Source organism: Pseudorca crassidens, chromosome 7 (genome assembly GCF_039906515.1).
Source record: "Pseudorca crassidens isolate mPseCra1 chromosome 7, mPseCra1.hap1, whole genome shotgun sequence".
NCBI classification, from domain to species: domain Eukaryota; kingdom Metazoa; phylum Chordata; class Mammalia; order Artiodactyla; family Delphinidae; genus Pseudorca; species Pseudorca crassidens.
This window is the reverse complement of record NC_090302.1, coordinates 87219232-87280179: the sequence shown is the minus strand read 5'-3', so window position 1 is coordinate 87280179 and position 60948 is coordinate 87219232. Positions and strand designations below refer to the sequence as shown.

The window sequence follows — 60948 nt, the reverse complement described above, 5'->3', positions numbered from 1 at the left end:
ATCGGATTTTGCATACTTTTAAGTATCTTTTTTAGCTTCCAAATTCAGGGAGGGAATACTGGGCTGCCATTTTTCTTTGTCCAGCCTTTATCTTTCTTTATGTCCACTTCTTCACCAACTTCCCTGTGTCACAAAAGCCCAACAGTGCTGTAAAGATATTAGAAACAATATTTTATTCCGAAGCCTGTGAATCAGAGGATTGTGTAAAGAAGTTACTCCAATCTGAAAGCCTCGACACAGTGACGCGTTGGAATGTGCCCAGTGACTCCAGAAGGGGACTGACTGACACTCCTCCGGAGGAGTCACGCTCGCGCCTGGAGGCTGTGAGGGCCCCAACCAGGTCCCAAACAGCATCTGCTGCAGTGCCATCATGGGGGAGGTTCTGGCACAGTTCTTCATGTTTGTAGGGCTGCTGGTGTGCCTGGTCCACCTGGTGAAATGCGTGAGATTCTCCAAATGTATTTTCCTGCACTTCTGGAAAGTTTCGCCAAGGTCTTTCTTGAAGTCCATGGGACAGTGGGCAGGTAAAGAAAGTTTTCCATCTCTTGTTTTTTTTGTTGTTCTTGCTTATTATCACTGAGGTCTCAAAAGATATATTGCATCTTTTCCTTTTGAGAGCAAAGATGTAATTCCTTTGGGTTATTTTAATGTGGGAGGCTGGAAAGCACGAATGAAATTAGGATTGTCTGAGAAATGAGATGTGGGGCATCAGGAGGATAATTAGGGAACAATGTGACTCAGTCCTTGCCTGTGTGCTTCTCCTCTCGTTCTCACTAGTTGGGTTTTCTTATTTTTGGAGTTTCTGATGATACAAGTAATAGATGCTGCAGAAAATTATGTATCCTCCTCTTCAGATTTTCAAAAGCCCAGGGTGCTTCCATTTTCTTAAAGGGTGTTTCAACATTCTGAAGTCCAATAATTTAAATTCATTTTATTAAAAAAAAATTTCTCTGAGTCCTTTCAAGAAGTGAGGGTAATACAAAATCAAGGCAATAAAGATCTCTGTGGAGACATGTTTTTAAAATGGTTCTATATGGAATCTGGGTCTGGTTTGTGTCCCAAGTAGACTGATTAATTGCTGCCTCCCAGTGGGATTTAGCTCCTGGAACTGCCATGCAGAATTTCAGCTCCATACTGAGTTTAAGGTGAAGGACATGAGGCTATGGTTTCGGCATCTCCTTGAACGAAATGCTAAGTTTGCATTTCAAAGTTGGTGTTATGTGCTGGTGTCAGTCTATCAATAACCAATACTGTGGTCGGGCTGGCCCTTGTGGTTCTTACTGTGATTGCAAGGTGGTTTTCAGCAATAACCATCAGGACACTTTAAAAAAAAAATAAAGGTTTATTACTTTCAGGACCTGGAAATTATGTAGGACACCTGGTGCCACATAGCAAGGTCATGGGCGCAAAGAGAGAGAGAGAGAGTGAATGGGCCTGGAGTTCTGCTTTTATTTTATTCTGGGGTGGGGGCCTAGGGTTTCACACGCTCACTCTTTAATGGTGAATTTAAAACATAAAAGCAGGAATTTAAAGCACAGGAAGAGAAAAAACAAGTGGTCCAAATGGTCAGTTATTGAAATCAATCAAGATTTTTAAAACAAAGGAACCTCATTTGGGGGAGATGGCCTGGCTCTTTACATGATCGTGTGGCCAGCATAGCTTTTATTAGAAATCACCATCTTTAAAGTTGATGCCTCTTTGAAGTTGATGCCTCATTGGCAATCAAAGTCGGGCACTTGCATTACAAAAAAGAAAAAAACAAAACCAAAAACCCAACTGTCAGGTTTTACACTACGGTTGGGCACGAAGAAATCCAATGATTTAAAAAAAAATAAGAATTTGTGTGGCTTTAGAAATACAATGCCAGGCTAAATAGGAAAGATTGTAAACAGCCTTATAGGGCTGCCAGGTAAAATACAGGATACTCAGTTATATTTGAATTTCAGATAAATAAAGAATCATTTTTCAGTATATGACACCCCCAATATTATGTGCGACATTCTTATACGAAAAAATTATTTGTTGTTTACCTGAAATTCAAGTTTAACTAGGCATCCTGTATCCTTATTTTCCAAAGCTAAAAAAATGAATAAAATGCGTTTTTAACTGTTACTTGTTAATCTGGGGAAAGAGAGAGAGAGAGAGAGAGAGAGAGAGGATATGTGTGTGTGAGCACTCCCTCTCAGGGCAGTATGATGTCTCCAGTGAACTTGATAAGCAGTTTGAACTTGAATGTTCTGGATCCAAATACTCTGCATCACACAGATCCAAATGCCTGTGCTCTGAGGGGCTTAGTACTCTGCCCATCAGTGTACGGCAAAGCCCTTCTGAGGACACACGTTCTAAAAGAAGTGCATGTGCGGTCATATGTGGTTGATTTCCTAATTTTGTCACTGGTATTCTTTTTATTTTTTTGGCTATGCTGGGTCTTCCTTGCTGCGTGCAGGCTTTCTCTAGTTGCTGCGAGTGGGGGCTACTCTTTCATTGCGGTGCGCGGGCTTCTCATTGTGGTGACTTCTCTTATTGCGGAGCACGGGCTCTAGGCATGCGGGCCTCAGTTGTTGCAGCACGTGGGCTCAGTAGTTGTGGCTCGTGGGCTCTAGAGCGCAGGCTCAGTAGTTGTGGTGCACGGGCTCAGTTGCTCCGCGGCATGTGGGATCTTCCCGGACCAGGGCTCGAACCCGTGCCCCGCATTGGCAGGTGGATTCTTAACCACTGCACCACCAGGGAAGTCCCATCACTGATATTCTTTATAGATTTGTGACCCTAAAGTCAGAGCCTGGGTTCAAATCCTGTAGTCATCACTTTTAGCAGTGTGGCCTTGATTGGGTTAAGAACTTTCTCTCCCTTAGCTTCCTCAAATATAAACTAAGGAAAATGATGTTCCCTGAATTATAGGCTTGTTTTGAATATCAGATGAGATGTGGCTGTGGGGTTGCCCATCCACATGGTCTTTCTGCATTTCTGTAAGCCGGACACGGAAGAGCTTTATTGGACCTACAATGCCTATTCCACTTTCTCCCTGAATTCCAGCAGCCTCATCTGTCACCCTCACCTAGACAAACTGATGCCTTCACATTCCCACCACCCGCCATGAAGAAGCTGCTAGTGGGAGCCCTGGTGCTCTGGGGTGTCAGAGCCAGAACCTCATTTCTGGCTTGGAAGCTGTGTTCCGAGGCCTGACCTGGACACTGGGGCAGAGGCAGCACTGAAGACTTTGCTACGCACCGAGGAGGGGGTGGAGGTGGCCAGGAACCTCAGGAGCCAGCTTCCTCCCCTCTTCTCCCTCCAGTCCATCTCATGCTGTGTAATTTAACTTGTAAATAATAAGGTCCAAGTGACTAAAAACAAAACCCAAAAATATAATGCACGGCAGAAAGTAAACGCTCAGTAGGTACCAGCCACTTATTGACGTTATCTTGACTGTAGTTCAGGCCTTGTACTGGGTGAATTTGAGGATGCCTGTGATGGAGGGGAAGGTGAGGCAGAAGACAACAACCCTGAGCAAAGTACCTCTACAGAGTAAAACAAGTCATAAATGTGGAGTCACTTAAAAGTACCCAAATAAACAAGTAAAATCACTGGTAATTATTACAATGAGGCTGCTTCTGCCTGAAGCACTGCCTGAAGTTTTTTAGCTTGGTCTGCTCTCCCTCTCAAGTAAACTAAATGTATACATAGCTTTTGTACACACTTTTGGAAAGCATATCCTCCGATTGTTGGTGCAAAGGTAAACTGCAGATATGTATATACTGAATTGTACTGTGTTTTGAAATTGTGGCATTCACACGAATGAAGTTTACCCTAGAGCTCAGTCATTAAATATGTATGTGCTGTTGGCTATAAAAGGACTAGAAGGCCCATCTCATTGTTATCTATTAATCAATAGATCCAGTGAGCACAAGTTCTTTAGGTTCCTTCATGTCACTGCATCCTCTTTTTGCATTTCTGTATTTTCCTCTTTGTTAAGTTCTCTATCTTCAATGGGCTTTGATTGCTGCTGTCCTGTGAGAGTGAGGATAGGAAGTGGGGAGAACTCAACTTTTAGTAGGAACCTTGAAATGTCCTTACAGTGATAATTGGGTGTGTGGGTAGAGAGATAATAGCATACACTGCTTGTCCTTGATGAATTAAGGCTTAGAAATGTCTAAACCCTTCTGGGGTCTGAATAAAATGTTCGCTGGCTAATGTTCTTTGTTTCATTTTGGAGCATGTTTTTCATAGCCTCACCAACCCTTCCCCCCAGACCCCATCCAAAAAAAGAAAAAAATGCTTCATTTTGAACATTTAGTGAAGGGAGTCAAGGCTGGAAACTTCACAGTTGAGCGGAGTAGGGCTGGAGAGCAGAAGGGCAGTGCTTTGGAATATTGTGTCCTAGAGAGTAGGCCTGCAAGAACATGTAGCCAGCAAGAAAGGGGTTTAAAGATTAATTCTATCCTTTAAAACCATTTCTGCTTTTTGCAGTGATCACTGGAGCAGGAGATGGGATTGGGAAAGCTTATTCATTCGAGGTAAGTTGTGTCCCTGGAGACTTTCTCCTCCCCTTTTATTAAACACATCATAGTCACATGACTCCCACCCCAAACACTAGTTTTCTGATTATAAAAGCAATGGACATTCCCTTATGAAGGAAACTATTTTCTATAAAAAAGGAAATTTAAAAATCATAATCTCACCGCCTGGCTACCTTTTAAAAAAAATACAATGATATTCAAAGGTGGCAGTATCTCCCCTTAGGAGTTGTTTTAGGAATTTATGGGGACACTGTTATTTCCTAGGGTAATTGTACCATAAGCATTTATATACTTAAAGCAATAAAAAAATTATAAACTACTTTCCTTTTATTTACCCTTTACATTATAGCTAGGGCATATGTTGATTTAAAAATCATTTGTGTAGGTAGGAGATATATATATATATATATATATACATATATATATATATATATATATATATATAAAACTTTCACTTCAAGAAGATTAATGGGCATTAAAAAATATAAAGAGAGAATCTGATAGGGCTGAGAGTCACTGGAGTGTGATTAGTGTCCTTGAGTGTTTCCTTCCAGGGTTTTTGTTTCTCTGTAGATAGATAGATAGATAGATAGATAGACAGATAGATAAGTAGGTAGTTACGCTTTTCTAAAAATGTGTTTACAGCTTATGTAGTTTTGTATGCCATTATTATTAGTATTATTACAAGTTCGACATTTTCACTAATGAAGTATTGTTTCCTGGAATTCCTATATATTTTCTTTCTTCCTTGTGCCTATTATACTAACCTCTAGCACCATGTAAAATACAATAGAAGAAATAGAATCCTAGAAATTATGAGGATGGCTGTTAAAAATCAACACCTTAAAAACATAATGAAAAGCACTTCAATTATGAAAACTACATTCAACAATAGTGTAGTACTCATGTGGTTTCTTGTTCCTAAAGGCCTGTGTCATGAGAGAGGTCAAATCATCTTCTGTGAAATGAACATTGCAAGGTATATTGGAGGTACCTGATAGATACTTCTGGTTTTCTTTTTAGTTAACAGAGCTGAACCATACCACTTAAAAGCTCCGAGTGCTGGTCTTTTGGGTCTACCCCCCATCCTCCATGCCCTGAAGATAATTTCTTTGGTACTGACATTCTACTTCAACTCTGTTTTTTAATTCCAGCTAAAGAGTTCATCTTTGCTCTTATCCTAATTTGTATATAGCAACTTTCTGATGATCAGTAGTGCCCAACACTCAGTAGATGAGTGGTTATATTTGAGTGTTGAGGTTGGAAAGACCATGTGCCAAACCCTTTCCAAAGTCTTGTATCTTCCATACCCCAAATCAGAAGGAAAGTTTTTCTAGCTATTTGTGTTAAAACTATATCACCTCTTATACAACTGTTTTTTCACCTTAGACCAGTTTTCTGGAAAGGGTCTTATCTTTCATCTTTCATTTTATCTCTCAGTTCTCTGGAGAACTCAGGTTATTTCTTTATGATTTTCCAGATTCTTTCCTCAAATTCATGCTGACCTGATATACCTATGGCCCCCTTGATATCTTAAGACTCAGACACTTTTCTTTCTTCTTAGAGGAGACCCATGTGCGGATTCCCCTTGGCAATTCATTTCCTTACTCTTTCCAAAAGCAATGGCCTGGGAGTCAGGAGCTATGAGTTCCAGTCCTCATCCAGAAACTAACTGTCTGCAGATTTTGGACAAGTTACACATCCTTTCTGGGCTTCCAGGTCTTTATGAGCACAAAAGATGTCTCCTAAGAGTCTTCAAATTCTAAACTCTGTTTCTCTTCTAGACTAATTCTTGCTTTGCTCTTCTTGTAGAATCTTATTCTTTGTTTCCTTTTGTTCTTTTCTAAGGCTGTGTTAAACAATTTTCTGGGATCCCTACCTTTCTGTCATGCAGGATTCCCTCTCTCCCAGAGAGCCTGTTCTTGTCTCCCTGTTAATTGCTGCTTCAAGGAAAGCAGTTCAGAGTCTGGAATGCTATGGATTGTAATGGTTAAGAATTCGAGGTTGGGAATGGATCAGATGTCCGTTCAAACTCTGCCTCCAATATGCTCACTGCAGAATTTCCACATCAATAAACTGGAGGTGATGATAATTCCATCTGGGCTTTTGTAAAAGTTAAACGGGATGAGACGGGCAAAATGCTTTGCATAGAGCAAGCTCTCCAAGTTTAGCCACTATTATTATTGGATATTTAATCTGTGTTTTCTTTCCCATATATTGCTTTTCTCTTTCTCTTCTTGAGAAAGAAAATGTGTTGTACTTACCCATATTTTTACTCTTTCTATTGTTCTTTCTTCTTCCCTGATGTTCCAAGATTTTTTCTTTTGTTATTTCCTGTCTGTTTAGAGAAGTTCCTTTAGTTGTTCTTCTACAGTAGCTCTGCGGGTGACACATTCTTTGTTTTCCTTCATCAGAGACTGTCTCCATTTCCCCTTCATTCCTGAAGGATAATTTTGCTGAATATAGGATTTATAGTTGGCAATCCTTTCCTTTCAGCACTTGAAAAATGTGTGCCACTTCCTTCTGGCCTCTATGATTTCTGATGAGTCTGATGTTATTCAAATCATTTTCCCCTATAGGTAAGGTGTTGTTTCTCTTTCATTGCTTTCAAGATTTTTTTCTTTGTGTTCAGTTTTCAGGAGTTTAGTTATGTTTCTTGGTGTGGGTTTCTTTGGGTTTATCTTGTTTGAGATTCACTCAGTCTCTTGAATCTGTAGGTTTATACCTTTTCACAAATTTGGAAATTTTTCATTCATTCTTTCTTCAAATATTCTTTCTGCCTAGCTGCCTAGCCCTCTTCTCTTCTTCTGGGACTCTAATGACACAAATGCAAGACCTTTCTTATAGTCTAGTGGGTCTCTGAGATGCTGTTCATGTTTTTTCAGTGTATTTTTTCTCTGTTTAGATTGGGTAATTCCTGTTTTTTTATCTTTAAGTTCATGGATTCTTTCCTTGGTCTCTCCATTCTGCTATTGAGCCCATCCGTTGAGTTTTTAATTTCACTTTCTGTATTTTTCAGTTCTAAAATTTCCATTTCATTTTTCTTTATATCTTCTATTTCTTTGCTGAAATGTCCTATTTTTCATTTGTTTTAATTATGTTTGTGATTGCTCTCTGAAGCATTTTTACGATAGCTGCTTTAAAATTCTAGTCAGATAATTCTAACATCTCTGTCATCTTGGTGTTAGCATTTGTCCATTGTTTTTATCTTACTCAGATTGAGATCTTCCTTATTCTTGGTGTGATGAGTTTTTTTTTTTTTTAATTGAATCTTGGACATTTTTGGTTTTATGTTATGAGACTCTGGATCATATTTAAATCTTTTGGTTTAGGTCTGTACTGACATTGCTTCAACAGGGGGAGGAGGGGGTGCTTTTTCCTACCAGGTGAGGTAGAAGCCCAGCTTTACTACTTGGCCTCCTTTGGGGGGTGCTGCCTCCTTGTTACTGCTGGATGGGTGTAGGAGTTCTGGCTTCTCATAAGCCACTCTGGATTTTCGGGGCAAGAGTGCATCCTTACTGCTCCCCACAAGCAGTACTTGGAGGAGGTGGTCTCACTATCACTGTGGTGATGGTATAAGTCCTGAATCTCCACTAGGCTTCCTCTGTCATCATCCCAGGGGAAGGAAGAGGGGAGAGAGCAGAAGGGGTGCTCTGGCACTGTCAGGTGGAAGTGGAAGTTCAGGTCTCTGCTGACATGGTGGGTGGGGTGGCTGGGATGAAAGTTCCAGCTCCCTGCTCATCCTTCTCTGATGCCAACCTGGCAGGGGGTTGGAGTCCTTGTTAGGACTCAACCTCACCAGAGTGGAAGTGTTAGCTCCCCACTCAGCCTTTGGAGGCAGGGGTGGCAATAGGAACATAGATTGTTTTTTTTGAGTTGTTTGTCTGGAGTACGACAGTTATTGTCTAAAGTTTTCTGCCTTGCTAGGCTGCCAGTTTTTGGTTCTTTGGTTAGAGAGAGCAGGCTTTTATTGGGACTTTTTATGTCTGCACTGTTGGTGTTTCTGAATATCCAGCTTCTCCAGCAATAAGTCTGGGATATATGAGGCAAAAAGAAAACCCAGGAGACTCACCACCGGTTTCCTCAGGTCTCAAGGCCCATAGCTGATCTTCTCACTATCCTTTGGAGTCTTCTTATATTTATTTTATGTATTATGTCCAGGTTGCATGTTTTAGTTGCATTTCATGGTAGAAATAGGGACTTTGACTCCAACTTTCCAGTAGCCTATTCTATATTACATTTTAACCTAATCTGTATTTGTATTTAGAGTGGCAATAGTGACTTTGCCTCCTTTTAAAGGAATTTCAAGCATTATTGGAAGCAGCGTGAAAAAAATTGTGGAGAGGGATGGGCTGGAGGAGGAAGGACAAGAATGGGCCTGGTCTTCATGCCTCTGAAGCCTCTGCTTCACTCTGTATTTCACACCATTTCCATTCCTTTGGCACCTGAATTCAAGCCCCTTATTTTATTTACTGCCACACAGAAGAAGCCCTGTCTTCCCTGGCATTCCCACCACCTGTTATAGATTAGCAGCAACAAGCACCTTCCTTGACCTAGGCCCTAACACACAGCAGAAGGAAAATGGTCTATTCATCACAGCAGCAGTCATTCTTCTTTTAGCACAGTGCCTGGCAGGGAATTCTGGGAGAGGGCGTGCTTCTGGGGCTTAATTCCCTGAAGGGGGGTGGTGGCAAAACCCACGTATGGAGCCTGTCAGCCTGGACATTCTAGAAAGAAGATTGAGCCCTGCTCAAAAGGACAAAGGGAACATGCTGGCCCAGACCACCAAGTGTTCTCCGTGCCCCCCTCCTGGCTCAGACCACTTCACATGGAACCTTTAAAAAGTCTATGGCTCTTGGGCTTCCCTGGTGCCGCAGTGGTTGAGAGTCCACCTGCCGATGCAGGGGACACGGGTTCGTGCCCCGGTCTGGGAAGATCCCACATGCCGCGGAGCGGCTGGGCCCGTGAGCCATGGCCGCTGAGCCCGCGCGTCCGGAGCCTGTGCTCCGCAACGGGAGAGGCCACAGCAGTGAGAGGCCTGCGTACCGCAAAAAAAAAAAAAAGTCTATGGCTCTTGAGATAAATGGCACAATTCAGGAGAGGCTGGAAGCACACAAGGCAGAGAGCATCCTTTGTGTTGAAAATGCAAATTGTTTTCCATTTAATGGACAATCTCCCCCTCTGGAGGCTGATGAAGTGAATTGTGAGACGAAGGTGCTTAATTCTTTAGCCATCCTTTGATAGATTCCCAGACTGAAAATGAGGGCTGGAGGTGGGGGTGGGGAATTTTCCAGGAGAGAAAGAGAAGACTTCATGATATCACTGGCCTTAAAATGGGACAGTTCTTATTTTTTTATCTTTTAATTTTCTATTTATTTTTAAAGTTTTAAGATAGACTTTATATTTTAGAGCAGTTTTAGATTGACCACAAAATCTTGCAGAAGGTACAGCAAGTTCCCATATGCCCCTGTCCGCACACACACCCCAGAGTGGGAAGTTTGCTACAGTGAACATACACTGGCACGTCATTATCACCCAGAGTCCATAGTTCACCTTGGGGTTCACTCTTCTTGGTTTAGTTTTTCCGTGGTGGTTGTTTTTCAGGGGAAAGTGTGTTATGGGCTCAGCTGAAGATGAGTTTCTCTTAGAGAACCTGTTTCCCACCTTCTCCTTTGCTCAGTCTGGTCTGAATGAAGCTTTCTTTACCTAGGGTCAGTCAAAATTGACACAAAAGTCTTTGAGACATTTTCTGTGGCTTATTTCTTTTCCATAACTGTGTTCCAGCCAAAATGTCTGAGTAAATTTCTTTTTATGTCATTTAAAAATATACTAGGAAATCAACTATTTAAAGGAACAACAGATGCAGAGTATCACCCTTAATTACATTCTATATACGTCTAGATATTGATTGATTGTCCTTTTACAAAGTGAAACCTCACTAGATAGGATCCAGGCCCGGGGTGGGACTTGTTATAATACTTTATGGCTGAAGATCAGCTGTTAGACTGAATATAATTTACTTTAAAATACTTCAGCATGCATAATATGATATGCACGGGAATCAGTTTTTTATTTTAAACAGCTTCTTGAGATATAATTCATGTACCATAAAATTCACCTGTTTTAAGTGTATGGTACAATGATTTTTAGTAAATTAACCAAGGTTTTCACCATCGTCACCATCCAGTTTTAGCACATTTCCATCATCCTAATAAGATCGTAATGAGATCACTCACAACTGGTCAGTTAATCCCCCATTCCCATCCCTAGTCCTAGGCTGCCACTAATCTTTTCTGAACACTTCATAGGAATGCCGCCACACAATATGTAGTCTTTAGTGCCTGACTTCCTTCATTTAGCACAGGATTTTTGAGGTTCACCCATGTTGTAGCATATGTCAGTGGTTCTTTCATTTTTATTGCAGAATAATATTCCATCGTATGGATATACCACAATTTGTTTATTCATTTACTAGCTGATGAATGTTTGGGTTGTTCCCATTTTTTGGCTATATACTATGCTGCTGTGAACATTCTTATATGCTTGTTTTCATGGACATATGTTTCCATTTCTCCTTTTTTTTGGCTGCATCGGGTCTTCGTTGCTGTGTGCGGGCTTTCTGTAGTTGCGGCGAGCAGGGGCTACTCTTTGTTGTGGTGCACAGGCTTCTCATTGCCGTGGCTTCTCTTGTTGGGGACCACGGGCTCTAGGCGCACGGGCTTCAGTAGTTGTGGCACACGGGCTCAGTAGTTGTGGTGCACGGGTTTAGTTGCTCCACGGCATGTGAGATCTTCCCAGACCAGGGCTCGAACTCATGTCCCCTGCATTGGCAGGCAGATTCTTAACCACTGCACCACCAGGGAAGTCCCTCCATGTCTCTTGGGTAGATTACCTAGGAATGGAATACAGCACCACACCTAGAGGTGGTGTGTGTTGAGTTTCTTCTACTTGCCCCTCGGGATTCACCCTCCGCCCTTCTTCGCCCTGCTGTGTGCCCTAGGAGGCTGCCCTGCACCAAGGGCCTCAGATGGCTTCTGGTTTCAGTGGGGTTTGGTGGGGGTTGGGGGACACTGGCAACAGGTAAGAGAGAGAGAGAGGAGTGTGAGGTTGGGTTCCTTTCTGCTCTCTCCCCGTGGGCTGGCTGTATCCCTCTGCTGAAGGCCGCAGCTCTGTCAGGCAGCCCTCTCCACCCTCTGGTTCTGGTAACTGTTCATCCCCCAACCCTTTCAGGTTCACAGGTGACAACAGCTCTGCCCTTATTAGCTCCAGAATCTCGTGGGTTCTCTACACGTTAGTCACACTTTGTAAATCATCCTTTTATTAAACTCTCTTCTAGTTACCCAATTTGAGTGTGCTGTTTTTGCCAGGACCTTGGCTAAATCCAGGTTTTAGTTAATTTTTAAAGATGCTAAATTAGAGTTCATCAATATCTGTGCTTTAGCTAACCTGACTTTCATTAGAGGGTTTGCCCCTTAGCCTAAGAGATGTTATAAATAATTTTCCTGAGGAAGTGCCTTCCAAGATATGTGGATTAGCTAGAGATATTGTACGGTACTTCTGCCCTCCTGTGAGCAAGGATGTAAAATCTGTGAGCGTCGCAGAGTGGTGTTCTTGGCCTTTAACTGATTTGGCCCCATGTCCTGCTGACAGTGGGGGATTCTCTCACCCTACCCTGCTAGAAGTTTGACTGCACTCTGCCCCCAGAACGTTATCATATCTGCCTGGGATGAGCCTTCACAGAGTGCCTAAGGGACAGAAAGCTGGGACTCCACTGAGCTATAAGAATAGGTTCATGACTATTTAGATGCCAGCTTACTAACGAATGTTTCTGTTGGTAGGATTTGGTCTGAGGCTTGTTTAAATCTTATAACACACCATCTGCTGGCTGGTTGTTGGGGAGGAGATCTGTAGCCAAAATCTATCTCTAATTACTGGAGGCAACAAGAAAACCCAGTGATTATGAACAACCAAACAGGCTTAGGTCAGAGAAAGACATAATATTTAATGCCTCCCAGGGTTCCAGCCATTCAGGGTTCTAGTCAGCTCTGCCCAGTCCTTAGGAGCATGTGCAGCTGCCCTGGTCTGTACAAAAAGCAGCCCAGCTGACCCCAAGCAGCACCAGCCCCTCTGGCCTCCCAGCTCATCTCAGCCCCAGCTAAGCACAATACAGCCCCATACAGCATCTACTCACTTCACATCCCCAATTCTCTTTTAAAAAGCACTGTTACCTAATTTTCCTGTATTTATTTAGCTTCCTTTAGCTTCTTTTTTAAAATTAAACTTTTAATTTTGAGATGATTATAGATTCATATGCAGTTGTAAGAAAGAATACAGAGAGATCCCATGTACCCTTTACCCAATCTTGCAAAGCTATTCTACAACATCACACTCAGGATATCAACATAGATACAGTCAAGATACAGAACATTTCCACCACCACAAGAACCCCTTGTGTGGCCGTTTTATAAACACCCCCACCCCCTCCTTCCTTCTTTCCTCCCTCCCTCCCTTCCTCCCTTCCTTCCTTCCTTCCTTCCCTCCTTCTTTCTTTCATTATTTCTTTCTTGACGTATAGTTGATTTACAATGTTGTGTTACTTTCTTGCTGTTTAGCAAAATGATTCAGTTATACATATATATATACATCATTTTTATATTCTTTTCCATTATGGTTTATTACAGGATATTGTTTCCAGTTTTGGGCAATACTTATAAAGCTTCTATAAACATTTGTATATAAGTTTTGTGTGAACGTAAGACTATTTTTTCTGGAATAAATGCTCAGGAGTGCAATTGCTGGCTGGTATGATAGTTGCATGTTTAGTTTTTTAAGAAACTGCTAAACTGTCCCCCAGATTGTTTGTACCATTCTCACCAGCACTGTATGTGTGGTCCATTTTCTCCACATCTTCACCAGCATTTGGTGTTGCTGTGTTTTATGTTAGCCATTCTGAGAGCTGTGTAGTAATATCTCATTGGGGTTTTAATTTGCACTTCCCTGATGGCTAATGATGTTTATGTATACATTTTTAATTCAAAGAAGTATAAGGAAGAAAACAGCAAAAAGGCCATCATCTCTTTGCCCAGATAATTTCTGTTAACGATAAAATAATACAGGCATAAAATGAGAAAACTCAAGCAGCACAGAAAAGCATACAAAGGGAAATAAAGACCTCTCCTCCCTCACCCCTGCCCTTACCTGGCCCTTCTCTGTAAAGGTCACCAGTGTTCACAATGTCTTGAGATTCTTTTCAGAAAAGGTAAAGGAAAACCATGGCTATATTCATACTTACCTGTCGACATGGATGTTGATAGTACAGAGTAACTTCAGCGTAACAATCCAGAGACTTTCCTGATTAGTGGGTGGCTCTGTCCAGTTCCTTCTGTCTTGCTTCTTGTCTATCTTATAAGCCTTTGCGCTACTCTTCAAGGTTGGAGCTGGGTCATAAGCATGTCTGTGTCCTGCAGCCCACTGCCAGCACTCAGTCCTATGGCCAGACATAGGGCAAGAAAGGCCAGGAGTGTCATCTAGTCACATGCCCAGGAAGAAGGAAAGTAATTTATAGTCTCCTAGCAGAATTCACACCTGTATGTTTAGTTTTTGCCCACATGAGCACAGATGGGATCCTGCTTCACACAACCATAAACCCTCTTCTAAACTTTGCTTTGTCCATTAAATAATGTAATATGGAGATCTTGCCACAGCAAAGGCATACAGATGGCCTTCATTCTTTTTAATGGTTTCAGGGTTATCCTATCCCAGGGATGTACTATGTCTCTTTTATCGGCCTCTTAGGGATGGGCACTAGGGTTACTTTTGGTTTTTGTAGTTACAAATAATGTTTCAAGACACACCCTTGAAGATAAACTTACACATATCCAAGTATACATCCCTATCAGTAAGATGGCTGGCTCAATGGGTATGTGCATTTAAATACTGGATACCATTGCCAGATGGTCCTCTATATGATTGAACCAATTTTAACCCATCTTATATTACTATAAATTTTAATACTTATATACATATATATGTAAACATTATAAAACTTACTTTTTGTCACTTTAATATATATAAACATGCATTCTTGGCTATTAATGCCCACAGAATGCTAGAAGCAAAATATATGACTAAAGATTGTCTGGTTTAATTGCTCCATATCTGGGCAATTCTAGTGCCACCCCCAACGTCTGGGATGGTATGGATGCTACAAGCTCCAGTGTGACAGGCAAGGCAGTTAGAATGCTTCTCAAGACAGCGCTCCTGTCAGTTACAGGTAATGGCACAGTGTGGCCCCTTGCATTAAAATCCCTTGCCTTAGCCCAACCCAAGAAAAACCAACTGCTTTGCTCTATTCTTGAATATTATCACACCTTTACTGTCAATATATGATGGTGTCTTATGCCATTTCAGGAAGGAAATTCTTCTTCCTAATGTCTAAATTACCCTAGTCTAAATTACTCCAGCTGCACTCTAAGCTTATTCTCTTCCATCTTCCCTTAAATGAAAGCATCAGCTTTTAATTATTTTTATGTTTCCTTGGATTCACTGCTTTGTTCCTGTGTGTCTTCACTTCAACCCTATACTTTCTGAACCAGGCTTTGAGTATCCTCAATTCATTGTAGTATGTCATGGTTGTGTGTGTGTGCGCGCACGTGTGTGTGTGTGTGTGTGTGTGTGAGAGAGAGAGAGAGAGAGAGAGAGATGTATCAAACAAGAGTGTACATAATATCTAAGTGTGGTTACGAAAAAAATTAAAATGAGTACAGTGTCTCTTATCACCAAACTTAAGAAATAGGGCATCACCAGTTTCCTTGAAGTTTGTCATATAGGCACATGTCATGCCTTTGTGTTTCCCCTCCTCACTCCCACAGATGTAAGCACTATTAAGAACGTTGTGTTAATAATTTCCTTACTTTAAAAAAGTTGTTACACATGCGTGTATCCCTCAACAACATTTGGTTGCATCACTTGTTTTGAACTTAGTATAAATTGATTCATATGTCTTCTGTAATCTGCTTCTTACTGATCAATATTGTGCTTTTGAAATTCATCCATGCTGATGTGTGTAGAACCTGGTTCATTCATTTTCAGTATTGTATAGTATTCCATTATATAAATTGACCCAATTTAGTTATCCATAGTAAGTTAATTCACCATGGCAACAGATAAACATAGGATATTGGTGGCAGGAACAGCTAAGTTTCCCCCCAAATCCCTATTCTCCCATTGTATAAAGTTGTAGCTAGTAAGTGGCTATCCAGCCAGGGAACTTCCCAGATTCCCTTACATATAGCTGGGGCTATGTGACATTTTTCCAATGAAATCAGGCAGAAACGATGTGTGTCATTTCTTGGTCAAGGTGGTTGAGGGAGGGGATATATCTTCTCTACCCTCTTCTGATCCTTGCACTGGCTGGATATCAACAGCTAGGGCAATCTTAGAAACCTGGTGTTGAAGGTGGAAATGCCTTTCTCAGCTGTGGGTCCTGAAGGGCTGTGTGGAATAGAGTCTGTTATACAAGACAAAAACCAAACTTCATTACGTGAAGCCACTGAAATTTTGGAGTTATTTGTTACAGCAGCTTAAGTTATCCCAACTAATGCAAACTAACAAGAAATGTCCAAGATTTACATGAAGAAACTTCTAAAAGTTTTAGAAGAATATATAAGATCTGAATAAATGGCATAGTACGGATAACTGATTAATGCAAAGATGCAACTTTTCCCTTAAATATCTCTAATTTCAATATAAAATGTTAAAAAATATAATCTTATCATTTACTTGGAAAATTAAACTAAGAAGATAACTCAAGAACATTTTGAAAGAAAATAATAAATCATAGGGACTTCCTGTATGAGACACCAGATATCAAAGCCTATTATAAGATTATCAGAAGTGGCACTGGCACAGAAGTTAACAAATAGGCCAGTGGAACAGAACAGATAGATTAGAGACAGATCCACGTACATATGAGAATTTGGCATAAACATTTCACATCAGGAAAAGATGGACAAATAGAAAATTGTTGCCAAAACAATGAGCCACCCATTTTGAAAAAAATAATGCTAGATGATTTCAACCTCACACTATTCTCAAAAATAAACAACAACAACAAAAAATTAAAAAACTACAAGTGTTACAGGAAAATGTATTTATATCCTTGAAGTTAGGGAAAATCATAAAGGAAATTCTAAAAAAAAATAAGGAAAATATTCACAAACTTGGTAACATTAAAATTAATATTATGTAATGTATGGAAAGAACACCATAAACAAAGGAGAAAATAATTACTGCATATATAGTAGGCAAATAATTAATACCAAGTATATGTAAAAATAAAGCTCCTACAAACTTATAAAAAAATGACAACCCAACAGTAGAATGGGCAACAGGTATATTCTGGTTATATCCAGACAAAACTATAATTCAGAAAGATACATGTACTGCTATGTTCATAGCAACACTATTCACAATAGCCAAGACATGGAAACAACCTGAATGTCCATCAACATATGAATGGATAAAGAAAGTATGGTACATATATACAATGGAATACTACACAGCCATAAAAAAGAACAAAATAATGCCATTTGCAGCAACATGGATGTGTCTAGAGTTGCAACATACTAAGTGAAGTAAGTCAGAAAACGACAAATATCATAGCATATCACTTGTATGTCTAGAGTTGCAACATACTAAGTGAAGTAAGTCAGAAAATGACAAATATCATATGATATCACTTGTATGTGGAATCTAAAATATGACACAATGAACCTATCTATGAAACAGAAACAATCAGGGGCATAGAGAACAGAGCCGTGGTTGCCAAGGGGGAGGGGGTTAGGAGAGGGATGGATTGGGAGGTTGGGGTTAGCAGATGTATGCTTTTATATACAGAATGGATAAACAAGGTCCTGCTGTATAGTACAGAGAACTATATTCAATATTCTATGATATGTACCATGTCTTCTTTATCCATTCCTCTGTCAATGGGCATATATACAATGGAATATTACTCAACCATAAAAAAGAACGAAATAGTGCCATTTGCAGCAACACTGATGGACCTAGAGATTGTCATACTGAGTGAAGTAAGTCTGACAGAGAAAGACAAATATCATATGATATCACTTATATGTGGAATCTAAAAAAAATGGTATGAATGGACTTATTTACAAAACAGAAATAGAGTCACAGATGTAGAAAACAGACTTATGGCTACCAGGGGAGAAAGGAGGGTAGGGAGGGATAAATTGGGAGATTGGGATTGACATACACACACTACTATATATAAGATAGGTAACTAATAACGACCTACTGTGTAGCACAGGGAACTCTACTCAATACTCTGTAATGACCTATATGGAAAAAGAATCTAAAAAAAATAGTGGATATGTGTATATGTATAACTGATTCACTTTCTGTACAGCAGAAACCAACACAACATTGTAAATCAACTATACTCCAATAAAAATTAAAAAAAATAAACATACTGGGAAAATTTAAAAAAGAAGATGCACTTAAAAGTTCATTGATGACGAATGAATAAACAAAATGTGGTGTATGCATACAATGCAGTATTATTCAGCCTTGAAAAGGAAGGAAATTCTGACACATGTTACAATGTGGATGAACCTTGAGGACATTATGCTTAGTGAAATAAACCAGTCACAAAAAGAGAAAAACAAAAAACAAATAAACAAAATATTCTATGATAAACCATAATGGAAAAGAATATAAAAAAGAATTTATATATGTATAACTGAATCACTTTGCTGTACAGCAGAAATTAGCACAATGTTGTAAATCAACTATACTTCAACAAAAATTTAATAAAAAAGGGTATATGCTGGTAATTCACATATAAACATACAAAAAAATCAGTCCCACTGATAGTTGGAAAACTGCAAAGCAAAACAGTAGAGAGATGTAATTTCTTGACTTTTAGGTTGAAAAATTTGCTAATATAATATATGGGCCAGAGTGTGGAGAAGTAGAAACTGTATTTTTGATGGTACAGTTTTAAGGGAGGATATTTTGCCAATACTGTGAAAATTTAAAAAGCATGTACCTTTTAACACAGCATTTCCACTTCTCCTTGGCTATCTACTCTAGGAATTAATTCACTTGTATATACAAAGAGCAGTATTGAAGGGTTTTCACTGTAGCAATATTGGTAATAGGAAAACTTAAATGCTCACCCAAAAGTGAACTATAGAGCACTATGAAGCAATAAAAATGTGGCTCAGCATGGACTGACGTAGAAATAGATACAATACTTAGAGATAAGACACATCATTAAGTTAAAAAGACAAGCTTATAATGCCATTTATAAAGTGTGAAAAGAAAGAAATCCCACAAAACAAACTTCTATTTCTGTATGTACTTATAGATGCATGTAGATGCAGAGAGAAAGTTAGAAAGGAGGATCAATACCAAACTAAAGACAGCGGGAGCCTAGCGGTGGTGGGGAAATGGAACCGTGGGTGTGGCTTAGTGACAGCTTTTACAGTGAGAATGTGCTTGTGCATTTAATAGTATAATTTAATAAATCAAAATAGAAAAATATGTAAATACTGAGGCTTCAGCTCCAGAGATTCTTAATTGGATGGTTGTGGTGGGAATTGGTGTTTATTTTTGACGTCTTCCTGAATGATTCTGATACCACAGGTTTGAATATTGGCTATTGGAGACCATATAGTAAAGTCTTCAGTTCAGCTTCTTATGTGTTTTCTATAATAGAACTCCTTGTTAAATCTGGCATAGTGCTTGTTTTGGCAACATATACACTAAAACTGAAGTGATACAGTGAAGATTAGCATGGGCCCTGTGTGAGGATGACACACACATTGTGAAACATTCCATAATTGTGAGACATTCCCTATAGGTAAATTTTATGTCCTGTGTATTTTACCACAATTTAAAAATATAACAGTTTCATTTAATTAAAACCATAGAGAAGGATTTCAGTTAACTGGGACCTTTGTCACTAACTCAAATGTTGTCTGTCTCTGTTTATTTTATTTTTTAAAATTTTTTGTGTCTTTTTTTTTAACATCTTTATTGGAGTATAATTGCTTTACAATGGTGTGTTAGTTTCTGCTTTATAACAAAGTGAATCAGCTATACATATACATACATTCCCATATCTCTTCCCTCTTGCGTCTCCCTCCCTCCCACCCTCCCTATCCCACCCCTCTAGGTGGTCAAAAAACACCGAGCTGATCTCCCTGTGCTATGCGGCTGCTTCCCACTAGCTATCTATTTTACGTGTCTCTGTTTAAATGAACATGGGTTTTTCCATTTGTCTTCAGGCAAAGCTCTATCTTTTCTCACCTGTAGCATTTTTAGGTGTGAGGAGTCTGGACCTGTCCATGACAACTCAGCACACTGCGTTTACCTGTCTCCTATGCTATGTTCAAGCACACCACTTCTGCACACTGTCGCTCAGCTCCCATGAGTCGAAACAGTGTCCAATCTGAAGAGAGTTCCTTCTGATCTCAGGGAAGCATCCGTTTACCCTCCAGTTTCCTATTCCATTTTCTGTCCTGTTGGGAGCCAGAAAACAGAAAGAAAGGGCTCAGGTCCATGACTGTGCCCAAGTGAAGAGAACCACAGGAAGAACATTCTTGTGAATAGGAGGCAGCTCACCAGGTCGCTGCAGAAATATTGTTTTTTATTATGGGATGCTACTCTAGGCCCTGTTACATAAATTATAGTATAAAATCCTCCAAATTCTGAATTCCACCACACATCTGATCATAGGTGGTTTAGATAGGAGGGCATTCAGATTGTGGATCTGTGCAAAAAAGCACTTAGAATAATAATTCCCGGCACATAATAAACACATGCAAATAAACTACTGTTATGTCACATTTAGCCTGGCCCAGTGTGGCTGTTTTACTCATAACCCAGAAACCTTTGTCACATTCTGCATATTTAAACTCAGGAGAAGCATGCACATCACCCTGTGACCAACTGAGTGATGCCCCAACTCACCTTTAATGTAACAAACCTTCCCTGTCTGCTTATCACCTCCTTTTTGGTTTTCCCGTCTCTACCCTCAGTTAGCAAGACAGGGACTCAATGTCGTGCTTATCAGCCGGACACCGGAAAAACTACAGGCCATTGCTGCGGAGATTGGTGAGTGACCCCAAGAAATAAGGGAGGTGTTTGTGGAGCCCACCAGCCAAGTCTGCTCCTGTCCTGCCCGTAGAGACATCTGTCAGCATCCCTACGTCTGCTCTCTGGAGGCTGGGGTACCAGCCTCCTTAGGGCAGCCCAGTTTACAAAGTTAAGTGCAGGATATAAGTGGCTTTAGTTCACTTCAGTTTAGTTCACCAGGGGTTCTTCAGGCTGCATGAAGCAGGGGCAGACTCACCCCACAAACAGGTCTACTCTCTTCTTTGGTCTAGCGTCTCCATATCTAGAATCAGACTCCCTCATCCAGAGGCCTCAGCTGTCTGATTGCTTCTGCTACTCCCTTCAAAAGCAGGATCTGGGCTTCCCTGGTGGCGCAGTGGTTGAGAGTCTGCCTGCCGATGCAGGGGACACGGGTTCGTGCCCCCCGTCTGGGAAGATCCCACATGCCGCGGAGCGGCTGGGCCCGTGAGCCATGGCTGCTGAGCCTGTGCGTCCGGAGCCTGTGCTCCACAACGGGAGAGGCCACAACAGTGAGAGGCCCGCGTACCACACACACACACACACACACACACACAAAGAAAAGCAGCATCTGTGTTTGGGACTTCACTTCCCTATGTCTATGCTGTACTCCTTGCAGTAGGGTGAGGGACAATGCTTACTGCTAGTTGTTAGATTAAAAAAAAAAGATTTGATCCAGGGCTGCCACGTATGGTTTTGAAAGTTGTACACTATGCAACCCCAAGAGACAGCATTTATATTATAAAGCTTTATTATTATGATCCACTCTGACATGTTCTTAGTTAATAATGATCATCCTATCCCTTTCTGGGCATTTGCATTTTAATAATAATTACTAATTTAGTAATTGATAAATTCCTGAACTCCAAGGAATGAGTTTTCAACTATGAAGACTCGTGAAGACCATAGCAGGCTGTCTGGGGGAGAGCCTTATTTCTCTGGAGAGAATCTGGGCTTAGAGAAGGCTGTGGGAGGTGTGGGGTTGAGCAGTCGCAACGAGGAGGCTCAGTGCCCTTGAACCAGTGAATTCTGCTTTTGTTTTCTGTCTGGATATCAGAAATAACTTTGACCCAGGACTAGGACATTCTTCAGTGTTTCCCTTACAGTGCTAAAGTGTACTTTTTATCGTCCTTTTGAAAAACAAGTAGTGTCTTTGAACTGCCCCCAAACTTTGCCTTAAGATCACTTGCCCCAGAAATATTGGGTCTAATTGCAGAGCTAAGCAGGCAGCAGCTGGTGAGATCTGCCCATTGCTTTTATATCTAAGAAAGAGCTCCTGCACAAGGCAAGTTCACATAAAACAGTGGAAAGAGGATTGAACTTGGAGGGAGCAGAGTTTGGGTGCCCTTGGTCAAGCTAGTAAGCTTCTCTGAGCCTTAATTTTCTCCTCTGAAAAATGGAGAAAATACCTACTTTACAAGGTTGTTGAGAGGATTAAAAAATATATTGTGAGGGCTTCCCTGGTGGCGCAGTGGTTGAGAGTCCGCCTGCCGATGCCGGGGACATGGGTTCATGCCCCGGTCCAGGAAGATCCCACATGCCGCGGAGCGGCTGGGCCCGTGAGCCATGGCTGCTGAACCTGCACGTCCGGAGCCTGTGCTCCACAACAGGAGAGGCCACAGCAGTGAGAGGCCCACGTACTGAAAAAAAAAAAAAAAAAAAAAAAAAAAAAAAATATATATATATATATATATATATATAGTACATGTAAATGTTTTATAAATGCTAAATCGTTGGACAAATACAAAGGGTTTCTGAGTGTATGTGACGAGGACCTGACACTCACTGAGCAGAGGCATTGCACTTTGCTCTTACAGCCTTTAGTCCAGGGGTCTGAAACTTGAGCATGCACCACGGTCACCCCTAGCACATGTGAAAACAGATCACCAGACCATCTCCCAGGGTTTCCCGGTTCAGTAGGTCTGGGGTGGAGCCTGAGATTTTGTGTTTCTAACAAGTTCTCAGTGATGTTGATGCTGTGGTCTGTAGACCTTGCTTTGAGAATCACTGCATTAAGTCTGTTATAATGTCTTTATTTGTCACTGTAGTAACTCTTAGTATCCCATCATTCACAAATCTTTTAACACATCCCAGCATTTATCCGAGGCTATTTCTTTCTTTCTTTTTTTTTTTTTGCGGTACGCGGGCCTCTCACTGTTGTGGCCTCTCCCGTTGCGGAGCGCAGGCTCCGGACGCGCAGGCTCAGCGGCCATGGCTCACGGGCCCAGCCGCTCCGCGGCACGTGGGATCTTCCTGGACCGGGGCACGAACCTGCGGCCCCTGCATCGGCAGGCGGACTCTCAACCACTGCGCCACCAGGGAAGCCCCCGAGGCTATTTCTTGTTTCTAATTAAGGTGATGGGCTTGTGCTCTTAAGTGTCTATTCAGGTAGTATAGGAGCATTGGGAGGACATGGGCAAGAGGGGGATTTGGACTCCTGTTCATTAAAATATAACTGTTGTCTCTAATGCAGAGTGGACGATAGGAAGTAGTGTGAAGATTATACAAGCAGATTTTACCAAAGATGACATCTATGAGTATATTAAAGAAAAACTTAAAGACTTAGAAATTGGAATTTTAGGTAAGTAAATTATAAAATGCAAAGCGTGTTGTAATAAATCAGTGAAACAATTATCTTAGTGATACTTGATTATTCAATAGTAGCTTAAACTTAACCCATGACTATAAGCTGTAGCATTAAACCAAATATTAAAGTTCAGTTCTTCAAGAGGAATTACTGGATTAACAAATTTGTACATGACTTTGGAATGTAGCAAATCTACATATTTCAATCTTCCCAACCATATTTCCTAGTATTAAAATATTTTTCTTTCACTGAACTGATATTGACATTTGGCAGGAAGACGGAAACTTTGGTCTAAAGGAATTAGTTTAGCAAACAAACATCACTGCAATTGATCCATGAAATAGTGAGTCAGTGTGGTTATCTGAGGACTGATTTTCTCATTTGGGAAATGAGATACAATTTTTTTCTGAGATAATTTATAGACAATCTGTTTTGTAACCATATCACAGTACAGTGCTTGTATTGTACATAGAAAGAAGATTTTGATTTCTAGAATAATTACATTTTTACTGATAAAAGTGTAAAACATGTTGCAGGAAAACTGGAAAGAACAGATGAGCATGTAAAAGAGCTATGAATTTCTTGAAATCCTGACAGCCTGAGATAGCATCTTGGTATATATCCTTCCAGATACATACACACATATTTTCAAAATCAGGATTAAACGTATGTACTGTTTTGCAACATTAAAAAAAGTCATACATCACTAGTGTTCTCCCAGGTTTTTAAAACTCTGAGCAGTCATAGTTTTGAATGACTCCATTGCATCCCACCCCCATGATTCATTTTATGTGCATTGTATTATAGGACCACAATTTCTTTCTCTCCAGTTTCCTCACTGTTACCAAATGATGTTGCAACGAACAACCTTGTATATAAATCTTTTGTACACGTTTCCTTGGAAAACTTCCCAAGAATTCCTGGGTTGAATATGACAATTTTTAAGGCTTTCAATAGACATTTGCCATGGGCTCTTCTGACATCTTTTTATTTTGCCTCTTTTGGTCAGTCAACAATGTCGGCATGCTTCCAAACCTTCTCCCGCGTCATTTCCTTAACACGCCGGATGACATCCAGGTAGGCCTATACTCTTCTGTGGATGTTTTCCTCTCACGTGGTCCTGAGCACCCTGGCTGGGTAATCACCAGGGCCAGGAGGGGGTAATGGGATTGTATTCTGTATTCCAGGTGGATGACTGGAGGTCTCCCTTTCTTTTCGCCTGAGTACTTGATACACAGTCAAGGGTACTGCTGTTCACGACTATCTCTAGGATAAGGACATCTTCCCTCTTCTTCACACACCAAAATTTACCTGTGCCAGTCTTTCGGGGATCTGCACTTTGCTTTCTAAGGGGGTAATTCTGCCTAACAAATTCATAGCTTTGTATTCATGGCTTTCTTTGTCTTCCCAGGTAATAAGATTCATTCCACTTTCAGTGTGATAGCAGCCCCTCGCACAGACTCTGTGGTTGGGGTTGTTGTCAGTTCAGCCAGCTTGACTCGGACCCATGACTGCCCTTACTGGCCATGAGCAAATTTACTACGCGTTTAACAGTCTTCGAAGGCACTATATTTCGACACTTCCTCAGGCCCTGACCTTTGAAGTAGTGGGGTTATAACAATTCTGAACAGGCTAGCATGCTTCTATTCCCTGATCCTGCAAGTATTCCTAAGATTCTGTGTAGGCCCCACGTCTACTGCGTGGACAAATAATGCCAGATTCCTTGGACCCTGCTGAACATCCTCACCGGCCACACGTCTAACTCCACGGTCCCTGTTTCTGGCACAAGTTGGTGTCTCTCCATTAAGCGGGTTCCGTTCTTGCTTCTCTTTATTTACGTCTGCATTTGTACTTGTCTATGTGTCTGACCCTCTTTTCCTCTGTCTTGGGTGATTCTAGCAGTTTCTTTAACTGCCCTCTGTAGCCGGGTACCTGTATACCTTGTGTTATACAACCATTCACCTTTCTAATGTCTATGCTATTGTCTTCTAGATCACATATACTAACCTCCCTTCCTTCAGCTGGAAATTAACCATCTCCCTTTGAAAAACTGTTTCCGTATTCCTGCTGAAACTTTCAAGGAAACTCTTAATTGTTTTTGTTTTTGTTTTTGCGGTACGCGGGCCTCTCACTGTTGTGGCCTCTCCCGTTGCGGAGCACAGGCTCCGGACGCGCAGGCTCAGCGGCCATGGTTCACGGGCCCAGCCGCTCCGCGGCACGTGGGATCTTCCCGGACCGGGGCACGAACCCGTGTCCCCTGCATCGGCAGGCGGACTCTCAACCACTGTGCCACCAGGGAAGCCCGGAAACTCTTAATTGACTTCTATTCAAGATCACATTCTTATAGAATCATAGTGTGGATGTCAGATGTTTCCCTGTTCTAGTTCATTCTGAATATCAACTAGGAGCCTAATTTGCAGGTTGCGGCAACCACTCAGACACACACTTTTGCCCGCTTCCTGGTTGTTTAGCACTGAACACTTTCCAAGAGAAGTTCTCAGATGATCTGGCTGATTCATGATTGTGATTATTTATTACAGAGCCTCGTCCACTGTAACATCACCTCGGTAGTGAAGGTACGTGATCAATGTATGTGCTCAGTGCATTAAAATGTAGTAGCTGTTGGATCTGGCAACTCAGGAGAATTGGCCCCTTCCCTGTAGATGCAGAATTCTTTAAAATTGAACTGTCCTTTAAAATTGAAATGAGAGACCATGTAGTAGCCTTTTAATTGTCTTGTCTGTTTTCATCAAGAAAATACAGTGCATTCACTCTCCCTAGCATCTGAATCCTTTTTCTGCATTCAGTTTTGTCACATGTCAGAACATATTAGGCCTGATGATGATGAAAATTATTCAGGATTCCAAAGCAACTTAAAAAAAAATAGTATCTTCTTGTGATTTGAGTCTTTGTAAACGGAGGAAAGCTCACTCAGTGTGGAAAAAGGACGGAGGGTGTGGCTTGGATTTTATAGACTCTTGTTGTTCAAAAACTATTTGTTGAAGTGAAGTTCAAGTTCATATGTATTCTGATCCCAGATCAGTTACTGGACAGCATTGGGCCTGCTATTTAGCCCCTTTGAACTTCAGATTCTTCATCTGCTATTAAAAGAGTATTGAACTAATTGATGTGTCAGGTGCCATTCAGCACTCAGGTCCTTTTATTAGAATTAACTGCATACGCGTTTATAGGCATGAGTACCACAAAGCTATCCTATGCTGTGTCTTTGTGTGAATAAGAAAAAGGGAGACAAATTGTCTGTGCAGACAATTTGGAGAAAGGTGCTGCTTGAGAGTGGACATAGCCCCATGCGTGGTGGGTAGATGATGCCTTTGTGTGAACACAGTATTTCCCTTCCCTCTGGATGATGAGAGCCCTCTAAATGGCTTGTGAGTGAACCCTGGGCTTTCAGCGCACACTCACCCCCACAGCTGGGCACCTTGCTCGGTACACAAAGTTCACATCTGTGCCTGGCAGCCCTCATAATCACTCTGGATGGTCCAATGGAACGTCAGCAATGAATCAGGTAGGACTAATTTCATGGAACCGGGACCCTTATTGGGGAGCAGCGGGAGGCTATCTCGTCTTCACAGCATGGACTGGCGGGGAGAACTGGTTTCCCAGAGGAAAATAGGTTCCTATCAACATCAAAAGAGGGGATGGATGCTGAACAGACCAAAAAAAAATGTTTTTCATGTGGCTAGAGTTGAGCTGACAAAAATTATTTTCACCATTGGTTGTTTTTTTTGTTTTTTGTTTTTGTAAGTATACTGGTATTTTATAGTTTCCTGCTCAGTTTTTATTGGTACATACATTCTTTTTATGCTGAGCAATCAATGGCTTTTTAAAATCCCCAGCTGATGTAATTGAAGGTTTTATATGTTCCACTGTTGTCTGCAGCCTTACCACTAAAATCTTTCACATTAATGGATACATTGATCTTTCAGTCTTGGTTCATTTGATCACAGGGTTTCCCAAATGCATTTGACAACCCTCTGACTCTTTTAGCAGAGAAATGCTTTGATTTTCAAAAAAATTATTTTATATCTTGGTAGACACTAACTTCCTTAAGTAACAAAGAAAACAAATTGAAGTTTAGCTTCTAAGTATGCAATGCCCAAATTGGCCACGCTGGTTGGAAGCATGACTAGTATCACTTAATTATTCCAAAGGAACCATCTGGAAACACTAGAGTTCTCTATCAAGCACAGAGATGGGAGAATGAGTTTGAGGGCAAAGGGAACGTGGGATAAGAGACTAAATACTGGAACCTTTGAGACAGGGACCCACAAAGTCCAGTGTTGTATCTCTAATTGGGATCATTCACCCAGTCAGGCTTTTGGGAGACTGAGAAATGCTGTTCAACAATGCTCCAACTATATCCTTAATGAAGTTGGGAGAAGCAAGGAAAGGGTGTTGACATGATCTACTCCTCATGCTTCTCTCACCTCCCTCAAAATCCAGGGTTTCAGAAGGCAGTCCAGCCTAGGAAGCCCTCACCACTCCCACCCCTGCTGCTTCTCCAGAGCAGTGAAAATATTATCTGGAGGCTCCCAGGGATGAGCTTAGGGGCCTTCCTAGGAAATGCAGGGCCCTAGACAGCATGAAAAATTAGGCAAACTTGTCTTCTGGTCCCCAGTGTCCTCTATTTCTCTGCCTCTCCCCATCTGTTTGGATGCTCTCTGTCTCAAACCTGCTCCCAAGACAGGGCCTGATTCCACTCAATTGTACTTTCAAGAACATTTTAGTCCATGGATTTGCCTCTTTCTTAATTCTTAAAATGGGTGCCTTAAAATTATGACATGAAAAGCTTGCTTAATGAAATATTTAAGCTCCAGAACTGGCAGGGAAGACTTCTTCCAGGGACAGTAGGTTGGGGTGGGGAAGGGAGTTTTCAACGCTGTTGTAATTCCAACAGACCAGCAGACATGTTGTATCTAGGGAGCTACTTCACAGACCACCTGCAGGCCGCCAATGAGGCTGCTGTTGAACTGAAGAGATGTCCTTCTCCATCTCATACCTTGTATGTGAGACACACATGGACACTTGTTAGGTTTCCTGACAGCCCCCTAATTCTAACTCCTGTGTGAGTTTTGTAATGGCCAAACTACTTTTGCCTCTCTCCCAGAATGAAGCGTATCTGGGGAGCCTCAGTGTTGGTCCCACAGACATAAGCCAATTTCCATAGTTTTTCACTCCCTTCATTTTCCAGGAAGACTTCAGTTTTATGAAGAAGAAACCAGAGGCCTCTGAACTGTTTGCCATTTGTCTAAGTTGTCTTTTATGGGTTCCAGCTAGACTCTAGTGTTGTCAGAATTACCTCCAATGAGTGTCAGCAGATTTTCAAGGCCATCTGAGAAGATGAACCTGTTTCTCCAGTTTCCTCCAGCACCTACTTGCTAAGTCCCCACGGCACATTGCTACATAGTTCCTTTGTCAGGGCTTAACTTTGCCCTTCTCTTATAGATGACACAGCTGATTCTGAAACTCATGGAATCAAGGTAAGGTCTTTCCTTGGAAAAGCCATGGTCTGCCTGGCCTGGCAATCAGCTGACTTGGGGACCAGGGGCATAGTGTTCATCTGCTGCTGCTTTAACAAATGATAAAACTATGATGAAAAGACATGGAGATTATGGTTGGACCAGGCCAGCTTTGCAAGCAGATAAGCATATTTGCAGGTCAAATGTAGCATATACTGGAGGGAGGAAGAGAACAGCAGTTTCAGCAGACATTGTGTTCGAAAAAATAACTCACAGTGAGTATAAAAGAAACTTCAGAAGTTGGCCTGAGACCAAGACCATCTCTTTGTTATTATGCATTTCAGCTCTTGTCAGAATGAATACTCCAGTTTTGGGGTAAAAATCACCACCCCATCAGTGTCTCTATTTATTCCATGTTTTAAATCACCCTATTACAATGACCATTTGGGAGCTGGTTTTCCTCAGGTGGTATTCACTAAAAGCAAATGGTCCATAGTTTTATCTTACCTAGAGAAAGAAGGGGCTTGGCCTTGTATTCCAATTTGCAGTTTCTTAATTTTTCTGGATTGAATCCATCTAGTTGGGAAGGATTAAGGATATTGAATTTCAAAAGGGTAAGTAAGAACCCCAGAGACTTGTGTAGGAGTGCCTGTGTGAGCAGATGATGGACAGTCAAATTCCACCCAAGACAGGATTCTGCATATGACATCTGTCCTGTTGTGGGTCATCTTTATGAGTCAGAAGGGACCTTGAGCTCATGTGGTCACATTTGAGAGAGAAGGACCACTTCCCCCTTGAGTCTTGTCTGAGCTGAGTTGGTTCTCTGCATTTTGGTGGTGGACCTTTGCTGTAGCAGAGCCCCTGTTTCCATTCACAAGCTCTTGAAGTCCACTGACTGCCGAGTGACATCACGGTGTGGTGTAGTTCATGACTGAGGTGAAGTTCCACTCACAGTTCTTGGAAGCAGAACACTTAGCACACATGGAAACCTAGAGAGGATGGAAGTTTCCCAGCGTTCCCATGAGCCCCTCTATTTTCTTCCTTCTCAAGGTGTCATCAGGCAGCAGAGCAATTGAAACTTTGTTTCTTGCCCGTTAGGCGGAAAGGTCTCATCTTGAACATATCTTCCGGGGCGGCCCTCTTTCCCTGGCCTCTGTACTCTACATATTCGGCTTCCAAGGTGAGTGACAGATGTGGTCCAAGCCTCCTTCTCCTTCTTCCTTTTGTTTTTCCCATTTAGCATTTTCCTTTGGATCATCTGGCAAGGCGATGGACTGATTTGCCTAGAGACATTCTTCTAGGTACAGGGAGGAGCGAGTCAGCCAGTATCTGGGTGCAAATTAGAAAAAGATGCTGCCCCTGGGCTGGTGAAGCCTCGCAGAAGCACAGCCGGGCAAGCGCAGCCCCCATGGAATTCCGGCTCCCACTCACTTCCTTGCCTGGGAGCCCGGCGCTCCTCTGGCCAGCAAGTAACATTGTAGTTTCCCTCCATCCCAGAGGCCTCATCAGGTGTCCTCTTGCCCTAGCCATGAAACAAATCTTTGGAACTGTGGGTGCTCTAGACAAGGCAGAGCTTCCCCCGGGTAGGGTATCTATACGCAGTGGCCCTAGGTATGTATTTATTACAAAACTTATGTTCCTTCTCATTGCGGGAGCTCTTCCCAGACCAAGAAATGAAGTTCTAACTCCCATTAAGACAAACTGCTGCATTTTAAGGTGAAGAAGATAAGCTCCCTGTGGTGTCCTTTGAAATCTGAGTGAATTGGCTCTGACAGAGAATCAAGTCCTTAGGTGTTTCTCCTTCTTGCTCCAGGCTTTTGTGTGCACATTTTCCAAGGCACTGCAAGCAGAATATAAAGAGAAAGGAATCATTATCCAGGTAAGGTCAACAGTTCTGAGTCCTTGGGAATGGGAACTCTGGATCCCCATGGTGCCTGGGCCACTGCTTCCTGCAGGACAGGCTGTGCATGTGTGACCAGGAGAGGGGGTCTGGATGACACCATGTGAATTCCTATGACCATAGAGGTGGCAGTGGAGCCACCGTGGTTCTGCCTGCTGCTGCCCTCACCATGCCCTGGGTGCTGGAGAAGGAAATGGGGTGGGATGAGTGAGTGCTCAGAAACACTTGCTACCCAATGCTGCATCAGGACAGAAATAGGTTCTTGTCTAAGCATCCTTTACTCTCCGACCTAGATAGAGGGGACAGGCTCATGTGGGAGGAATTGTGGAGAAGGAACAAAAGAAAACTGAGCACTTGGTCAATGTTGGAAGAGGGAGAGGGTGCTTCGCCTGGGGGCTGTTCATCTGTGATGGAACATAGAGATCTCCACACCCTGGTTCTTGAGCACTTGGGGAAGAGGTGCTCTGCTCTCCATTTCCCCTACAATGACAGAGTGGTCATGGAGTTGACCTTGTCCTAACTGTAAACAAAGCTGGATTGTCACTGCTGTCTGTAGGCTGAGCAATATGACGTGCTTCCTTCAGCAACACAGTTAACTCTAAGTGGTTTCTGGAACCTGGAATAAACAGTTTACAGAGGTTTTTGGTTAACTGTTTGGGAAGAAGTTCTATGACATACTATTAGGGATGAAAAAGGCACACTCGGTTATATTTTTAAAATTACTGCTGCACATACTGATTTTCAATTAAAATACCCAGGTGAGAGTATCTCAGTATAAATTAACCAGCTATAGGATGAAGCTTATTCAACTGGCAGATGTGAGTTAATAGCAGGAGCTTTGTAAATAACATCATCTTCCCAGTTGTAGTGAGTGATTGTAACAGACTTGTCAAGAGACTACAGTCCCATTCTCTGCCCTGCTGAACTAAAGTCTCACCTAAAAGAGATTCTTCCCTTCTATCCGTTCTCCAACTCCCAGCTGAGGACGGATTCCTTTTGCAACAGCTCTACCTTATATATGCTAAGTTTTCTGCAGTAAAAAAGAATCCCTAAAATCTCATTGGCTTAAAACCACAAAGATAGATTTCTCATTCATGCTACACATTCACTGTGAACTGTCAGAGGGAATTAGCTCACTGTAGTGACGCAGGGACCCAGGCTGATGGAGCAGCCGCCATCTTGGATATTGTCAGTTGACATGTCAAAGAAAAAGTGGTAGGAGTTCAAGAGACTTGCTTTGATAATTAGAGGCTCTGACAACTACTGAGTCTGTACTTTAGAGCCCATGAGCCACAACTACTGAAGCCTGTATGCTGCAACTACTGAAGCCCATGCACCTAGAGCCCGTGCTCCACAACAAAGAGAAGCCACTGCAATGAGAAGCCCGTGCACTGCAATGAAGAGTAGCCCCTGTTCGCTGCAACTAGAGAAAGCCCGTGCACAGCAACAAAGACCTAACAGAGCCAAAAAAAAGTCACATGTCACTTTTGCTCATACTCATTGGTCAGATCTGGTCACATGGTCCCACCCAACCATAGGGACCCAGAAAGTACAATTCTATCATGCGTCTGGAAGAAAGAAGAACTAGAAATATTTGGTGAACAACACTAAATATTAGTGTTGAGTATCAAGTCTTAGCATCATCTCGATCTTGATAACTGTGGGCCAGAGATGCTGTAGCTGCTAAGTTAGTGGGTTCTGTGGGGCAGAAGGTGTGGGAGGAGGTGAGGAAGGGGGAGGGAGCCCCTTCCCTCATGCAGAAGGCTCAGAGCTGCTCCAAGTCCTGGAAGAGACACTGTGACATTCTGAAAACCAACTGGTCTCTCCAAACACGCATGTAATTGGTGCTCAATAAATATTTGTAAAATTCCTGAGGAAGTATGGACTGTACTCTTGGGTTTGATTTTCAAATCCCAGTGCTGCCATCTATCATCTGAGTGTTTTGGACAGCTTGCTTAAACTCTGTGAGTTTGTTTCCCCATTTGTAAAAAGTGGTTTATAATAGCTGCTTCTCTGGGTTACTGTGACGATCTAATGAATAAATAAGTATGCAAATTTAACCAATATTTATTGAGCCCTTGTTTTATACATAAAGGTGTTTTGTCAACCAAAACTCACTGTAAGAATGGAAACACTTTTTATTATTTCCCTATCTGAAAACTGGGTTTGAAAATACAAGCTTCTTATATTTTTCTAAGAATACACTTTGAGCTCTTTGGAAGAAAAGTGTTATGCAAATTAATAACTGCATTCATTTCCATGAGAACCAGTTGAATTGAATTGACTGACATACATTGGATTAAATTATGAAACAACGTAATTTCAAGTATGATGAGGAAAAAAAACGTGATGTGACAAAAATTTCAAAGGTGATGTGAAGAAAAAGAAAACAAGCATGGATTTTTTTTTTTCCCTAAAGATGCCAAGGTCTCTGTGTCTGGGAATAAAGTAAGAAACCCCATTATGAAACCTCATGCCAGGCCACAAGGTGGTGAGACCACCAGTGGAAACATGGTATTGGGTTTTCAGGGTACAGTGTGCTGTTGTTTATTTTTCTTACCATGACAGGAAAGATTATGAGGTATGTGCCACTCCTGGCTCCTAACCGAAGTGTGAATCTAAAATACTTGAAAGTGCTCCAATTTGGTTATATGTGTTAGAAATACATTTCTGTGATAGAGTTGCCAGGTAAAACACAGGACATCCAGTTAAATTTGAATTTCAGATAACAAATAATCTTTTGAGAATAAGTGTGTCCCATGCAATACTTGGGATATAATTAAACTGAAAAATCTTTCCATTGTTTGTCTTCAAGCATAACTGGGTGTCCTGCATTTTCACTTTCTAAGTTGGGGAACCGTGCTGTAAGACAGAGCTCCTCATTCACCCTGTGTGCATTTGAACCACTTGGTGTTGTGTGGCTAAGGCCTCAGCTTGAGTTGGTTGCCACGTTAAGCCAGAAACTGACCTTTCTGATTCCCAGCTCTGTGCTCCTTCTACACCTTTAACTGTTCTATTATCGTATAGTAGCCTGAGACTTTTTAGGGGGAGAACAGAGTTGGGACATGAAGGGATGGTAAAATGGGTATTAGTTTCTCAGGGCTGGGCAGATTGCTCCTGTGTTACGGTCTTTATTTCCCATTGTAGGTGCTCACGCCGTATGCTGTTTCAACCCCCATGACAAAGTATCTAAATACCAACATGATAACCAAGACTGCTGATGAGTTTGTTAAAGAATCACTGAAATATGTCACGATTGGAGACGAAACCTGTGGCTGCCTCGCCCATGAAATCTTGGTAATTGATAACTTCTCCTTCCTTGAAGCAAGGGAGGACAGACAAGCAGGGGGCCCTAGCAGGGCTTAGCCAGCTCTCCCTTGCTGTTGGAGCGTTCAGCCGTTCTCTGTCACGCAAGGATAATGATGCCAGAGGTATACTGCTGAGGGTAGTCCAGCCTGTGAAAAGGTGTATCTAGCAAGGGGAAGGAGAAGCTGAAGCGCTGGGTGCCCAGCCTAGAGATAACTCTGAAGTTGGCAAATCTCACCCTTGGCCGCCTCACCTCTGCCCTCAGAAAGTAAGGCGGCTCCCAGAGCTTTGTGAAGGTCAGGCCAAAACACAGGGTGCTTCCCTGTAGGGGCTGTCGATGTCCTTGGCCCTCTGTGCCAGGAAATGTTTAACTCTCCGGGAAAAACCCCAAAATAAAACAAAACACCTTGATTTGTAGCGTTTGCTGATTTCCATGACTGATGTTAAGTTACCAGTGTGTTGTCACTGCACATGAATTCAGGAGGAGAGTTCACGATTGGCTCTCGTGAGAAAGTACAAGCTGGTTCCTGTACACCACGGACTTCATCAAACATGGAAATAAAGTCTGAAGTATAGGGCATGAGGAGTTCTTACCATCCCTGGGCTGCTTTTAGGAAAAAACACAAACAGGAAACAAAGGTAGACTTGAGTTTCACACTAATACTGAAAATAAACAGTGTCAGGGTAGTTCTGTTTCCATCATCACCAAAGAATTTTAGACAGATCTTTACTTTCCCTTCATATGTCAACTTGCTCCTCTGCCTCATACGTTTTTCTACCTTGGGAATTAGGCTTCTTTATTTCTCTCTTTCTCTTTCTGATGCTAGAGAGATTCATGGGTCAAGGCACTAAATCCTCCCAAAGCATTCAGCTGTCTCCTGGGACTCAGTACTGAGACTCCGGCAAGAGATACTGAATTGTCTTAGCTGATTACTTGCTACTTTTACTGTAGAATCTCAACAACGTGCAGAATCGCCGTTTGAACGCACAGTGCAAAGTGGACAAGCAGAAAGAATATAAGATCTTTATTTTGCCTATTGCCGATCTGGTTTTTCTTCAGACCACTACTTGCTGCATGGCACGAAAACAAATTAGTGGAATGTCTAATGAGTTTAAACTTAGTTTGATCTGATCATCTAAACTGTCCATTTAGGAAATAGGCTGTCCATTATTTAGAGAAAAATGTTCGGTCTTGCCTGAGTGTCCCTTCTTCTGGCCTCTCTCACTAAAATGACACTGGGGAAAGAGTCCCTATGAATTCCTGCTGGTCCTTAAGTGTGTGTGGCTGGTGTCCCTAATCTATCTGATGGTGGCTCACCTTGCTGGTTTATGTCTGTGGGGGGTGTGGGGATAACTCCTTCTGTCCTTTTGGCTAGGCCAATGCATTCCCCAGCTACTGATGGCTGAACATGCCTGAATCTCTGCTACCTCCCTCATCCAGCCAGAGGCCAGCTGTCCATCTGCAACTTTGGTTCACAGAGGCCCTCTGGCTCTCTACTCTGCATCAGCACCAATTTGAACCTGAGGGATGCTGGAAAAGCAAGTCTCAGCACTTACCTCGCCACGCTGAGATAATATTCTGTGGCTGCACTCCAGAAGAGTGGAGGCAGTAAACCCTCCTTTGCTACCATTACTTATTTATCACACTTTCCTATCCTTCACCCCAGGCCCCCAGCCCTCCAGCGTAAGCTCAGAGGACACACATATCAGAGGACACACATCTGGCCACGTCTTCCTCTTTCTCTCTTGTACCTCCCACCATCTCCAGGGCAGAAAAAGTACAGACTTTTTGTATGCTTTCCCGGGGTCACATCCTGTTCATCTCAGAGGGATTTAGGTAGTTCCAGTGGATAAGACATCCTCTTCTCCTCTTAGCAGAACTCTATACTTTTAGTCCTCCAGGATATTGATGTTTTAAATGGAATCCATTAGCATTTAGAAAATGTTTTCTTGAGACAATAGCATGGCTTGCAAGACAATTGTCTTGCTACATACATACTGTAATCCAATTCTAGATGTCAAAAGTTGAATTTTTTATTTTTTTTTACTTTTCTCTTTGATTTCTTATGTAACAAATTCTAATCTCTACTGGTAAACAGATGCCAAAAACAGTAGGAAAAAGTCTTTGTGCCTGGTGAAGCAAAAGAGAAAACAAAGGAAAACACATCAATCATTAAAACCATTAAAACCAATTTTGAATGTGCCAGGGTTTAGAAAGATCGTTGAATCTAAAGTTATGGGTAATCAAGTGGAATGAACCAGTAAACAAGCAAGTCTTCTATTTCAAAGAGGTGAGGCAAAGACAGGATGCTCTCTACCCTCAAGGAGTTTTGGGGCAGCAGTTGAGGTGGGACTGGAGCCTCTACCTAAGAATCCGTGTGGAACTTGGGGCTTCATAGCTACCTCATTTAATTCTCCTAAACATCTTGTGAGACAGGACATTTGGCTCCCCTTTTACATTGAGGAAACCAAAGCTCAGAGCTGGATCAGATCAGATGAAGCTTAGATGGATCAGATGGCCCAAGACCACCTGGCTGGTAAAAGTGATGCAAGGGTTTAAGTCCATTTTCTGTTTCCTTCTACATGGCGTCTCCAGGTTGGAAGAAGGTAGATAAAGATGGGGATGGGAGAGGGGGCCTTTTAGAACATTTTCTGGGGACCTGGGATTTCAGTTTATTTCATTTATGGCTGACTTCAGTAAGCCCAAACATTTAGTTCAAGACAAAGCTAATGGAAGGGCTTGATTTTGCTGCGAAATAAAAAAAGCTCTGTCTGGGAGAAAAATGAAGTTCCTGAAGAAGATGTTGCATTGATTCATAGACTTGGCCAGTGGAAGAAGAGCTCTACTCTGGTTCCCAGGAACCACCTTTAGTTTCCTGCTTTGGGATACCTCAGAGGATTGCAAAAATCTGAAGGTTCAAGCTGCCTACAAGGCTCAAGTTTTCCTCTAGTTGAACTTCTGTTGTTTTGTAGGTAGACTGAGGAATGTTGGATTAACTGAATCACACTGTGGACAAAATGATTACTTCTGGGGGCCTGGACCTGCCTTATAGGACACAAGTGTAACTTGAGGGCAAGAACCTTCCAAGGCCTGTGCCTCTTGCCTGAAAAGCATTAGGCATTGGTGCCTCAACTTGAGGCTTCCCCCCCTTTTCAAAGCAAATACTCCATGATAATAATTTACACCTTGCTATGACTCATTTCCGTTCATTAACTCTTTAAAAGAATTTTTTTCTTCCAGTTTTATTGAGATATAATTGACATACAGCCTTCTATAAGTTTAAGGTGTACATGAAAATGATTTGACTTACATGAAATGATTACCACAGTAAGTTCAGTGAACATTCAGCATCTCACATGGATACAAAATTAAGGAAATAAAAAATTTTTTTTCGTTTGATAAGACCTCGTAGGATTTACTCTCTTAACAACTTTCATATATAACATACAACAGTGTTAACTCTATTTATCTTAACACTACTTAAAAGATTTGGGACTTAACTTCAGTCATCAGATATACATTTTTAAAGATGATGAATATAAATTGAGATGTTTTCTTGCAACTTCCTTGCTCTTCTTTTCTCCCAGACACTTATGTTTTTGTCTATTAAAGGCAAGCATTCTGAGCCTGATCCCGTCATGGGCCTTCTACAGCAGTGTGTTTCAGAAGATGCTCCTGACTCGCTACATGGACTACCTCAAGCAGAATGCCAACATCACATAGTCCTGGTGGGCTGATGTGCCACCCAACATTGCTTTCTTCACCAAGTTCTGCACTGGCCACAGAGGACCCAGGAACAGACCAGTACCTGTCACCTCCCTGAAGCTGGAGGGCCCATGTCACAGACCCAGTACTTAAAATTCAACTTTGTTTTGCAATTTTACTCAAGTCTGGAGATCTTTGGGAGAGCTGTGATGTAAAAACATGTGTTGTGCAATGGGGTTTTAATAGTTGGAGAAGGTGAGGGTGTCTATAGGTAAAACTGGAAAATTTTCTGTATGGGATTATAATATAATGTGGTGAGAAGAAAGCCTCTGATTCTTTGAATATTGGGAACAATTGTACCTAGTAATCTACTTTTATAGCTATATTAAAGAATGTTTGAAATTACTAAACTTTATCAAGACTGCTGTAGTCCTAGGGCGCTCACTGGTTCTCAAACTGGCTTCCTCAGAGACCCAGGAAACTGTCTAGGAGAAGGGGTGGGGCAACAGCTACATCAGGACAGTTTCTGGGGACCCCTCATTTCAGCTAATGCAGCACCAGATTTTTCTATTTCAATTTTATTTGGGATTCTGTGGAAGACTGTGTTTATAAAAATAAAAACAGAAAATATGTTGCTAAAAGTAGTTTCAAAAACCATTGCTCTAATACAGGAGTTGGTATCTGTAGAAATGAGTTTTTACAGGCTCCAGCCCTTGGGTTGCTGGACTGAGGGCTTTAATTGTTAATGCATATGAGGTGGTGTGTTAGGGAACTTCTGTCCTTCAACTCTTGAGGGAGTTGGGGGAGGATCATGCCAGCTGGTGACCCTGCATTGTCTGGCATTGGTCAAGAGTGCTTCCCCAAGACATCATCATGTTCTAGGCACTGCCAATGCTTCGTGGCACTTATCTTTTCTGAGAAGGTCATTTGCATTTAGATTGCATTTAGCAGCAAAGATTATGTGCTGCTGCTCTAGTTTTAAAAGGATTCTGGGATATTTGGTTGGAATTTATGGGACATTTTTATGTTCTGGAGGAAAGCAGAGGATAGAACATTTAAAACCTCGGTAAGCTTAGAAAGTGGACTATAATATCATAGCTCTTATTAGACCTTCTCTGAGGAAAAGACTGGGAAAATTTGACCATTTTAAAGTATAGATATCTACTTATATTTTCTCAGTTATGGGTAACAATAGCAACTATAATACAGGACGCTTTTATGTACTGATTATTAACCTGGTGTCTTTCAGTCCTAAGCTCCACATTTTATGCTCTGATCTATGGTGATGGTCTGGGGAAGCTTCAAACTCGAGTCCTAAGACACTCACACCAGCTGGCTTTGGGTTAGATTCTGCCTAGGGGAGGCAAATTTGGGAGAGTAAAAGGAGGTAGAAGGGGCTAGGGAAATTTCTTCATGTTTGTACTTCTGTTGCCATCACTCTGCAGAGAGAACAGCTTTAGCCAGACTCAGCACCAATCAAGAGGCAGCCTGTAAGGATCTGAGCACCAGCCCCACAAAGCCCTCTTTAGGTATCTGCGCATTACCATGCAGGGGTCCCCCTCTAAGCATCCAGTTCCCAGAAGCACCACCTCCTCCTTTTTGTTCCACCAGCCCTGCAGTTACTGATATCTGGGTTACTTAGTATCCTCTTTTTGCTCTTTCAGCCTTTCAACTTTGGTGTTACCAATTCCCTCTCTTAAATTCCCTCTGTTTGAAATACTCAGTGTGCTTTTGTTTTGTTTTTGTTTTTTGTGACTGGACGTAACTGAGCCTGGACCTGACATAGTCTGTCACATTGATTATTTTGCTCGATCTCTGAAGCAGCCTGGATGGGTGGAATCTCCATTTTACAATGAAGAATCAAAAACTCCTTATCAGTCAGTATCCCAAGAGGAAACAAAAGACATGTTTGAGCAATTCGAGGAATTCATTGCAAATGTGTGGGAAGGGTGTAGGTAAGTCATCAGAGCTAGTGCTGGAGGGGCGCTTTTTCTACCCCAAGGCCTGAAGGGGCTGGGCAAGGGCCAAATACTAGGAGAGAGAGAGAGAGAGAAAGGGAACTGTGTAAGAAGCACTGCCTCAGAGGAACTGCAATCTTTGGCTGAGAGATGCTGCCAGGTGGTGGCCACTCTATAGAGAGGCAGAGGGAAATTGCGATACTGTGGTTTAGAATGATAAATATATATTTCATTTTCATTCCCATTCTTTGGAATTTCCTAAGTGATAAGAGCAACAAATGTGTCAATTGTTGTTCATAATGAGCCCCTTTCAACTGCACTTGAGTTTAAGTTAATGAGGTGGCTTTTAGAAAGCCCCTAAAGATGACAGTTGGTTGCCAGGGGAACCAATCATGTGATTAGAGCTGGAACTTTTAGCCCCGCTCTTCAGCCTTTGGGGAGGGAAGAAGGGTGGAGATTGAGTTCAATCACCAATGGCCAATGAGTTAATCAATCATGCCTCTCGTGAAGCCTCCATAAAATATGAACTATAACTATGGGGTTTAGAGAACTTCCGGGTTAGTGAACGTGTGGAGGTGCTGGGAAGGTGTTGTGCCCACAGAGGGCATGGAAGCTCTACACCCCTTCCCACATACTTTAACCTATGCAGCTCTTTCTTCTGGCTGTTCCTGAGTTGTATTCCTTTATACATAAACTGGAAATCTAGTAAGTAAACTGGTTTCCTCAGTTCTGTGAGCCATTCTAGCAAATGATCAAACCTGAGGAGGGGTTGTGGGAACTTCTGATTTACAGCCAGTTGGTCAGAAGCCCAGATAACCGCCTGGACTTGCAATTGACATATGAAGTGGGAGCAGTCTTGAGGGACTGAGCCCTTAACCTGTGGAATCTGATGCTCTCTTCAGGTAGATAGTGTCAGAATTGAGTTGAATTGTAGGACATCCAGCGGGTGTCCAAGAATTGCTTGCTGTGGGAAAATCTCCCTGCACAGTCGGTGATCAGAATTACTTGAGAGTAGACAGAGGGTTGAGTGGAAAAACAAGAGTGTTTTACCTTTACTGGAATGATACCCAAACTTCATTCTCCTGCTGTCTTCTGGGCCTCCTGCTGGTGCCTCCCATTGGCCATATCCAACTGGAAGCTCACTGATGTAAGTCATAAGGTTAATCTCCTGAGATACCAAGTTTCGGGTGGGGAGGGGGAAGGGTAGAGGCTGGATCTGGAGAAAAGGGATGCAACATAAGCCCCACATATTAGGTGATTTGTCCAAGTCGTACCATTAATAGTTGGTAGCACCTGGATTGGGACATTGGGCTTCTTTCTTACTACACTTCACTCTATGTTTCAAAAGGGGTAAAACTTTAAGCCCAAAGAGTAAGCATCTCATTGTGGAATTTATGATATCAGCAAAGTGGGGGGTATTTTACAGACATTAAAGGCTAATCTACTTAAACGTGAGACAATCATGGTTGCTTGCTGTACCAGTTATTATTGCTGTGTAATAAGTGATGCCCAACTTAGTAGCATAAAATGACAACAATTTTCTTGTGCTTACAGATTTTGTGCATCAGAAAGGGCACAGTGGGAAGGTTTGTTTTGCTCCATGATATCTGGGGGCTCAGCTGGGAAGACTCAATGACTGGAAATGATTCAGCTTCCAGAGCTAGAATCATCTGAAGGGTTGCTTAGTTACGTGTCTGGCAATGGATGGGAGTTGCTGCCTGGGACCCCAGATGGGGCTGCAGGATGGAAACCTACGCATGGCTTCTCTAAATGCAGCTTGGTTTTCCTCACAGCATGGTTGCTGGGTTCCAAGAATGAGCATCCCAGAGAAAACTAGGAGGAAGCCATACTGTTTATATGACTTAACCTTGGAAGTCACATGGCATCATTTGGAAGCCCTCCCAGATTCAATGGGAGGGAACACAAACGCCACCTCTTGATGGGAGAAGTATCACACGTAATAGGAAATATTGTTGTGACCATCTCTGGAAAATACAACGAGCCACACTAATTAATTCTTGTTTGTCCTGGCCTATATCAATTATGGAGAGTTACTTGGCATTTCAACTACTGATGGAGCAACTCATAAAAGTGTAGATACTGTGTTTCAAAACCTTTACTTCAATCTCTGGTAAATTGGCCTTTGGGGAAGAACTTCTACAACCAGCAGCTTAGGTGAGAAAAGGAATGCAGTTCAGCTAATAAAACCTGGGGCAGATGTTAGAGATAAATTTTTAGTTGTGTGTTATAGGGGTTTTTCCAATGTATTAATTCTGGGTAGATTTGAATGATTGATTATCTAACAAGCTTTCTGAGGGTCTTTAAGAGAACATTTCCTCATAGGAAAAGCCCTAAGATGTTGGACTGGATGAAATGAGGGTAGAAAAATTCTGTATTTTAAGATCTTTATTCCCATCACCACTAGCACTAGATAATAACTAACATTTGTTGAGTACTAATAATGTGTCAGGGACTATGTAAATCCTTCCTATATAATAACTTAGGAAGTAGGTAGGAAATCATATTATTATTGCCTTCATTTTACAGATGAGGAAACTGAGGCACAGAAAAGTTGAGTAACTCATACCGATTCACCTGACCAGTGAGTGACAGAGCTGGGATATGAACGTGCGTCCTCTTCCAGCATCTGTAGGCTAAAGCACTATAGTATAGCCCTAACTGTCTGGATAAGGTTCTTTAATTGGGAGTAAGGGCAAGGGGTGAACACTATTGCCCCCAACTTCGTAGTTTTCACTTTCACATGTCCTGGAGAGAGGGGAGGAATTGGGCTTTGCAACCAGGCCCACGTGTCTCGATTTCAACACTGACCATTTTCCAAATTCACCATCATCTCGGAATCATTTGGGAACAGCGAGGCTTGCCAAACTTCACAGAACTTTTGTTTCTGCTGAGGAGTACTGAGCTCTTCTTTCTTGCCTGATTCTCTTCTTTTTGTTTGGAGGTCTTGGGAGCCCGAGGAACGGCATCAGCAGCTGGTCATTCTTCCAGCCTTCCATCTGTATTACCTCCCTGGATGCCAAAGGCGGAAGAATCCCTCTGACAACACTTGGAGCAGGAAAATGAGGTGATTATGGGCTGCTGCTCCGGAAAAGTTGGGAGCTGTTGCTGGGGCAGTTCCCTGAGGCATCATCCATTTCTTGTTCTTGTGGGATGGGAACCAGAACGCCCCACTTCAAAAAGACTTTTTTAGCCAGAGCTTGCCAGAGAAAGCTGAAGACGGTCATCCCAAGGTCAGCATGATTTTAATCATGTTTGTCTGCTTCCGATGCCAAAAAAGATGATTATTCTCATTGTAGTTTATCCACTGTGCTTAGGGTGCAGTCTGTTTTAACATGTGACTGCCCTCTAATGGTCTAGGACAGAGATTGTTGGGTTTTTTTTTTTATATATATATATAAACCTATAGGAGTTTAGAACAGAATTCAATTTGGGGAAAGAAATCTCTCAAATTATTTTTACTTCTTTTTTTTTTAATTAAGGTATACTTGACATATAACATAATATTAGTTTCAAGTGTACAACATAATTCGATACGTGTATATAAAATGATCAGCACAATAAGTTTAGTTAACATCCATCATCACACGTTTACAAAAGTTTTTTCTTGTGATGAGAACTTTTAAGGTCTACTCTCTTAACCCCTTTCAAATATACAACACAGTATTGTTACCTTTAGTCCCCATGCTGCACATGATATCACCAGGACTTGCTTATTTCATAACCTTTTGACCACCCTCACCCCCCCACCCCACACCATGCCTCTGCTAACCGTCAATCTGCTCTCTGTATCTATGAATTTGGGTTTTTAAAAAAGATTCCACATATACAGGAGATCATACTGTATTTGTCTTTTCTGTCTGACTTGTTTATCTTAGCATAATGCCCTCAAGGTCCAGCCTTCAATTCTTTCTTTTTTTGAGCTACTTTTGTGAGTGTGTGTGTTTGTGTATCTGTGTACGGCATCATCAAGAGAGAAAGAAGAGGAGAGAAGAGGAGAGAAACTGTTTCAGTTTCACACACTCTGACAAGATGGCTGACAATGGGCCAAGGCACTTAGCCTCTTCAGTAAAATTACCTCAGCAGTAAAGTTAGAAGTTTTTATCACATGATCTATAATTTTCAATTCAGCTCTTATAGTCTATGCATCTCAAGTAAGTTTTGCAAATAAACTTTCTTTCTCAATCCTTAAAAAATAATTTTCCTGATTATAAAATACATGTAGTATAGGAAATATAGAAACTATAGAAGAAAGAGAAGAAAATAAAAACCACCATTTATCCCACCACCCAATATTAGCCATTCTTCATTGATTATGGATTTTCTTTTATAAATTTTCTCTCTGTGTGTGTCTAAGTGCAGATTTTATATTCTGCCTCTCCCCTTAAGATTATAGCATGAGATTTCTTTGTGTTAATCAGTATTCAGAAAATGATTTACAATGGTTACTTAAATGACTCAACATCGTTTATTTTACCATCTTTTTTTTTGCTTTGCATTTAGGTATTTTCTTACTTTTAAAATCTTAAAAATAACTTACACCTATATGCATCCTTTTTTTTTTTTTTTTTGCAGTATGCAGGCTTCTCACTGCTGTGGCCTCTCCCGTTGCGGCATGTGGGATCTTCCTGGACCGGGGCATGAACCCGTGTCCCCTGCATCGGCAGGCAGACTCTCAACCACTGCACCACCAGGGAAGCCCCACCAGTATACATCCTTTATATGCATCTTTTTTACAGTTGTTGATGTTGATGTTTTGTGTATTTTTATAATGGCTTTACTAATTCACATACTATACAATTCACCCATTTAAAGCATACACTTTGATTGTTTTTAGTATATTCAAAAATTTGTGCAGCCATTGGCACAGTTAATTTTAGAACAATTGTTTTACATTTCATCACCCCACATAGGAACGCCATGCCCATCAGCAGTCACTCCCCATTCCACATGCCCCCTCCCCAGCCCCACGCAACCACTAATCCACTTTCTGTCTCTATGGATTTGCCTATTTTGGACTTTTAGTATAACTGGAGTCATATAATATGTGGGTTTTTTTATTGGCTTCTTTCACTTAGCATAATGTTTTCAAGGTTTATCCATGTTGTAGCAGATATCAGTACTTCATTACTTTTTAATGCTGAATAATATTCTATTGTATGAATAATATCACATTTTGTCAGTTGATCAGTTGATGGACATTTAGGTTATTTCTACGTTTTAGCTATTATAAATAATGCTACTATGAACACTTGCTAACAAATTTTTGTGTGGACATATATTTTCATTTCTCTTGGGTATATACCTAGGAGTGGAATTGCTGGGTGGTGTGGTGACTCTATGTTTGACCTTTTGAGGAACTGCCACACTGTTTTCCAAAGTGGTGATACCATTTTTACATTACCACCAGAAGTGTATGAGGGTTCCAATTCCTCTACATCCTCACCAGCACTTGTTATTGTCTATCTTTTAAATTATAGCGATCCTAGTGGATATGAAGTGATACCTCACTGTGGTTTTGATTTTCATTTCCTTGGTGGCTAATGATGTTGAGAATCTTTTTAAGTCCTTACTGACCCTTCACTTTCTTTGGAGAAATATATACTCAGATTGTTCGCCCTTTTTTTTTTTAATTTAACAACTTTATTGGAGTATAATTGCTTTACAATGGTGTGTTAGTTTCTGCTTTATAACAAAGTGAATCAGTTATACATATACATATATCCCCATATCTCTTCCCTCTTGCATCTCCCTCCCTCCCACCCTCCCTATCCGACCCCTCTAGGTGTTCACAAAGCACTGAGCTTATCTCCCTGTGCTATGCGGCTGCTTCCCACTAGCTATCTATTTTACATTTGGTAGTGTATATATGTCCATGACACTCTCTCACTTTGTCCCAGCTTACCCTTCCCCCTCCCTGTTTCCTCAAGTTCATTCTCGAGTAGGTCTGCATCTTTACTCCCATCTTGCCCCTAGGTTCTTCATGACCATTTTTTTTTAGATTCCATATATATGTGTTAGCATACAGTATTTGTTTTTCTCTTCCTGACTTACTTCACTCTGTATGACAGACTCTAGGTCCATCCAACTCATTACAAATAAATAAAATTTCATTTCTTTTTATGGCTGAGTAATATTCCATTGTATATATGTGCCACATCTTCTTTATCTATTCATCTGTTGATGGACACCTAGGTTGCTTCCATGTCCTGGCTATGGTAAATAGACCTGCAATGAACATTGTGGTACATGACTCTTTTTGAATTATGGGTTTCTCAGGGTACAGGCCCAGTAGTAGGATTGCTGGGTCTTATGGTAGTTCTATTTGTAGTTTTTTAAGGAACCTCCATACTGTTCTCCATAGTGGCTGTATCAATTTACATTCCCACCAACAGTGCAAGAGTGTTCCCTTTTCTCCACACCCTCTCCAGCATTTATTATTTCTAGATTTTTTGATGATGGCCATTCTGACTGGTGTGAAATGATATCTCATTGTAGTTTTGATTTGCATTTCTCTAATGATTAATGATGTTGAGCATTCTTTCATGTGTTTGTTGGCAATCTGCATATCTTCTTTGGAGAAATGTCTATTTAGGTCTCTGCCTATTTTTGGATTGGGTTGTTTGTTTTTTTGATATTGAGCTGCATGAGCTGCTTGTAAATTTTGGAGATTAATCCTTGGTCAGTTGCTTTGTTTGCAAATATTTTCTCCCATTCTGAGAGTTTCCTTTTGGTCTTGTTTATGGTTTCCTTTGCTGTGCAAAACCTTTAAGTTTCATTAGGTCCCATTTGTTTATTTGTGTTTTTATTTCCACTTCTCTAGGAGGTGGGTCAAAAAGGATCTTGCTGTGATTTATGTCATAGAGTGTTCTGTCTATGTTTTCCTCTAAGCGTTTGATAGCGTCTGGCCTTACTTTTAGGTCTTTAATCCATTTTGAGTTTATTTTTGTGTATAGTGTTAGGCAGTGTTCTAATTTCATTCTTTTACATGTAGCTGTCCAGTTTTCAGAGCACCACTTATTAAAGAGGCTGTTTTTTATCCATTGTATATTTTGCCTCCATTATCAAAGATAAGTTGACCATATGTGCATGGGTTTATCTCTGGGATTTCTATCCTGTTCCATTGATCTATATTTCTGTTTTTGTGCCAGTACCATACTGTCTTGATTACTGTAGCTTTGTAGTATAGTCTAAAGTCAGGGAGCCTGATTCCTCCAGCTCCATTTTTCTTTCTCAAGATTGCTTTGGCTATTCGGGGTCTTTTGTGTTTCCATACAAATTGTGAAACTTTTTGTTCTAGTTCTGTGCAAAATGCCAGTGGTAGTTTGATAGGGATTGCATTGAATCTGTAGATTGCTTTGGGTAGTATAGTCATTTTCACAATGTTGATTATTCCAATCCAAAAACATGGTATATCTCTCCATCTGTTGGTATGTTTAATTTCTTTCATCAGTGTCTTATAGTTTTCTGCATACAGGTCTTTTGTCTACCTAGGTAGGTTTATTCCTAGATATTTTATTCTTTTTGTTGCAATAGTAAATGGGAGTGTTTTCTTGATTTCACTTTCAGATTTTTCATCATTAGTGTATAGGAATGCCAGAGATTTCTGTGCATTAACTTTGTATCCTGCTACTTTACTAAATTCATTGATTAGCTATAGTATCTTTCTGGTAGCATCTTTAGGAGTATCCATGTAGAGTATCATGTCACCTGCAAAGAGTGAAAGCTTTACTTCTTTTCTGATTTGGATTCCTTTTATTTCTTTTTCTTCTCTGATTGCTGTGGCTAAAACCTCCAAAACTATGTTGAATAATAGTGGTGAGAGTGGGCAAGCTTGTCTTGTTCCTGATCTTAGTGGAAATGGTTTCAGTTTTTCACCACTGAGGACGATGTTGGCTGTGGGTTTGTCATATATGGCCTTTATTATGTTGAGGTAAGTCCCCTCTCTGCCCACTTTCTGGAGGGTACTTTTTAAATCACAAATGGGTGATGAATTTTGTCAAAAGCTTTCTCTGCATCTATTGAGATGATCATATGGTTTTTCTCCTTCAATTTGTTAATATAGTGTACACATTGATTGATTTGCATATTTGAAGAATCCTTGCATTCCTGGGATATACCCCACTTGATCATGGTGTATGATCATTTTAATGTGCTGTTGGATTCTGTTTGCTAGTATTTTGTTGAGGATTGTTGCATCTATATTCATCAGTGATATTGGCCTGTAGTTTTCTTTCCTTGTGACATCTTTGTCTGGTTTTGGTATCAGGGTGATGGTGGCCTCGTAGAATGAGTTTGGGAGTGTTCCCCCCTCTGCTATATTTTGGAAGAGTTTGAGAAGAATAGGTGTTAGCTCTTCTCTAAATGTTTGATAGAATTTGCCTGTGAAGGCATCTAGTCTTGGGGTTTTGTTTGTTGGAAGATTTTTAATCACAGTTTCAATTTCAGTGCTTGTGATTGGTCTCTTCATATTTTCTATTTCATCCTGGGTCAGTCTTGGAAGGTTGTGCATTTCTAAGAATTTGTCCATTTCTTCCAGGTTGTCCAATTTAGTGGCATATAGTTGCTTGTTGTAATGTCTCATGATCCTTTGTATTTCTGCAGTATCAGTTGTTACTTCTCCTTTTTCATTTCTAATTCTATTGATTTGAGTCTTCTGCCTTTGTTTTCTTGATGAGTCTAGCTAATGGTTTATCAATTTTGTTTTTCTTCTCAAAGAACCAGCTTTTAGTTTTATTGATCTTTGCTACTGTTTCCTTCATTTCTTTTTTATTTATTTCTGATCTGATCTTTATGATTTCTTTCCTTCTGCTAACTTTGGGGTTTTTTGTTCTTCTCTCTCTAATTGCTTTAGGTGTAAGATTAGGTTGTTTATTTGAGATGTTTCCTGTTTCTTAAGGAAGGATTGTATTGCTATAAACTTCCCTCTTAGAACTGCTTTTGCTGCATCCCATAGGTTTTGGGTCATCGTGTCTTTATTGTCATTTCTTTCTAGGTTTTTTTTGATTTCCTCTTTGATTTCTTCAGTGATCTCTTGGTTATTAAGTAGTGTATTGTTTAGCCTCCATGTGTTTGTATTTTTTACAGATTTTTTTCCTGCAAATGATATCTAGTCTCATAGCATTGTGGTCAGAAAAGATACTTGATCCGATTTCAATTTTCTTAAATTTTCCAAGGCTTGATTTGTGAACCAAGATATGATCTATCCTGGAGATTGTTCCATGAGCACTTGAGAAGAAAGTGTATTCTGTTGTTTTTGGATGGAATGTCCTATAAATATCAATTAAGTCCATATTGTTTAATGTATCATTTAAAGCTTGTGTTTCCTTATTTATTTTCATTTTGGATGATCTGTCCATTGGTGAAAGTGGGGTGTTAAATTCCCCTACTATGATTGTGTTACTGTCAATTTCCCCTTTTATGGCTGTTAGTATTTGCCTTATGTATTGAGGTGCTCCTATGTTGGTTGCATAAATATTTACAATTGTTATATATTCTTCTTGGATTGATCCCTTGATCATTATGTAGTGTCCTTCTTTGTCTCTTGTAATAGTCTTTGTTTTAAAGTCTATCTTGTCTGATATGAGAATTGCTACTCCAGGTTTCTTTTGATTTTCATTTTCATGGAATATCTTTTTCCATCCCCTCACTTTCAGTCTGTATGTGTTCCTAGGTCTGAAATGGGTCTCTTGTAGACAGCATATATATGGGTCTTGTTTTTGTATCCATTCAGCCACTCTGTGTCTTTTGGTTGGAGCATTTAATTCATTTACATTCACAGTCATTATCGATATGTATGTTCCTATTACCATTTTCTTAACTGTTTTGGATTTTTTTGTGTAGGTCTTTTCCTTCTCTTGTGTTTCCCGTCTAGAGAAGTACCTTTAGCATTTGTTGTAAAGGTGTTTTTGTGGTGCTGAATTCTCTTAGCTTTTGCTTGTCTGTAAAGGTTTTAATTTCTCCATTGAATCTGAATGAGATCCTTGCTGGGTAGAGTATTCTTGGTTGTAGATTTTTCCCTTTCATAACTTTAAATATGTCCTGCCACTCCCTTCTGGCTTGCAGAGTTTCTGCTGAAATATCAGCTGTTAACCCTATGGGGATTCCCTTTTATGTTATTTGTTGTTTTTCCCTTGCTGCTTTTAATATGTTTTCTTTGTATTTAATTTTCTTTGTATTTAATTTTTGATAGTTTGATTAGTATGTGTCTTGTCGTGTTTCTTGTTGGATTTATCCTGTATGGGACTCTCTGTGCTTCCTGGAATTGATTAACTATTTCCTTTCCCATATTAGGGAAGTTTTCAGCTCTAATCTCTTCAAATATTTTCTCATTCCCTTTCTTTTTCTCTTCTTCTTCTGGGACCCCTATCATTCGAATGTTGGTGCATTTAATGTTGTCCCAGAGGTCTCTGAGACTGTCCTCAGTTCTTTTCATTCTTTTTTCTTTATTCTGCCCTGCAGTAGTTATTTCCATTATTTTATCTTCCAGGTCACTTATCCGTTCTTCTGCCTCAGATATTCTGCTATTGATCCCTTCGAGAGAATTTTTAATTTCATTTATTGCATTGTTCATCATTGTTTGTTTGCTCTTTAGTTCTTCTAGGTGCTTGTTAAACGTTTCTTGTATTTTTTCCATTCTGTTTCCAAGATTTGGATCATCTTTACTATCATTATTCTGAATTCTTTTTCAGGTAGACTGCCTATTTCCTCTTCACTTGTTAGGTCTGGTGTGTTTTTACTTTGCTCCTTCATTTGCTGTGTGTTTCTCTGTCTTCTCATTTTGCTTAACTTACTGAGTTTTGGGTCTCCTTTCGCAGGCTCCAGGTTCATAGTTCCTGTTAATTTTTGTGTCTACCCTCAGTGGGTAAGGTTGGTTCAGTGGGTTGTGTTGGCTTCCTGGTGGAGGGGACTAGTGCCTGTGTTCTGGTGGATGAGGCTGGATCTTGTCTTTCTGGTGGGCAGGTCCACATCTTGTGGTGTGTTTTGGGGTGTCTGTGACCTTATAATGATTTTAGGCAACCTCTCTGCTAATGGGTGGGGTTGTGTTCCTGTGTTGCTAGTTGTTTGCCATAGGGTGTCCAGCACTGCAGCTTGCTGGTCGTTGAATGGAGCTCGGTCTTAGTGTTGAGATGGAGATCTCCTGTAGATTTTCGCCGTTTGATATTACGTGTAGCTGGGAGGTCTCGGTGGACCAATGTCCTGAACTTGGCTCTTCCACCTCAGAGGCACAGCCCTGAGACCTGGGTGGAGCACCAAGAGCCTATCATCCACATGGCTCAGATAAAAGGGAGAAAAAATGAAAGAAAGAATGAAAAAGATAAAATGAAATGATGTAAAGTTTTTAAAATAAAAAAATTATTAAAAAAAATTTAAAGTAATGAAAAAGAAAGAGAGAAGAGAGCAACGAAACCAAAAAACAAATCCACCAATGATAACAAGTGCTAAAAACTATACTAAGAAAAAAAGAGAGAAAGAAAAAAAAAAAAAAAAACGGGCAGACAGAACCCTAGGACAAATGGTAAAAGTAAAGCTATACAGGCAAAATCACACACAGAAGCATACACATACACACTCACAAAAAGAGAAAAAGGGAAGAAAAAATATATATCGTTGTTCCCAGAGTCCACCTCCTCAATTTGGGATGATTCATTGTCTATTCATGTATTCCAAAGATGCAGGGTACCTCAAGTTGACGGTGGGGATTTAATCTGCTGCTCCTGAGGCTGCTGGGAGACATTTCCCTTTCTCTTTGTTCGCACAGCTCCTGGGGTTCAGCTTTGGATTTGGCCCTGCCTCTGCATGTAGGTCGCCTGAGGTCGCTATGTTCTTCGCTCAGACGGGATGGTTTTAAAGGAGCCGCTGATTCGGGGGCTTTGGCTCACTCAGGCCGGGGGAAGGGAGGGGTACGGATGCGGGGTGAGCCTGTGGCCGCAGAGGCCAGCATGACATTGCACCAGGCTGAGGAACGCTGTGCGTTCTCCTGGAGAAGTTGTCCCTGGATCACGGGACCCTGGCAGTGGCGGGCTGCACAGGCTCCCGGGAGGGGAGGTGTGGAGAGTGACCTGGGCTTGCACACAGGCTTCTTGGTGGCTGCAGCAGCAGCCTTACCATCTCATGCCCGTCACTGGGGTCTGCGCTGATAGCTGCGGCTTGCGCCAGTCTCTGGAGTTCCTTTACGCGGTGCTCTTAATCCCCTCTCCTCGCACATCAGGAAACAAAGAGGCAAGAAAAAGTCTCTTGCCTCTTTGGCAGTTCCAGACCTTTTCCTGGACTCCCTCCCGGCTAGCTGTGGCACACTAGCCCCCTTCAGGCTGTTTCCACGCAGCCAACCCCAGTCCTCTCCCTGGGATCCGACCAAAGCACGAGTCTCAGCTCCCAGCCCCTGTCCCCCCCGGCGGATGAGCAGACAAGCCCCTCGGGCTGGTGAGTGCTGGTCTGACCGATCCTCTGTGCGGGAATCTCTCCGCTTTGCCCTCTGCAGTCGTGTTGCTGCGCTCTCCTCCGTGGCTCCGAAGCTTCCCCCTCCGCCACCCCCAGTCTCCGCCCGCGAAGGGGCTTCCTAGTGTGTGGAAACCTTTCCTCCTTCACAGCTCCCTCCCACTGGTGCAGGTCCCATCCCTATTGTTTTGTCTCTGTTTCTTCTTTTTTTTTTGCCCTACCCAGGTACGTGGGGAGTTTCTTACCTTTTGGGAGGTCTGAGGTCTTCTGCCAGCGTTCAGTAGGTGTTCTGTAGGAGTTGTTCCATATGTAGATGTATTTCTGGTGTATTTGTGAGGAGGAACGTGATCTCCGCGTCTTACTCTTATGTCATATTGAAGCTTCTTTTTTGTTTGCCCATTTTTAAATGAGGTTGTCTTTTTTATTCATGTGTGTATAACTTTACTGATTATTTTTTTGAAGTAGGGTTTCTGGAGGAAAAGGTCTAAACATTAAAAAAAACTCCTAATGCTTATTTCTAAGTCGTTTGTAGAAAAGTTGTATAAATGTATACCTTCATCTTTAGCAGTGGTTCTCAACCGTGGGTGTGATTTTCTACCCCAGGGACCTTTTGCAATATTTGGAGACATTTTTGGTTGCCTGAAGTCAGGGAAGGAGGATACCCCTGCTATATCTCATGAGTAGAAGGCAGGGGTGCTTCTAAGCATCCTAACAGTGCACGGTATAGCCCCCTCCCTCCACCCAAGACAGAATTACCTGGCCCCAAATGTCAATAGTGCTGATGCTGAGGAACTCTGATCTTTGGTTTATGAGGGTGTCTATCTCAATGTACCCAGGTTCCTGCCAGCTTATTACTACTCTATTTCTAAGGTGTCCAAGACGGTGGCTGAATCTCCAGCCATCACATCCACACTTAGGTAGCAAAATGGAAGAAAGGGATGACAAAAAAGGAACAAGTGTATGCCCGTTTTGTTTTAAGGAAGATTCCTAGAAGCTGTCACATGATATATTCTTTTCTTTCTCGTGGGCAGACCTTAGTTTCAGGGCCACACTTATCTACAAGAAAGGCTGGCATTCTGTGACATCACATGAAAATCTCAAGACTTGTATTACTGTGAAAAAAGGGTAACCGAAACGGAGAGACAACAGCAGTCTGTGCACAGTTTTTGCCCTCTTTTTACAGGTAAGGATATGGAAGCTCAGGGACATACATAAATGTCAGACCTGAGATTTGACCCTAGCTCTGTCTGATAACAAAATTCATGGGTTTTTTTTTCTGTTATATCATATCACCTTTCACTTAAAGTTTTAATGATGTATCAAGACATGAATCAATTATAAAACAAGGCAGATATTTTTAAAGTGTTAGAATATGTGTCAGAGAGCAGTAGACCCCCAGTTCTGGCTGTGGTTTTAAAAGCTCCCCTGTGCCAGCCTCATGCCGGTGCTGTGACTCAGCCTTTGGAGAGAGCACATAGGAATCTGTGCAGCAGAGGCCCCTGTCTGGGGCAGGGAGTTGGGCAGCTCATCAAAAAAGTTGGTTAAACCTGGGAATCCTGGAGGATAACACATACCTTAAACATTTTAACTTAAAAAATTATTATGGAAAATTCCAAACACACACAAAAGCAATCACAATAGTTTAAGGCACCCTCATTATACTTTTCAACAGTTATCAACATTTTGCTCTTCTTGCTTCATCTATAACTTCATTTTCTTCCCAGCCCCTACTTGAGTTTTAAAATTCCATTTTCTTTAGGTTAAATTTACATAATTAAAATATACACATCTTAACTGTACAATTTTGAAAATGGCAGGTGTGTGATCCACAATCTTATCAAGATATCAAACATTTTCATTACCCCAGAAAGTTTCCGGAATTCCATCCCTATAGATTAGTTTTGTCTGTGCTAGAATTTTATATAAGTGAAATCATACAGTCTGGGTTCCTTTGTGTCTGGCTTCTTTAACTCAGTATCATGTCTGTGAGGTTCACCCGTGTTATCTCACTCACTCCTTTTTACTTTTGAGTATTATTTCATGTAGGAACATATCACAATTTGTTTATCCACTCTTCTCTTGACGGACATTTGGTTTTCCAGTTTGGGTTATCATGACAAATGCTGCTATGAACATCTTTGCCTAAGTACTTTTGTGAACATATGTTTTCATTTCTCCTCGGTTTATGTCCAGGAGTGAATTTATTGGGTCAAAGGGTTGCTGTATTAAACATTTTATTTTAACTTAAAACATATAAAAGTGTATTTCTTTGCCAATCTTTTGATGTAGGGCCAAGTCCTTTCCTTTAAATATGGGTCCACTGATTGGAATTGCAACTTTACTTTCTTACATAAATCACACAATATAATGCATCAATTACAGCATATATATTTTATTTCTTTAAAGGGAAATGAGAACTTGACATTTAAAAGCAATCTGAATGCAGAATCCTTTTGGAGTATCAAAATCCCCCCAACGATATTTTACAGTTATCCACAACGAATTCTACTGTAGTAATTTTTACTGATTTCCTCTTATTGAGTCTTTTCAAAGCATTAACCTTAGTTTCATAATAATAATAATTCTCTTTCTTTTTATACCAAGATTTTGTTGGTTTATATAATTTTTAATTCAATAGCATAATTATAATAATAAATACAACTGACATAAACAGGTTTGGGAACAACACAATGAGTCTTCATAAGCACTAAACTCAACTGGTAGGAAGAAATGAAAGGGCACTTAACAGAGAGGAGCTTTATACTTGGTAGTAAATGTTTAGTAAGCATACTCACTGATTTGCAGTCAGTATGTTTTTCAGAGAGAACTAAGAGTACCCGTTTGCTCTGGTTACTATTGCTGTGTAATGAGTACCCCACAACTTAGCATAAAACTATTATGCTCGTGGATTTTGCAGGTTTTGAATTGAGACAGGATATAGTGGAAAAGACTTTTATCTGCTTCAAGATGCATGAAGCCTCACCTGGACGGTTTGATGGATGGAAGTGACAGCGTCTAGCAATTGGCTAGGACCTCGGCTGGGGCTGTAAGTTGAAGCCTCCTCATGTGGCTTGAGCTTCCTCACAGCACAGAGATCTTGCTTGGCAACTTAGGGTTTCAACAGTGTCCCAGTGAATTTGTAGAATAGGCATTGCTTTTTGTTTTCGTGTTTTTTGATCTAGTGTAGAGTTACTTTTGTTCATTACAAATAGATGATATTGAACGTCTCTTTATGGACTTTTTTGACCATCTATGTATCTTCTTTGGTGCAGTGTCTGTTCCAGTCTTTTACCCATTTTCTAATTGGATTTTTTTCTTATTATAGAGTCTAGAGAGTTTTCTATGTAGTCTGCGTGCAAGTCTGACATTTGCAGCTGTGACTTGCAACCCCGTTCCCCAAGTCTGTGTCTTGTCTTTTAATCCTCTTAACAGGGTCTTTTGCAGAGCAAGTATTTTTTTTGTGTGTGTGTGTGTGTGTGTGTGTTACGCGGGCCTCTCACTGTTGTGGCCTCTCCCGTTGTGGAGCACAGGCTCCGGACGCGCAGGCTCAGCGGCCATGGCTCATGGGCCCAGCCGCTCCGCGGCATGTGGGATCTTCTCAGACCGGGGCACGAACCCGTGTCCCCTGCATCGGCAGGCGGACTCTCAACCACTGCGCCACCAGGGAAGCCCAGCAAGTATTTTTGATTTTGGTGAAGTCCAATGGATCAAAACTTTCTTTTGTGAATTGTGCCTTTGGTGTCATATCTAAAAATTTTATGCCTAATCCTAGGTCACAAACATTTTATCCTGTTTTCCTTTAGAAGTTTTGCAGTTTTACATCTCAATTTATTGTCTATTTTCAGTTAATTTTTGTATGATGTGTGAAGTTTAGGTTGAAATTCATGTTTTTGCCTATGAATGTCCAATTGTTCAAATAACATTTGTTGAAAAGACCCTTTTCCATTGAGCTGCTATTGCATCTTTGTCAAAAATCAGTTTGCCATCCTTCTGTGGATCTATTTCTGAAAATTTTATTCTGTTTCATTGATTTATGTGTCTATGCCTCTGCCAATACCACATTATCTTTGTTGCTATAGCCATAGTAAGTCTTTTTCTTTTCTTTTCTTTTTTTGTCTGTGGTGTGCAGGCTTCTCTCTAGTTGTGGCTTGCAGATTTTTCTCCCCCTAGATGTGGCATGCAGGCTCCAGGGTGCATGGGCTCTGTAGTTTGCGGCACACGGGCTCTCTCCTTGAGGTGCGCGAGCTCAGTAGTTGTGGCGTGCGGGCTTGGTTGCCCCAAGGCATGTGAGATCTTAGTTCCCTGACCAGGGATCGAACCCACATCCCCTGCATTGGAAAGCAGATTCTTTACCACTGGACTACCAGGGAAGTCCCCAATTAAGTCTTAAAATCAGGTAATACTTAAAAAAATCATTTTAGTGATTTAGTTACTTTGCCTCTTCATATAAATTTTAGATTTAGCTTGTCTGTATCTACAAAGAATCCTGTTAGGATTTTTTAATAGGAATTGTGTTAAACTCGTAGATCAGTTTAAGAATTGACATCTTTACTGAGTTGAGTCTTAATAATCTATGAACATGTTATGTCTTTCCAATTATTTAGATCTTCTTTGATTTCTTTCATTACAGTTGGGCAGTTTTCAGCATACAGATCCTGTACATTTGTTTTTAGATTTATACCTAACTCTCTCCTTCTTTCTCTTTTCCCTCCACCAATTATAAATGGTCTTATGTTTGAATTTGTTTCCAATCATCCATTGCTAGTATAGAGAAATGCAATTAATTTTTGTGTGCCGATCTTGTATCCTGCAGATTTGCTAAAGCCACTTATTGGTACTAATAATGTTTTTGTAGATTCTTTGGTATTTTCTACAAAGACAGTCATGTCATTTGGAAATAACAGTTTTATTTCTTCTTTTCCAGTCTGTATGACTTTCTTTTTCTTGCATTATTGTACTGTCTAGGACTTCTGATACTATACTGAATAGGAGTGATGAAAGCAGACATCCTTGCCTTATTTCTGATCTTAGGTGGAAAATTCAGTCTTTATCATTAAGTAAAATGTTAGCTGTGGGTATATAACATCTTTTCTAATGTCTGCATAACATTCTGGTACATTTAGCCAATGCTTCTTTTGGCATTTAGCTTGTTTTTTATTTTTTGCTATTATAAACAATATTTCAATAAATATTCTTACTGCAAATCTTTATGCATTTCATAGTTGCACCCTCCTAAATGTTCACACTCTCTATTTTCCTCCTTTTACTATGAATGAAAGGTCCCTGCTCTTATCCAAGACCACTGGTCCTCTGGTTTCCCTCCCACCTTTCCTATAATTATCTCCACTCCTTTCTTTACCATCAGTTAATCTCCCACTCCTGGATCACTCTCATCAGTATACAAACAAGCTCTAGCATGTGCCATTAAAAAATGTTTCTTCCTTGTCTCTATGTCATCCTTTGGCTGCTGCCTCCTCTCTCTGTCCCCTTTCACAGAACTTCTCAAAAGAGTTTTCCTTTGTCACTGTCTCCGCTTCCTCACCTCACATTTTCCCTTCAACCCATTCCAATCAGCCTTTGTTCTCACCTCTCCAATGAGACTATGCTTGTCAAGGACAGCATTGACCCTTATGTTGCTAATCCAGTGTTCAGTTTCTTATTGTGATTGTCACCCATATACTCTTCTCGGAACACTTTCTTTATGTGACTTTATGACACCACACCCTAGTTTTCTTTTACCTCCCTGGTTGCTCCAGCACATGTCTGCTAATTAATCCTCCCACCAGCCATGGCATCAGGATTGTGTTCATTTAGTAAAATGAACCGGGAAATTTTTCATTTGTTTTTATCCTACAGGACAGTTTAAAAACCAAAGGCATTTTCAATTCCTTGAAGGTTTGAAAGAACTTGCCTCTGAAACTGTCTGGGCCAGCATATGTTTTTTGGAGATGATTCTTAGCTAATAACACTCAGCTTGTTCTATTGCTATTGACTCATCAACATCTTCCTCTTTTTCTTTTGCCCGATTGTTCCCTGCTTGTTCGATAATGACTTAAAGCGTGGACTACTAGATTAGAAGACTTTATTTATTCTTTTTAAGTTTAATAGTCCTTATTCTTTTAATTCTAATTTATTTTATTTCAGATAGGTCTAGGGGATGTTGTTGTATAAGGAGAATGAGGACATTTGTAAGGTTAAGCAGTGAATTTGCCCCACACAGACTGTAGAATTAAGGGAAATAAGACAGTTGAAGCATCTCCGTGGTCTTCTCTCCTCTTCCACCTGGCACAAGTTGCAGAATTTTTCAAAGTGACCCTAAGACTCTGCTCTGCTTTGCCTGGAGAATGAGCTCTCTGGGATCTCTCCTCTCCTGGCAGGAGGTGCTGCATCAAACTTAGTCTCCCACAGGATCCTTAGCCTCTTCCCCTCTACTGGTTGGAATGGCTACAACTTCCCAAGGTCCCTAGGTGTTGGGCAGTTGCCTTTCCCATATAACTCTGGCACCCAAATCCATACTGGTGCCCAAGTGGTTTGCACATCCCTTTGTTGAGCTGGTTCCTCTTATGCTTTCCCTATAACAGAGGGCAACGAGGTGGGAGACCTTCCCCTGGAATGCAAAGGTACACCACGTCTCCAGCAGAGAGCGTGGCCCTGGAACTCACCTCATGGGAACAATGCTGCTCTTTCCTATTGAGTTTCCCCAGCGGTATGGGCTCAGTTGTGTCTCCCACATTTCATATGTGGAAGTCTTAATCCCTAGGAACTCAGAATGTGACTAGAGATAAAATCTTTAAAGAGGTGATTAAACTAAAGTGAGGCCATTATGGTAGGTCTTAATCCAATCTGTCTGCTGGCCTTATAGGAAGAGGAAATTTGGACACACAGAGATCCCAGGGGTACTCACAAAGAGGGAATGACCATGTGAGGACAGAGGGAGAAGGTGGCCATCTTCAAGCCAAGGAGAGAGGCCTCGGTAGAAAACAAACCTGCTAACACCTTGATCTTGGACTTCTAGCTTCCAGAACTATGAGAAATAAATGGCTGTTGTTTAGTTGCCCAGTAGGTGGTATTTTGTTATGGCAGCTGAGAAGACTAAGACACCCAGTAAAGCCTGTTCCTTAGCCCATAGTATAGGGTGTGTGGAATTTATTCTAATTCTACTGCTTGACAGGTTGGTAGTGTCTGAAATGGGCCAGATTTGCATGACCTGAACCTAAACTTCTGCCTACTCCCACAGTAATGAAGCAAACCCACTGATGCATATCAACGGATGTCAATAGAAGATGTCAATATTATGAAGGTAGGAGGAGGAGCTGAGGGAAAGGGAGCTGCTACACTAATAGCATCAGCACTTTAGGGCAGCCAGCCCAAAAGATCTCATATTAAATTTATAGATAAGAAAACTGAAGCAACAGAAGTTAAGCAGACGGCCAACGTTCTACCCTAAGTGTTAGAACCGAGACTGGAACGATTACAGCATGGTCTTGAATATGAAGGTGCTTTACTGAACACCCCCAGTAGGATCACATGTGCATGCTGGGAAGTTTACTATAGCTGAGAAGGACCTGTAGAGATCTAGTCATTACCCGCCCTGCTGGCCAATGGGTGCATGTTCAACAAGACTAAGAGATAATATGGGCAGGGTCCCAACATGAACTAGCTGGGGAAGGATGTTTTATTTCCCAGATGACTCATGGTCATGAACCACTGTGCAGTGAGTACGGGTAGGAGTGTCAACCACTAAAGAGGAAAAAGGACTTTGTGGCTGAGAATTTCTATTTAAGAGAAAGGCACTGGATGTGCCATTATACTTAGATTGTATGTCCCTGGGGTGGTTCAGGATGTAGAGAGATGGCGTTTTTGAAAGGCTCACTTTCCCAAACTGCCTTCTACTGTTTCCCTGTTTGGTGTTGCTTGTCAGGGAATGTGACTGTTGATTGTCCCCAAACATTTCAGAGAATTCCTGGGTGTGGACCACGGTGCTGGGTGTCAACATTGGGGTCTGCCCTGTCCTCTTTGGTCCACCTAAATCATTTGTTTCCAAACCTGACTCTGCACTAGAGTCATTAGGACAAGTTCGAAAAGTGAGATTTGCAGGCTCTACTCCTGACTGCCCGAATTAGCCTGTCTCTAAGGGGAACAGTCCAGGGATATGACGTTTGTTGCTGTTCTTTAAAATAGCTTTATTGGGTTAAAGTTGACGTACAATAAACTTGTTCATATTAAAAGTGTGTAATTTGATACTGTCACCACAATCAACTACAACCGCCACAATATTGATTGCCACCTGTTAAACTGTTGTTTTAAGCCCCCCAGTCTGTGGTATTTTGTTATGGCCGCTCTAACAAACTAGGCCCCTCAAACTTCCTTGTGCCCTTTGTAATCCACCCCTCCTGCCCCACCCAACCCCAGGAAACCATTGATCTGCCTTGTCACTATAGATTAATTTGCATTTCCTAGAAATTTATATAGATGGAATCATACAGTATATATTCTTTTTTCGGTCTGGCTTCTTCCACTCAACTATTTTGAAATTCATCCACGTTGCTATGTGTATAGATCATTCATTTTTGCTGCTGAGTAGTATTCCAGGGATGAACTGTACAACATTTTATTTATTCATTCACCTGTTCATGGGCATTTGGGTTGTTTCCAATTCAGGGTTATTACAAATGTAGGTGTTATGACCATTTATGTTCAAGTCTCTGTATGGACATATATTTTCATTTCTCTTGGGTAGGCTTGGGTAGCCTAGGAGTAGAGGGGCTGGATCATATGTTAAGTATGTGTTTAATTTTTTAAGAAACTGCCAGACTGTTTTCCAAAGTGGCTACACCATTTTATATTCCCACCATCAATGTGTGAAAGGCCAGCCGCTTC

At 41.2% G+C, this 60948-nt stretch overlaps 1 protein-coding gene, 1 long non-coding RNA gene and 1 other non-coding gene across 3 annotated transcripts; all 3 read left to right on the top strand.

Moving 5' to 3' along the window:
- Nucleotides 1–370: 370 nt before the first annotated feature.
- On the top strand, nt 371–38235 carry HSD17B3 (hydroxysteroid 17-beta dehydrogenase 3). Its single transcript, XM_067742444.1, has 11 exons — nt 371–524; nt 4465–4511; nt 20582–20657; nt 23149–23256; nt 24272–24339; nt 25803–25838; nt 28729–28763; nt 29841–29922; nt 30556–30621; nt 33790–33939; nt 37562–38235. Exons 1-11 carry the CDS (start codon nt 371–373, stop codon nt 37670–37672), a joined length of 933 nt encoding a protein of 310 aa, XP_067598545.1. The 3' UTR covers nt 37673–38235.
- On the top strand, nt 19284–19385 carry LOC137228508 (U6 spliceosomal RNA). The gene has a single exon (XR_010945295.1). It is a non-coding gene; the product is annotated as a U6 spliceosomal RNA (small nuclear RNA).
- A 4234-nt stretch (nt 38236–42469) lies between the features above and the next one.
- Nucleotides 42470–55344, top strand: LOC137228016 (uncharacterized). The gene is made up of 3 exons (XR_010945110.1): nt 42470–42697; nt 53100–53251; nt 54986–55344. It is a non-coding gene; the product is annotated as an uncharacterized lncRNA (long non-coding RNA).
- The last annotated feature ends 5604 nt before the right edge of the window (nt 55345–60948 follow it).

Excerpts from the sequence above, each read along its gene's own strand:
- HSD17B3 (XM_067742444.1), top strand. The coding sequence starts at position 371 with ATGGGGGAGGTTCTGGCACAGTTCTTCATGTTTGTAGGGCTGCTGGTG. Across the intron at positions 23,257-24,271 it reads CTTAGAAATTGGAATTTTAG|TCAACAATGTCGGCATGCTT; the intron begins GTAAGTAAATTA and ends TCTTTTGGTCAG. Across the intron at positions 25,839-28,728 it reads ACATCACCTCGGTAGTGAAG|ATGACACAGCTGATTCTGAA; the intron begins GTACGTGATCAA and ends CTTCTCTTATAG.